The following is a 72,089-nucleotide window of genomic DNA, read 5'->3' on the forward strand; positions in this document are numbered from 1 at the left end:
TTCAATTTTATGTGCAAAATATATCAAGTACATTGATTCCATACGTGATATTTGGAATTAAATTATTTAATTCATATAAAATCAATATTCAATGAAAATAATACTCTCTTAATCCATTAAAATAGATTTTATTTGGCACCAAAATCTAAAAATAACAATATTTTACTATTATAACGGAGCATGTAATTAAATGGTTGATAAAAATATAGTAGGATAAGTCAAAAAAAAAAAAAAAAAAAAAATAATAAATTGATTATTATTTGTTAATATATATATATATGTAATAAAATTGCAAGTGAATAAAATTTCGAGTGAATAAATTTTTTTATTATTGTAAATAAGATTAGCATACTAAAAAAAATAAAAAAATAGTAACATAATTTTGACATCGAGTGAATAAAATTTTTTATTATTGTAAATAAGATTAGCATACTAAAAAAAATAAAAAAATAGTAACATAATTTTGACAGATGAAGACAATATTAATAAGAAATCTATGTGCTATACTTGGATATTGGGTAATCTATTACTTCTATGGGCAAAATAATTATGAAACTTTGTTTGCGTACGAAAATTGAGTATGTATTAAGTGAAGTAAGATATTATGATAAAATTATAAAATAATTGATAAAAATGTAATATGGTAAAAAAAAAAAAAACAGTGAAATTTTTTTATTATTTATTTAAATAGAGACAATAAAAGTATGAATGGATAATTTTTTTTTTATCATAGATAAATTATATATAAATTTATAGAAAAATAAAAACTAACATGATTGTCAGAGAATAAAATATATTTTTTTTTATATTTTTATATTTTATAATATTTATGCTAGTAAATACTATATTTTAAAATAGTTGTAGTTTTCTTGCAACAGCCAAAATATATTGTTACTATGAAAAGATATAAAATATATATATATATATATATTTATAGTACCGAGATCCTTAGAACAAATTAATATATATAGTCGTCACACCAATCATCTTTTAATATTCAATATAATGAATAATGTAGATTTAATTTATGGAATATGAGTGTCATTATAATTATAAATATATTTTACAATACACTTTAATTTGTGCAATTTTTTTTGGAGTTTTTTTTTTAAAAAAGTACTAATAAATTTGGATAATTAATTAAAATTTGTTAGAATATCAAATAATCTAACAAAATCCAAATTTATTGACATAATAAATAACAAAAATATGAATAAAATTATGGTTTTTTACATCTATATATACTTACTTTTAATACTATAAATTGTTTGACTTTAAATCTTTTTGTTTTGTTTTTAAAAATCGAATTCTCTTTATATGTTTTCTTTGATTGTTTCATACATAAAACAATGAAGAAATAATGATTATAAAAAGAATATAAGAATGAAAATAAGAATACGAAGAAATATCAATTCATGTTTTATTAACCGTCTGATCAAGCTGAAATTTTTAGGAAGATTCGTGATTCGTTGATCTTTCGATTCAACGGTGAGTTTTGCAGTCATATGTTTATAGTTCGATTCAAATTTTATAGAATTAATGTGACATTTATTTTTTTCGGTTTCTTGATCTTAATTTTTCTGAAATTTGTAATTTTCCCTAGTCAGTAGTAATTGGAGCATGTTTACACTCACTTTTTACGGATTACTATATACAATTTGATACTAGTATTAGTTTGGTTGACCCGTGATTTTTATTTTCTTTATCTTGAAAGATTTTTTACTTTAAAATTTATTGCATCTCTTTCATATTTTATTTACGAACATAATTTATTATTGTTCCTTATATTTTTGCAAGAGGATTACGTTTTATTATTATTATTATTATTATTATTATTATTATATATATAGTGGAATTATTATAGTAAAATTCCTTGTTTAATTTTTAAATTTTATTATTCATAAGTTAATTATTGTATTATATTGATTCTATCGTTTCTATTATTATTTATTTTCTGCTAACCAATTCTAACATTCATACCGATGCAGAAAAAAAAAAAGAAAAAAAAGTAGATCACGATTTTTTCATTCTTATTATATATGCATTTTTCTGTTTTAAATTGAATTCATTTTTAGTATAATATTTTAATAAGTTCTTTTTAATTTTGTAGATTAAATTCAAATTTCCAGTGATGTGAAATAATATTTGGGATATCCATACATAAAATTATAATAAGTTTTAATATATAAAAATTTTATTTTTATTGTAGTAGTTCCATTTTATTTTGTATGCATTTTTTTTAATTATTTATTATGTTCGTTGTTATTTTTTATAAATATTTATTGTGTATGTTATCTTTTATAAATTATAAGTAATATTTAAAAAAAATATTAAAACAATAGTATATAATTTAATATTGTATAAAAATAATACGTGCATAGCACGATTATCACATATGTAGTCATGATTAATAAATGTATCTAAATAATTTTGAAATATTACTTTGTCATTTTTCTGCAAAATAAAGTTGAACGAATTGTTGCCCTTCTTTTTATTTTTTTATTTATTTTTTTTTATAGTTTTTTAATTGTAATTCACATATAAATTTATTTTACCTTTATAATAGGCTCTTAGCATGAGCTATAGGACCAATTCCTTAAGCATTTACTTCAAAATGATCTATAGTTTTTAATTGTAGCTATTATAGATATATTAAAATTTAATTTAAATTTTATTTCATATATTTTACAACAATTACTAATCTAATTTTAATTCTAAAATTAAATTCTAACCAATTTTTTTTTAAAATTAATTTCATCTTTCTTGCATTTAGAATTCGTAAATATTTTTTAAAGCCCATAATTTTTATCAGATATATTAAATTTTAATTTAAATTTCATCTTTTTTTTTTTTTTTTTTTACAATTATTCCAATCAAATTCTAATTCTAATAAACTCTAACCAAAATTTTTTTAATCTTATATTCCTCGCATTTAGAATTTGTAGTTATTATTATTGAGTTATTGACTTTATAATAGTCAAATATATTGTAAAGTTTTATAATTGTCAAGATATATATCACAAAATAGGTCCGGCAGTCTACTTCTACACCAGCAGTCAATCTCTTTCGGGACACATATATTTTATTTATTGTATATATGATTAATATAATTTTTATTTTATTTATTTATTATTATATTGTTCGTTGATAGTATTTTCCGAAAAAAAATTACTATTTGTTTATAAAGCCTATCATTTATTTTTTGCTCAAGACCTTGAAAAAGTCCAAAACGGCTCTGCTCTGTAATATAACTAATGTTTTCTCAATCAAAACTAATTTTCTTATATTTGTTTATTTCGTACATAAATAAAATATTTACCTGGTGTCGGTACAATTATCTAATTAACCGGTCTTAAAATTTTAAAATAGTTTAAAATATTATATAAATATTTTAGGTCTTTTATTATATGGCAAACTGATTATTTTTCGGTAATTGACCATGTTATCATTTTAATCTTATAAATAGAGGTGAAAGTTTTTTATAATTTAGTCTTCAATGTCTATGTGGCACGTGTATAGCATGGTGATAGACACGTGTCAGCCAGGTCAGCGTTATATGTCCATCACGTGGATTATTTTTATTTTTATTTTTTTAAATATAAAAAAAATTACAAATATAAAAATAAAAATATAAGAGTTCAAAAATAAAAATTAAAATTAAAAAAATAAAAAAATAGAAATTATTCATATATCCGGAAAGTCAGCTCCACGTGACATTTAATAATTTATATATCAGTAAATTTCTTAATTATATTTTTATATTTTAATATAAAAAATAAAAATTATCCAGGTAGTGGCCATGTGGTGCTGACATGACGAACATGTGAATAATTTTAATTTTTTAATTTTAATTTTAATTTTCATATATTTTATATTTTAAACTTTATTTTTTATTAAAAAAATAAAAATTATCTGCGTGGCAGACACGTGACAGCCACGTGGCTCTAATATGGTCGACACAGATTCGCCAGCATGCCACGCAGATGCCACATAGACATTAAAGACTAAATTTAGAAAAACTTTCACTTACAAAACTATTTTAAAACAACCATCAGTTACGGGACTAAAATGATAAAGGGTCAAGTTACGCGACTAAAAAATAGTTTATCATTTATTATAAATCTAACAAAAGTATGCATATAATTTGGTTATTGTATTTACTTACACAACAGTCACATACAAAGAAAGAAAAAAAAAAATGAAATTGCACAAAACTTACATATATTACGAAATTACGGCAAATTTTTTATACTTTCAAAATTGCGTCAAACTCTCTAATGATTTCAAAATTATTTAGCGGCATTTGATCTATACGCACCTAAATTGCAAATAAATTTCAAAATATCAATTTCTAAAACTCTAAAATTAAAATATATACATTCTGTTATATTTAGCCACAGAATAATAAATGTATAAAAGAAAAAACTCTTAAAACTAGAGGACAATCACTACTTTTTAATATATTTTATGTTTCTTGATGTTAAATCTAAGATAATAATAATTATATTTGTAAATTGAAGGGTTTAGAAATGAAGATTTTAAAATTTATTCGTAATTTGAGCGTGTGCAAGTCAATCACTATTAAATAAGGATGGCGGAGGTAAGACGTAAAGTTTATGAAACCATGAAGGGAATCTGACACAATTTTTTAAATATACAGAATATGACTCAATTTCATTAAATTACAAGTGAATTTTGTAGAATTTTTTCAAAAAACAAAGTCATCTCTTGTAAATAGAATATATATATATATATATTTCGATATGAAAGTCAATAAAATTGTGTTATAATTAAAGGAAAATAAAATCCAATGTGTGTATCTATATATATATATATTTCATTTGATTTATAGCGAACGTATGGAAATTTTAGAGAGCTACTTTAGTTATAACGCAATTTTATATTAAAAAGTAATATTGAAATGTAGTAGACAAATAAATATCATATTATATATTTTTATTTATCCTTTGTTTTTTTTTTTTTTTTTTTTTTAAAGAAGAATTGTCCTTTGTTTATGGTCAGATGTCAGTATGCTGATTAAATATCAATTGTCTAATCTCATCTTTATCATCCTCATGATCAATGATAAAAAATGCTAATTTCGTAATTTCGATATACATTTTGTTTGAAACAAAAAATATAATTGATAGGACGATAGTAAAGAGTGCTATAAAAAACAATAAGAAGAATATATGAAAATAATACTGTTGTGCTTTTTGACTATATATTTCATACTTGACTATTTCATCATAATACTCTTATAAAAAACAACAATAAGAATATATAAAAATGACAATGTTGTGCTTTTTGAGTATATATTTCTTGACTATTTTATCGCAATGCTTTTATAATAACTAACATAATTAATTACTCCCTCCGTAATATGGGTGTATTACCATAGACACGAGAATTTAGGTAAAGTATAATTAGTAAGTAATTAAGAAGTATATTAGTAAAAATAATTATTATTTAGTAAAAATAATTATAGATTAAGATTAAGATAAGTAAATAGTTTAATTAAAATTAAGAAAATTATAAAATTTAAAATTTAAAATGCGATTAAAGTGCATAATTATATTTTCAAAAATATAAAGAACAAGCTATGTGGGACGGACGAAAATAGAAAATAGAGACAAATTACGTGAGAAAGAGGGATAAAATTTTGTTTTCGTATGGTATTTTTGTTCTTTATTGTAGCGTCATCTTTGCTAATATCCTATCAATTAGTTTTATATTTTAGACACAAATAATTATCCCTCAAAAGTGCACAGTGAAATCACATAATTAGCATTTTATGTCATTGACCATACAATATAAGAGCCTATGCAAACAAAAATGTGGTGTTTTTAGAAAAGATATTTTATGCTCTATTTATGCAATCACGGTGTTTTTATATATATAAAAAAATCAATATAATTAATTTTATGTTTTGGAGAACACATATTCTGGTTCGTTATAGTACATGAAAAGCTTATGAAAAATAATAAGGTGATGCTTTTTGGGTATATTTTTTATATATTGATTATGCAATCACGACGCTCATTTTAAAAAAAAAAATTAACATGATTAATTTTCTTTTATTGAAAATACAGACTTTGATTAGTTAGAGTACAAAAATAATTTATGCAAATAATAAGGTTACACTTTCTGAATATATATTTCATGCTCTAATTATGCAATTACAATGTTCTTTCTATAACTATATTAAGAATAAAAAAAATATAGAGAACATTCATCCGATTACAAGCCCAGGAGGAAGACAACGACGACATTGACAGTGACTGTGACCGCCGTCGCCGCCATGACGATGACTCAATTTCTATTCAATAAAGCATCCGATGACAGCGCTGAAAAAATTATTAAACTAATCATTCTAGATCCGCCATTGTTGAGAACCTCCATTGCCTTTGTTGCTACAACCACTCATTTTTTGCCGTCGCCGTTGCTACCGGTGTTTTTTTTAGGAGGTGTTTGCTAGGAGTAGTTTTCGCCATTCACCACGCATATAGAATTGGCGTTTGTGAATCACAATGGCCTCTAACTCATATTCCCTCCGTCTCATATCTATATATTTATTTGTTTTTTCCACAGAGTTTTAAAAATATTAGTATTATATTGAGATAAAGTAGAAATAAAAGTAAAAAGACTAATGACATTTGTGGAATATATTGTAAATTAAAAGGGTATTTGTAATGTTAGATAGATAGTAAAATTACTAAAAAAATGAAATGAATACTTTGTTACGAGACGGACCAAAATAAAAAATAGATAAATTGTTAAAAGACGGAAGGAGTATTACATTTTTACCTGCACTCATCTCTACCATTTGATTAGAAAACAATATGATATATTAGAATTAATCAATATGCTATTGATTAACGTAATCACCATCTTAACTGCCACCAAAAAATCGATATAAAGTTATTATTTCGAAATGTGAAGCACTTTAAATTGATTCTATTACAAAAATTCAATTATACTAAGATATTTTAAATTATTTGTTTTCGTGAGTAGATTCTACCCTCTTCATTTTATTTAATTTTAATTGTGTCTTTTTATTTATTTTTGGTAAAAAATTGTCCTTTATTGCTGGGTTTTACTCCAACTATCAATGTTACTAATTTATTTTCATTTCAAAAATATAAAATAATTTTTTTTTAAATTTATGTTAACTAAAAATTAATTATACATTTAAAATATCACATTAATACATATATACATCAAATTAAACAACTATTTTACTTTAAAATTTACCATTAATTTTTCAAAAAAATTGCAAAAAATATCATCTACATATACTAAATTATTATTTTTATCTTTTATTTATCGTGTTCGCAAACTACATTCTACACGTTTGCAAAAGTTATTATTTATGTTATCTGGCCGCGCATTATATTCACATAACGACTGTTCTACGCGTGGCCACACGTGACTGGAATATATTTGGCCGGTGAAATAAATAAAAAGATAAAAATGATAATTAAGTGGAGAATATATTTTGTAATTTTCCCAACAAACCCAACACCCAAACTTTGAAAAATAATGGATGTTTTTTTGTATTACTTTTAGTTTAAAATATTTTTAAATTAAATCAACGAAAGAGTATCAAATGTATAAAAAAATATAGAGTATTATTTTATATTTAATTATTATTATTTTATGAATAAGTAGAGTATAGATATTATGTATTGTGTGAATATGAATTAAATGTTTTTTTTAATATTAGTTGGAAAACGTGATTATTTTTTATTTTTTTATTTTCTTTGAGTGAATCCACCCAATATATAGCAATATGATTTTTGTTAACATGTTGAATGATATGATAGCACTTTAAATATAGACTGACAATATAAATGAATATCATAAAATTTGCTAATATAATATATATAACGTATAACTAACAATATATGATAATAATTTATACAATATTCATATTAGATCTGTTCATACAGAAACCTTATAAATATAAACAATATAGAATTTATCAAAACACATGTTGCGTTGATTGAAATCATATGTTTTATGTCTATTTTCATTTTTGGACCATCACTATAAGAAATTATCAATTTTTGTAATGAGGTTTTTTTATTCCTAAATTTACTTTTTCCATTACTAATGATATTATAGACGAAATTAGAGATGAAATTACGTTAGCTACGTAAACTTTAGGAACGAAATTCCGTTAAAAATATACTATTTTTTCTTTTTTTTAGTTCATTCTCAATTTATTATATACAATTTAATATATACAGCCTTAAGATAGGCATTATTGTCCTCTTCATATTTTGTTTATTTTTATTTTTATACTTTTTTATTTAGCACACGCATATACCTGAGCCTGAACTTAAGAACAAGTTCCCTAAGGGAAGATGTTATCTCTTTGCTATAAGTAGCTTGAGCTTTGTCAAGCCCTTATACATGTGTTTGTTTGGGGGTTTGGATTTTGAGTTGGGATTTGAATAGTAAAAATTTTGAATTTGAATAGTTGGATGATGTGATATAAATAGATGTTGACGTGATGTTTTGAATGTAAAATTGATTTTTAATATAATATAAAAAATGAAAAATAGGGGTTTGATTTGATATTTTTGAGAGAAAAAAATTGGATGAATAATATAAATCCAATCCAATCCCCCAAACAAACACATGTGTTGAAGTATTCCCACTTGGAGACTATGTTATGGGTCCGATCGGGGGTATATGTATGGTAATATCAATGCACACATATGCAGTTTAGTGTACGAATGACTATATGTTATTACATTTGTGTCTTTCATAATATTAACTTTTTTTTTGTCTTTGTTTGTACTTATATGTAATTCTAACTACATCAGTGGCCAAAAATATAAATTACATATTTAATTGTCTTTTACACCGAATAAAAATTTTGACTAATTTAGATATATTTCGTTGACTGAAATGCTCTCTAGTACACCTATACATATATATTTTGTATACATATTACTCCCTCCGTTCCAATACAATAATCTTGTTTACAATTTGTGTCCGTCCAAAAACAATTGTCTTATTTACATAAATAACCATATCATTATAAAACTACCCATACTTTTTTATTTTTATTACACAATTGCCACTATTTTTTACACTAATACACTCACAAGGGTAAAAACGTCTTTTACCCATAATTTTTATCAACTACCAATATAATATCAATATTCCTTAAATCCCGTGCCCAACCCAATTAAGACTATATTTATGGGACAGAGAGAGTATTTTATTTTTATATTCATATACTTTTCTTTTAAAAGTAAATTACAAATTTAAAAAATATATTAGTATATATGTATATTATTTTATAGAGAATAAATTTTGTAATAATAGAGAAAAAGAAAAGATTAAAAAGATAATATATAAAGAAACATTTTAAAAAAAATTAGAGTTTATGGAATTGATTGATTGCATATCTACAAATATTTATATATATATATATATATTTTCTTCTCTCTCGTTTTCTCTTTCTCTAAACTCGGATGAAAACTGTCCATAGGGCCAAACGTTCGACCAGTCTGGCCCCAACAACTATGACAAAATGACTCTGACCCACCACTGGATCGATAAGGTATTGTTGACTTTCTTACCCGACCACACTACCGGCTTCTCCTGAGCAACTACCAACCAACTTTCCGGCCACAAATCCTCCGGCAATTGGGCTCTCGCTTTGGGTCCCCCGGCGGCTGGCCCTTCCAAAGCCGGCCAACCAGTAGCCGACGCTCCTGAGGCCAACCGACGTACCGCTTGAGAGGAGTCTGGTAGACATATCTTGAGGCCAACCGACTTCTCGCTATACGACTGTCTTTAATATTTCCCATGTGAGGCCAATTGACTTCCCTCAGTGTTGGCTCCTAAAATATATTTATATAATTCATTATCTTTATTTCTCTCATCCTTCCATTCGATCAATTCGGTCTGCCACTTTTTTTTTTCCTTTATTTCATCATTCCATCCGACCAATTCGATGAGCCACTTCATTTTTTTTCTCTCTCCTCTCATTCTCTTTCTCATAAAAATAATTCGGTCAATCCTTTCTGTTGGGGAAGTGATTTATCGAACAAAACACATTCTAACACTTTAAAGGGCCAACTCCCGAAGCGTGGGCGGTTCACAGTTATAACTACGTTTCAACAACGAAAAACAATGCATAACATAAAAGAACAATAAGACAAGGTGTTTGTTGACCCGGTTCGATTATCAACCAATCTACATCCGGGGGATACTAATCCAGGAGGAATTCCATTAACTAGTGTTGATTAAGGACACAAACAACCACAACTCATTTAACTTTAATGCTAGTCGTGGCTAACCCAGGAAAATACCTGCTAAGGTTCTCGTTGCTACAACCTTGTACTAACAACGACCACAAAACAGAGAATTCCAGAGCTTGATCATTCCCTCCGGTTGGAACTCCATTAATTCCGAACACCTTCGACCTCTCCGGCGAATTTTTCTGTCAAAAAACTCATTCAAAACTAAAGGGAATCGATATGGATAGATATGTGATAGCTTCACTCAATATTCTTCTCTCTAGAGTATGATCTTCAAATCACACATTACCAATCTTCAACCCTATCTGGTTATGTAAATTATATGGCATGGGCTCGCGATGTTAAAATGCATCTGGCATCAATGGGCTTGGAAAATACTATTGCCCGGGATAAAAACTCCCCGAGCCAAGATCGTGCAAAGGCCATGATCTTTTTGTGTCATCACATTGATGAGGCACTGAAAATGCAGTATGTCACGCTGGAATCCCCACTTGAATTGTCAGAGAGATTGAAAGAAAGATATGATCATTTGAGGCTGACATTGTTGCCAAGGGCACGAAGCGAATGGCAAAGCCTATGACTTCAAGACTTTAAAACAGTCCAATAATATAATTCTGCCATGTTTAAAATAACATCACAGCTGCGCCACTGTGGCGAAAATGTATCTGAATCTGATATGATGGAGAAAACTTTCTCCATTTTTCATGCCTCTAACATGGTTTTGCAGCAGCAGTATCGCGAAAGAGGCTTCCAGAAGCATTTTGAGCTGATCACGTGTCTTTTGCTGGCCGAACAAAATAATGAATTGCTGTTGATAAATCACGAATCTCAGCCGACAGGTGCAAATCCATTTCCAGAGGCAAATGCAATACAACCGGAAATTCCGGTGCATGGTCGTGGGCAAGTCAGAAATTAGCGAATTGATCGCGATCGAAATCAGAATCGCGGACGGGGCCGGGCAAACGCATACAGTCACAATAATTATTAAAACATGCCCTGATATGTGCCAAATCGACGTTATAACGACAGAAGGCCGTACAGACCTCAACAGAGGATCAATACCGGGAGAAACATAAATAATGACGAGGAATGCACCCGGTGTGGAATAAAAGGCCATTGGGCCCATGTTTGTCGCACAGCTAGTCACTTGGCTGAACTGTATCGGGCCTCAGAAGAAAGACAGGGAAGAATTTCCCCCTGAAACAAATCACGTTGCCCACGATGACACATTTGACGATGTGATGAATGAAAATATCACGCACCTGGATGCCGATGATCTGCTTCACATAGCTGATGATGTTAAATGATAAAATATTGTTGTATCTCTTTTGTTATTTTGATGCTTTTTGCCCCCCTTTTTGTATTACCCCTTATAATATAAGTCTATTTTGATTATGTTACTAATACATGTCTTTTATTATTTTTACCTTCTTGCAAAGATATGGATGCCAAATATTTTGGAGCCGATGACAACATCTGTCTTATCGACAGTGCTACGACTCACAGCATTTTGAAAAATAAATGTTATTTCTCCCACCTGAATATGGGAAAGACCACCATTATTACTATTAGTGGTGCATAAAAAATGATTGAAGGCTCAGGAAAAACTACTGTATTTCTCCCAAAAGGGACAAAAATGGCAATTGAAAATGCCTTGTTCTCGAGCAAAGCTCGAAGGAATTTACTGAGCTTCAATGATATTCGGAAAAATGGGCATCACATTGAAACATTGAATCTGGCAGAAAATGAGTATCTCCTGATAACTCAGATTTTGAATGGCAAAAGAATTGTGAAAGAAAAATTGCCATAATTTTTTTCCGACTTATATTACTAAAAAATCAGTGCCATTTAAATATATCACCTTGTAGACCAAATGACTACTAGCGAATTTAAAACTTGGCACGATCAACTTGGGCATCCTGGCAATGTAATGCTGAGGCGAACTGTTGAAAATTCAAATGGCCACTCATTAAAAAAAATATTTTGAGTCCGAATGAATTTGCTTGTGTTGCATGTTCCTAAGGGAAGTTAATAATGAGGCAATCTCCAACAAAGGTTGGATTTGAATCCCCAGCTTTTCTGGAAAGAATTCAGGGTGATATTTGTGGACCAATAGATCCACCGTGTGGACCCTTCAAGTACTTTATGGTACTAATTGACGCGTCAACGCGATGGTCACACGCATGTCTGTTATCTACTCGCAATCTAGCTTTCGCTAGACTACTTGCACAAATAATTAAATTGCGAGCATAATTTTCAGATCTCGCGATAAAGAAAATACGTCTAGATAATGCTGGAGAGTATTCATCACATACATTTGATGATTACTGCATGTCAATTGGGATTATTGTGGAACATCCTATTCCCCATGTACATATGCAAAATGGTCTCGCTGAATCCCTTATCAAAAGATTACAATTAATTGCTAGACCATTATTAATGAGGTCTAAACTTCCCGTATCATGTTAGGGACATGCTATATTGCATGCAGCAGCCCTCGTGAAAATAAGGCCGACAAGTTATCATTGTTATTCCCCTACTCAATTGGTTTCTGGAAAAATACAAAATATATCTCACCTGCGAATATTTGGGTGTGCTGTTTATGTTCCAATTGCACCACCTCAACGCACGAAAATAGGACCTCAAAGAAGGTTGGGTATATATGTCGGGAATGAATCACCCTCAATTGCAAAATATCTTGAACCAACAACGGGTGATTTATTTACTGCAAGATTTGCAGACTGTCATTTTGACGAATCACATTTCCCGATATTAGGGGGAGATAGTAATCAACTGAAAAAAGAAATTTCATGGAAAATACCACTTGAATTTGATCTTCGTACGAAACATAGTGAACTTGAAGTTCAAAGAATCGTGCATTTGCTGAAAATTGCAAATCAATTGCCTGATGCTTTTAATGATGCTGCAAGAATTACAAAATCATATATTGCAGCAGCAAATGCACCAACCAAAATAAATATCCCAGAAGGGAATGAGTCGAGTGCTAATGAGCATACTACTTGCGTAAAACGTGGCAGGCCGTTGGGTTCCAAGGATAAGAATTCACGAAAGAAGAAAATTGTAAATACTGGTGAAGAGATCAACAATGATCAGATAACTGAAAAGGTCAGTACAACCCCTGAAGAGGTTGATACTAAAAATTCTGATGAAAGTGATGATGAAGTTATTGAAACTTCTGTTAACTATACTATAATGAAAGATAACGAGAATTATGAACCAAAATCGGTTGATGAATGTCGGCAAAGAGATGATTGGGCAAAATAGAAAGACGCAATTAAGTTTGAATTGGACTCATTGAAAAAACGGCAAGTATTCGGCTCTATAGTCCAAACACCGGAAAATGTGAAACTTGTTGGTTACAGATAGGTGTTTGTGAGAAAAAGAAATAAAAATAATGATATCACAAGATATAAAGCAAGACTTGTAGCCCAGGGTTTTTCCCAGAGACCGGGTATTGATTTTGAAGAAACATATTCGCCGGTCATGGATGGAATAACATTAAGGTATCTGGTGAGCCTGGCAGTACACAATAATCTTGATATGCGATTAATGGATGTGGTTACTGTCTATCTTTATGGCTCCTTAGACAATGATGTCTATATGAAAATCCCAGAAGGGATAAACATACCTGAATCATTCAAATCAAAGCGAAAAGAATCATATTCCATCAAATTGCAAAAATCTTTGTATGGGTTCAAGCAATCAGGCCGAATGTGGTACAATCGTCTCAGCGAAAGCTTAACCAAAGAAGGTTATATAAATTACCCTATCTGTCCATGTGTTTTTATAAAGATAAATGGGTATGAATTTGTAATCATCGCTGTATATGTCGATGATCTCAATTTGATTGGAACTCCTGATGAAATCCAGAAAGCTGTTGAATATCTGAAAAAGGAATTTGAGATCAAAAATTTTGGAAAAACCAAATTTTGCATTGGTTTACAAATTGAGCACTTGGAAAGTGGAATCTTTATCCACTAATCAAATTATACCAAAAGAGTACTGAAACAATTCATGATGGATAAATCACATCCGCTAAGTACCCCAATGATCGTCAGGGCACTCGATCTAGCAAAGGATCCATTTAGACCAAAAAAGGAAAATGAAGAAACACTTGGTCCAGAAGTGCCATATATGAGTGCTATAGGCGCATTGATGTATCTTGCTAACAGCACCCGACCTGACATATCATTTGCTGTAGATTTATTGGCAAAATTCAGTTCATCGCCTACTCGAAGACATTGGAATGGGATTAAGCACATTTTTCGTTATCTCTAAGGAACAATTGATCTCTGGTTATTTTACTCGAAAGATTCTCGACATGAATTGATTGGTTTTGCCGATGCAGGATATTTATCTGATCCTCATAAAGCCAAGTCACAAACTGGCTACATATTTACTTATGGTGAAACTGTGATCTCCTGGAGATCGATGAAACAAACTTTAACTGCCACTTCTTCAAATCATACTGAAATATTGGCAATACATGAAGCTAGTCGAGAATGTGTTTGGTTGAGGTCAATGACTTAACATATTCTAAAAAATTGCGGGTTAATACCTGACGATAAAATTCCCCTAATTACATTATGAAGATAATACGGCTTGTATAGCCTAATTGAAAGGGGATTACATTAAATGAGATAAAACGAAACATATTTCACCAAAATTCTTTTTTACTCATGATCTTTAGCAGAATTGTGAAATTGATGTGCAACAAATTCGATCAGATAATAATTTGGCGGATATATTAACAAGGCATTACCGACTGCAACATTTGAAAAATTGGTAAAAAAAATTGGAATGCATCGGTTCAGGGATCTTAAATAATGTCTAGATCAGGGAGAGCAAATTGATACAAGAATGTTGTACTATTTTTCCTTCACTAGGATTTTTTTTGTTCCACAGAATTTTTTCCTAATAAGGTTTTAACGAGACACATTCTTCGTATATAAAAACATCCAAGGGGGAGTATTGCATGCATACGTTGTATACACGTATCACCTCATAGGCATAGTGTATGGATGTTTAATATATATAGACGTGGACATTTGCTATTGGTATAAGTTGTCTATATGTATGTGTATAAGTTTGAAATAAAATGCAATATACATTAATCTACTCCCTTAATCTCTTACTTGTTTGCCTAGTTCTCTCCATTTTCACTTGCAGTATTAAGTATTATATAATATATCTATCTATGCACTATATATAAATATAATAATAACTCACTTATATATATATTATATATATACGATACACACATATATACATATATTATATATTATATACAAAATATAAAATAGTAGTTAGCGGTAGGAATAATTAATATTTCTATTGGTTAATCCTATAATAATATAACAACAAAATTCATATTAAAAATAAAATAACAAAAAATAGTTAAAAAACAAACACACTATACGATTCTTCTCTTTTTTTTTTTTTTCATTCTCAGGGTTTGGATTTTGATTTGGAATTTGAGTAGTAAAAATTTTGAATTAGAATAGTTATATAATGTGATTGAAATATGAATTGATGTTATGTTTTGAATATAAAATTAATTGTTAATATAGTATAGAAAAATTAAACACCTATTTTTCATTTTTTATATTATACTAAAAATCAATTTTACATTCAAAACATCACATCAACACCTATTTATATCACATCATACAACTATTTAAATTCAAAATTTTTACTATTCAAATCTCAACTCAAAAACCAAACCCTCAAACAAACACACCCTAAGAGAACACAACCGTCATGGTCGATGTGTGAATGGCTGTACAAGTATTGTGCCCTATTCATGAGCGGATTTTCCACATGAATATACACATTATATTAGCATTTTGTTTGATGAAGTATCTTTCCATGCTTATTAAGATGAGAATATTTTGTGTTTAGATAAAGTTTAGATCGTGGGCAAATCAGCTTTCGAATTCTAAAGGCCAAACACTGTCTTCTTCAAATCTCTTTGATACAAAGAAAATAAAATACAATGAAAAATTTATAATTAGAGGACAATTTAATACTCTCTCCATCCCACTCCAAAGGGTTTTGTAGTTTTGTTGTAAATTAAGTAATAATAATATTTTATTCGTTAGTGGAAGTTTGCAAAAGATTTTGATATATTTTTGTTATTTGACTTTATGTATAAAAGAATTGTATGTGTAAAATATATTTGTAATTTTGGTACAAGTTAAATGTATTTTTGTATTAGTGTATGATTACTTAGACTAAAATAAGAAACAAATACATTGGAGAGTAAGAGAGACAAAATTAGTAAATAAAATTACTTTGAGTTGTGACGAAAAGAGTATAATTTCATATGTTAAAAAAAAATCTATATTTTAAATTAAAAAATAAATAAAGATTGGGGAAGTTGGAGGTACATTCTCTACGGGCTTTAGAGGTGTTTTGAAGTTCTGTGTTATGTGTTAGGATTCAATTACTCGATAGGAGTATGATAATGTCTTATTTGGATCGAGCTCATATGGATTTATTTTTGGATTATTACTTGAAAAGGCCTTATACGAGTGGTTCTTTTTCTAATTTTTCAATATGAGATTTAAGTTTGCATCCCAACGGTGAGCTTGAGGAAGACTTATCGAACAGCCAATTCCATTTATGAATGCAGAAAACCTTTGATGTTGCATAGCTGAGAGTTCTTATAACATCCAATATCGAGTATTTTACCGAATATATATATTTGTCGTCGTAATTTATTCCCATATGTTTAAATTATCTATATTTCAGTTCTAACTGCTTATATAAGTACTTATGGCATAAGCCATGAGGATTTGATATTTACTCAATCAACTTATAGAAGTAAAATGATACAAGTAATTAGACATTAATACCGAAAAAAAAAAAAAAAAACAATTTTACTATGAGGTTATAGAAATGGACTCCAATATGTTTGTTTGAGAGATTTTGTGGGATTTCTACTATTCCTCAAAATTTTTTCCCCAAAAATATTAAATCAAACACTTATTTTTCATTTTTTATATTATACCTAAAATCAATTTTACATTCAAAACATCACATCAATTCTTAGTTATATCACATTATACAAGTATTCAAATTCAAATTTTTTACTATTCAAATCCTAACCCAAAATCCAAATCCTCAGACAAACACACTGTTTAGACTAGCAATAAAATTGGAATCGCAACAAAACGTTTTAATAGATATCTTATTCTCCTATCCACATTGTAATTAATCTCAAAAGGAATATTCTTGGCTTAAGTTATACTTTATTCTAAACTTTTAATTGCATTTTCATAGCCACATATTCTTCTTCTTCTTCTTCTTTTCTTCTTCTTCAAAAAGTTGCTTCAAGCCTAACCCAATAGTTTGAAGAACTTAGCAAGCAATGTATTAACATTAAAGACAATACACTATCATCTATTATCATCATAAATAATTCTTAGTTAGGCCATCAACACTAGTAATTAAAATCACAGATTGTTGGAGTTGGAAATAGCTTTGCTCGACTTGTATGCGAACAATCAATATAGATATATTCGAGTCGAGATTGGGCATCCATGGAGAAAGCAATCTATCTATCTATATATATATATATATATATCAGTTTGATTTTTTGAAGGACGCCGTGATGAGTTGGGCATCTCTAGAAACCACAGATACAGGCAATATGATATGCTGTTCAATTAAAACAACAAATTTATACATATATCTACCTTTTTAACCACATTATAAAATGCACACTGACTGAACAATTACTTTGAAATAGTGAGAGAGAGAAGACATAGATCCAAGAATCATACATACATACATATATATATATAGATATATATTTATATATATGCATACATAAACGTGTGTGTGCATGCAATAATTTTAAGGATGGCCAACTGAAATTGGTGTACATTGTACGTCCACTAGTTATTTTATTTTATTTTATTTTATTTATTCTAGTGTAAGTGTCCACTTGTTGAGACAATTTCTAGACAATACCCACACCATATTAACTGCTGAGAAAATCATTGCCTTCAAATAGGGCGACCTCAATAGCCCAAGTTCATGTTGGGGCCATAAATGGAATCAACTACTTTTCTGATTTTGGAATTATACATACATACATATATATATATATATATATTGTTTCACTTTTCCTTCTGCTTGAAAATTCCATGCAAATGAAGATAAGTGCCTCTTCTGCGTTAAAAACGCGGGCTTTTCTTTTGAAGCATCTTCGACTTAATTGGAAGCCGATATCGACCTTTATACGTCAAACATCAAGTATATTTAGAAGTATAGGTCAAAGTCATAGAAGTTCGACCGGCGCTGAAGGGGCTACATGCATGGTTTGCCATCACGGACCGTTGATCGACCTTTATCGTTCCAGATACATCGCGGCGTATTAGTCAAATATCGGCTTATATGGGAAAAAAATATTTTTTTAAGAAAAATGATAATAAGCAATTAAAATATATCAAATCATAAATATACTTCATTCGTCCCACTAAAAGTGTTCACATTACTGTAGACACGAGAATTTAGGTAAAATATAATTAGTAAATAATTAATAAGTGTATTCAAAAATAATTATTGTATAATAAAAATAATTATATATTAAGATTAAGATAACTAAATATTTTAATTATGTAATTAAAGTATATAATTATATTTCCAAAAAGACGGACAAATTATATGAGACGAACAAAAATATAAAAAGTGAGTACTTTATATGGGACGGAGGGAGTAATCAATTTGAAAATTATATATTATTGAAGAAAATATATTATAATTTATAGTAAACTAAAATTAAAAATAAATAATATTTCAACTTAATTAGCATATATTCATATATAAATGTAAATACTAAATTTATAATTTGCATGATTATTGTCATTGTACTAAAAATCTTATTTTAATAAATAAAATTATGCACCTTGTATCCATCAATATTAAAATTTCATCTCTATCATTTGTATTACATAGAATTAATGAATGCAATATTATTTGAAAGCATTTACACATATAGAGAAAATATTCAACTCAGTCCTAATCCGTTGTCGTAGACAACGAACTATGAGGTGAGAAGAAAAAAAAAAAAAAATCAGTCACTCCTATTGAGAGTTTTTCAAATCTTAACGTAGCCAAATGATAAGAATCAATGAAACATTTGGTCTAGAGTTTGTTACGCACATGCTTGATAAAAACACCACTTTTTTTTTTTTTTTTCATTTCTTCATTTTTCTTATGGTATGTCTATACAAATTATTTATTATATATGATTAAAGACATCCGCCTAATTAAAAAGGTCAAAAGCATGTTAATGAAAATATTAACATTAAAGAACGAGAGTAGTCAATGTAATTTTTGGAATGTGTTGACACACACAAAATATTTGGTGGGCTAATTGGAAATTCGCAATGAGTTGGACAAGAGGGCAAAACGGATCGGAGCAAAATTAGTTCAAGACTTAAAGAGATAGTTGAGTTTGTAATTCAAATATCGAAATTATTTCAGCCCACACTTTAGATATAACCAATTTTTTGTGGTGGTGAGAGAAAAATTTAGGATTTATTAAAGGCTCATTACTAGAAGAATAAATAAGGGAATTAATGTGTGATACTGATGATGGTTTATGATGAATGAAATTTCATTCTTTTAGGAGTGGAAGGATGATGGAACCCTTGGTGGTCTGGGCAAGAGGAATTCTTGCTAGTGAATGGTTAATGGCGAATAAATGTATTGAAGGTTTCAAATCATAGGACCGAATGAATGTGGAAGCAATGGAGGTAAGGGTATCGGATCAAGACAAAAAATAAATTGTCAGCACTTTTTTTCTTTTTACTCTATTATGTTATTTTCTTTTATTGTTGCATCTTAGAATGTAGAGTTTTGTAATAATCGATATCATCCATCCAATACAATTTGTCGCTGTGTGCTTTTTCTTGAGTTGATTTAGCTTATCTTCCCGGAAAACTAATCGCATATCACCGGGAGCTTGCATCGAGTTGCCTGGAAACCCACCATATCTCACGAACGAGAACTATAAGGCTGGAATCATTTTCCAGGCCAACATAAGAAGCACGCCCAGTGGGACCAGCGGCATATGCGGTTGCGATTCGGGAGAATGATTGATATGGAGAATCAGAGGAAAAATAGCGATGGATTGTCAGACTCTCTCCAGGGGCTATCCATCCATGACAGTTAGCAGCAAGAAGACGGAAATTCACGGGTGGAAGGTAGTGTTACATCTCAGCGGGTGGCGACAGCCTTCATCTGCCAAGAGATCTCATCGACGTTACAATCCGGCCTTCAAGATTTCATGAACGAAGTGTCACGCAAATTGGCTGACATTCTTCGGCCGACCGTTAATAATGAAATGGCCGCCGTTCGATATGAGGAGTCAAGGCAAGGTTCAGTGCTGAATGTGATCTCGTCGCCAATGTCCATACAACACCAAATGTCATTAGCGCCAATTCAAAATCTGGAGCACACCGTTTCAGCAATACAATTTACTGCAGACCCGAGTTCTACGGTGCCGTCTACGTCAGTCCCGAATGTAATGCTGCCAAATACTGTGCTTCAACCTTCACCCACAGCAGTCCCTTGACCAACTCCAGGTCCAATAGAAGCAAGCCCTACGGCCAATCCAGCAGCAATAACGGAAGCAGCAGAAATCAGTGGATTCATGATAAGTTCCTCACGAGAGAATAGTCCTAAGAACAGCGGGGAGTCAAGAAAGGATTCCCCTTCATCGACTTGTTCCGGGGATTATTCCCCTGTCTTTCGATCACTCTCAGAACTTTACCTGCAGACCTTATTGCATTGCCTAACCTTCCTCTTCTGACATTACAGCTCGGTGAAATAGACATGTCTGTGAAGATGCGGACTGCCTGCACCTGGACAGAAAGGCCCTATGAAGCTTGACTGTTCCTTGGGATTGGGTTTGGGCCTTTCATGCGCAGGTTAGGTGGACTTGAACCTTGTTCCTACATAACCTGATCAACTCGATCAGGCACTCGCCATCTATTTTCATTGTTCAAATCTTTGACCTCGAAAAAGTGATTCGATTGATGGGATTTGGTATGAGATCGATGAGATTGATATTCAAATATCTATTCTTAGAACGTATTGATTTGAAGAAAGTTAGCAAATACGGGTTTGGAAAAGGGATTTTGAGAAGGTGTAGCTTTCTTTTCTTATATTATATAGGGGAAGCAGGATACCTACGTATTTAATGAGGGTGTCATTGCTCGTCGACCCGCTTCGATTTGTCTAGATGTGATCCAAGCGGGTTCAAATGCCTGAAGAGCATATTTCCCGATTGGTTATTGCATTAATATTTCAATCTCGCTCCAGTATGCACTATTCACCTCCTGATCCGAATCTGTCCTAAGATAATCTGTATTTTCTAATATCAATAAGTTAATATTAGGTTATCTTGAGCTATCCTAAATCGGACTATTTTGTGTCAATATACGTTTGATTAGTCAGTTCTATGGGGCAAGGAAGGGATATAACTCAGTGGTAGAGTGTCACATTGACATGGTGGACTTGTCTACGGGGCAGAGACCTGGTCAGATCTAGGCCACTCATTCTATTTGTCATCTATTAAGATATAGATATTTCGTTGCATAACGGGCTCTTCTTTACACCTACCTATTCGACATCATCAGAAGTACGACAATTACAGTTTGGACAGATACAGATGCTCTGTCGGGAGTTGCCAAATAGAGTTGGGGGAAAAGCGGTGCAAACCATTCCATACGATGGGATTCCGATGTATGGTTCAAGGGGTAATGCCACAAATTCATTCATAGGACAAGAAGTTGTACCACAACAGAAAACACCCCTGAGGGCAACGCCCATTTGAAGCTCTAGGCAGTCCCCAAATATATCCTCAATATCAGGGACAACAAACGCCAATGGGTCCGCCGGCTGGAGATTATAACGCCGCCAGTAAAGCACTTCCGATGCATCCGTTGCCACCCGTTGCCCCATTATAGAATCCAGCGGTGATTGATCCACAAGCATTAACAAAGGTTGTTTGAAGAGTTTTCGAACAACATTTACGCCTTTTAGATTGCTCATAATATCAAAAACCGTACCCCAATTGGGTAGGAGCTACTATGCCATTGCCACGCAATTTTAAAGTTCCCGAGTTTATACTATTTTCAGGTGAGGATGGACGTTCTAGTGTGGAGCATATAAGCCATTTCAGCTCACAATGCCGCGAAGTAGGCTATAATGATTGGCATCAACTTCATCTCTTCTCATTGTTGTTAACAGGTGCCACATTTAATTGGTATTCGGCACTACCGCCAAATTCCGTACAATCTTGGCAAGATTTGGAGAGGATGTTCCACGACCGATTTTACAGTCCGCCGGATGAAGTTACGTTGCTCAATCTAATGAGCTCAAGGCAAAAAATTGATGAGTCGGTGGCAGAGTACATTGAGCGTTTTTGGCAATTGAAAAGTCGTTGTAATGTTCAAATTTCAGATGCTCAAGCGATGAACATAGCCGTGGAAAACATGCACCAGCAACGTAAAGAGAAATTGGCGCTATAGGAATTCGGAGACTTTCAGCAGTTGGTGGTTCGTGCTGTTTGTGCGGAACAAATGATAAAAGAGCGACAGGCTGCTCGGGCGATTCGAACCCGACCGACAAATCAATCTGTTATGATTATTGATGAGGAGGTGGCCGATGAAAGTTATGTGGAGGAGGACGAGCCGCCAGAGTTGTGTACCGCTGAATTGGTGCACAACAAGATGTTTACTTGTCCTACACTTCGGCCGGCCAAAGGAAAAAAGGTTAGTCTGAACGTTACTTATTCATTCGACATTAGTAAGGCGGATCAAAATTTTGATTTCTTGCTGAAAGACAAAAAAAATAAAGTTGAAGGATGTCCAGAAGATTTCGGCGTTAGACGAGTTAAAAGGTCGAGTGTATTGTAAATTACATGAATCTTACAACCATTTTATCGAGAATTGTGTGGCATTTCGAAAGGCTATACAACAAGCGTTGAAGAGTGGTTGCTTAAAGTTAGTTGAGGGGAAAGATATGAAAATCGATTTAGATCCTTTTCCTTCAGTTGTAAATGTTAGGTTTATAAAAGATGGAGAGCATCAGCGTAAATATTTTCTTGAAAGGTTGGGGAGTCCATAAATTGCGCAATTTAAGGGAAATCAATGGCGGAGATCCGGATCAGTGTTCCATCGACTTGGAAATTTGAAATACAACAATGAAAAGATCGGTTCATCAAAAGAGAGGCTGACGTTGAAGGATCGCTTGTGCCCATCATCAACGGTTGTACAAGTTGATGCCAAAAAGGGAAATACCTTTTACAATGTCACCACAGGTGATCGGGTAGTTATTTGTCCCTACACGATAAGGAAGCCTCCTATTGTACTATCATTGGATGAATGGATTGTTAATCGTAAGGTGTAGGATATTCGGGGGCAGAGAATCTTGACTCGAAGACAAAAAAAAAAGACGTCAAAGAGAGAATTTGGCTTAGAAATTTCATGAGGCAATTTTAAAAAAGAAAGGAGAGACCAAATTGAGTAAACCAGCCGTGGTAGTTGAGAGGACATTTAAGAATGATAGCTAGGGAGAGACCAAATCGAGTAAACCAGCCGTGGTAGTTGAGAAGACATTTAAGAATGATAGCTCACCTTGCAGTCAGCCAAATATTGCTGGAAAAGAAACTTGGCGGGCTGTTTGCCGCCAAGAAACGAATTGCCAACATAAAGAGTTGCAGGTTGTATCAACTGGAGAGCAATTGCCAAGTCAAGCGACTTAAAATAATATTGGAGAAGAGGTTTGGCGGGTCGTTCGCCACCAAGAAATTAAGCGCCAACCACAAGAGGATCCCGTTGGAAAAAATGTTTGGCGGACTGCTTGTTGCAAAGAGACAAACCGTTAGCGACAAAATACAAGGATTGTTCCAATTGGGGAGCAAATTCCGAGTAAAGAAACTCAAAATAGTGCGGAAAAAAATTTGTGGCAGGCCGTTGGACGCCAAGGAAGAAGTCGCCAGCAACAGGAGATACATACTGCTTCAGTTGAAAAGTGATTGTCGATGCCGGTAGTTCAGAAATGGTTGCCAAGGAACCCGCAACTAGCGACAAATCAAAGATGGGTGCCGGTCAAGCGACAAAAATCCAGCAAGTTTGATGGCGTGCCTAGAAGACTTGGAAAATTTGTAGTGAGTAAGGATGATGATTTGGAGGAGAAAATTGAGGTTGATGAAGAAGCTATCGAGAGAGAAGTTGATGAGCTTTTTAGCATGATCAATCCCGACGAGGTAGATGTTTTGGGAATGCTTCCAGTTGAATTCCATCTCAAAAGCTCACATTCTAACCGTTTGGATGGAAACGTTGAGGTAAAAGAGGCAGAGGTGGCTGCTCTTGTTGGTGATGATGATGTTTGTTCAGAAGTGTTGGCATTCCCAAAACCTTTTGATGAACAAACTCATCATCTTAAGCCTTCATATTTAAGGGCGTTGATCGATGGGTGCCCCATGGGAAAAGTGTTGGTTGATGGAGGGGCTTTTGGTAATGTTATGCCATTTTCAACCATTCGTAAGATTGGAAAGACGCGAGAAGATCTTCCTAACCCAGATTCAAACAACTGATTTTACTGGAAATGCACAAAAACCACCCGGAATGTTAAAAGCCAATGTAACAGTTGAGATAAAAAACAGTGCGAGCAAATTTTATAGTTATTGAAGGAAAACTGACTTACTCGGCATTGTTGGAAAGAGATTGGATCCACGCGTGTAAGTGTGTGCCATCAACTTTACATCAATAGGTGTGTTTTTGGGATGCAAAGATGGTTTAAACGGTTGATGCTCAAGCCGATCCATTCGCCTCCAAATTGGCTGCCATCAACTTATTATTTAACCGATTTGCAACTATTATCTTTTGTGTTGAAGGATATTGTGCAAGGAGATGTCGAGTGTGTTCTCACATCCGCTAGCTTTGAAATAAGGCCGCGGGTTGAGTGTCGGACAACCCGAGTTGTTATTCAAGGATGGCAATTGAACAATAAGATATTTGGGGATATGAGCCATTCCCACCGGTACAGAGGAGAGCACCAACATTTGAGGCGCAGGACACCTTAGTAGAAGTGAATCTTGGAACGCCCGAAGAGCTGAGGATTACAAGAATCAATGCATTATTGTTTGATCATGACCGTTTGAGAATGAAAGATTTGATTCGTTGGTATCATGATTGTTTCTCTTGGGACTATTCGGAGATACCGGGGCTGGCTAAGGAGTTGGTTAAGCATCGATTGCCAATTAAATCAGGTTATCAACCACACAAGCAGCTGCCTAGAAGTTATAATCCCAAATTGCTTTCGGCGATCAAGTCGAAATTGGAAAACTATTGAGAGCGGAGTTTATTCGTACTAGCCACTATCCGGAATGGATATCAAACATTGTACCATTTAAGAAGAAAAGTGGCACAGTGCGAATATGTATAGCTTTTAGAAATCTTAATCTTGCAACGCCGAAGGATTATTACATTATGCCGGTCGCCAATATGTTAATTGATTCAGCGGCAAATCATGAGATATTATCGTTTATGGACGTTTATTCGGGTTACAACCAGATTTTTGTAGCTGAGGAAGATACCGCCAAGATGGCGTTCCGATGTCCAGGGGCAATTGTTCTATTCGAGTTGGTTGTTATGCCTTTTGGTTTGAAAAATGCTGGGGCTACGTATCAGCGCGCCATGAACTTGATTTTCCATTATCTCATCGGCGGATGAATGAAAGTTTACATTGATGATGTGGTGGTGAAATATGATAGGATGATGATTCATTTAGAGCATCTAGAACAAGCATTTCTGCAAATGAGACATCTTCGGCTGAAAGTGAACCCCGCAAAATGCGTTTTTGGTGTTTCAGCGGCAAAATTTTTGGGATTTCTTATTCATGAGAAATGAATTGAAATTGATCAAAATAAAACAAGAGCCATCATTGAAATAGCTTCTCCAAAGTCAATTAAAGAGTTTCAAAGTTTGATGGGAAATATAATTTTTTTGAGGCGGTTCATTGCAAACGTAGCGGAAAACATGAAGGCTTTCACAATGCTTTTGAAGGGAAGAAGGTTAGCTGACTTTATTTGGGGGGCAGAGTTGCAAATTGCGTTCGACGAGATGAAGAAGGTTATGTCCAGCCCTCCGGTCTTGGTGCCACCGAAAAAATGCAGGCCTTTGAAGTTTTATGTAGCAGCATCCTAAGAGACAATTGGCAGTTTTTCGATGCAAGAGGACGTTAATGGAAAAGAGAGAGCGATATACTACTTTAGCAAAATATTGAACGATGCAGAAAGAAGAATTATACTATAGATAAATTGTGCCATTCGTTGTACTACGAATGTAAAAAACTCGAGTATTGTCTTATTCCGCATGATGCTTATGTATTTTTCAAAGTCGATTTAAAAAAATATATGTTGAATCGCCCTGTTCTAAGGGTCGTCTTGTGAAATGGGTTGTTCGATTAATGCGTTTTGAGTTGAAATATATGCATTTAAAGGCCGTCAAAGGACAGGCCGTTGCTAACTTTCTTGCTGAGCACTCAATTTCTAAATCAATAGAAGGCGTTGATGTTATTTTTTTGGGGGCAGCCCCTTGGATTTTAAAGTTTGATGGGTCGAGCCCTCATACATCAGTAGGGATTGGCGTCGTGATATTTAGAGCCCTTGTGGCGAAGTTTGGAGGCATTCCCTTCGACTTCAACAAGAAAGCACGAATAATCAACCTGAATATGAGGCTCTCATTTTTGGACTGCGTATGTTGGTGATTCATGAGGTATGGCTGGTATTGATTCAAGGCGATTCACAGTTGGTGATTAACCAACTTGTTGGCGAATATGAATGTCAGGATTTAAATTTGTTATATTTGTATGATGAGGCATGAACTTTGTTACGTGAGTTTGATGACGTAGTTATGTCACATGTGTTAAGGCGAGATAATGATGACGCAAATTATCTTGCGCAAGCCGCGTCCGGCTATCGTAAGGTTGTTAAATCGGAAGGCCACCTGATGGAAATTTTGTGCCAAGATACAAGTCAGAATCAGGATTCAGATTCGCGACAACCTTTTATACAATTTCTTGTTGATCCTTCCCAGGATGTGACTTCTGAAACTAAGCGCAAGTCCCTTAGGTATACGTTAATCGCCGGAGAGTTATATCGACGAACTATTAGTGGGGTATTGTTGAAATGCCTTGATAAAGAGCAAGCATTAAAGGCAATAGGAGAGATACATGAAGGTATTTGTGGAGCAAATTGAGTAGGCCCACACATGACATAGTCATTGTTGTGGTATGAATATTTATGGCCAAAGATGGGAGAGGATTGTGTTGCATATGCTCGGGGCTGCCAAGCTTGTCAAATACACAGACCAATTAGTGTTGCGCCAGTTGAGGAGTTGCATCACATTATTAAGCCATGACCTTTTAGAGGTTGGGTGATGGACATCATTGGAAAGATTCAGCCACTATCCTCGAAAAGGCATGTGTTCATTCTTGCCGCGACGGATTATTCTACGAACTGGGCGGAGGTGGCTCCATATGTGAGCATCACTCAAATGGATTTTATTCGGTTCATCAAAGAGCAGATAATTAATCGCTTTAGGATTCCTCAAACGTTTACGGCTGATCAATGGACAGTGTTCACATGAGAGCGAGTCAAAGCATTAGTGGTTCAATACGGGATTAAACTTATTCATTCATCGCCGTATTACGCTCAGGCCAACGGGCAGACTAAGGTTAAGAATAAGAGCTTGGGGATGATCATAAAAAAAAATGCTGGAAAATAGCCCTCGAAAATGGCACAAAGTTTTATCCGAGGTGCTGTGGGCATATCGGAATGCTAAGAACACTACTACTGGTTTTTCGCCCTTCCGATTGACATATGGACATGATGCCCTGTTCCCATTAGAGATCATGGTTCCTTCCTTGCGGGTCGTTCAGTAGCATGGATTGAGCATCAAAGATTATCATTAGGCATTGTACAATGAGCTCGATCAAGCAGAAGATGAGCAATGGACTCCTTTTGAAAATATTCGGGCATACAAAGCAAAGGTGGCACAGTGGTATAATAAGAAAGTTAAAGGACGGTCATTTGCGATTGGTGACTTGGTTTTGAAATATGTTTTGCCAATTGGGACAAAGGATCATCAAAAAGGAAAATAGTCGCCGAGTTGGGATGGTCCTTACGTGATTAGTGATATGCTATCAAATGGAGTGTATTGGATGATGTATCCCGATGGGTTGGAATTAAAAGGAGCTGTGAACGCACGGTTTTTCAAACCGTATCACATGTCTTCTGGGTTTGATTCGATTGTGGTAGAGTTGGCTTAGAAATTGTGCTTAGTATTTAAGGAGTTGTGGCGAGTTGGAAAGAAAAGTTGGCGATGGGTGTCGTTTGTAGTTTTGAAGGCTGATCATTGGTAGCCGCTAATGGGAATTGTGGTTTTACGATTGTTTTGCCACAGTGAAATTGCGGTAAAATATTTTCGTAGCTGGCAGGCGCTATAGTGATCGGATACGCTTTAGGAAATTCATTTTCAATGATGGAATTTCACGTTATGGCTATGTCTATCAATTCTTCTTCACGGGCGTAAGTCCGCTATCGCTACGCCAAAGATCATATCATAACGATAGTTTTGTGCCAATAATTTATCTACTTCGGATCAAGGTTGATCAATCCAGGTATGTATATATCACAAAATTTACTTATTTGGTTGATTAATATTTTGTGAATATTAGGTGGGGCATTATGTTGATGCATAAAAAATATTTGGCGAGCCAATTGGGAATTCGCAATGAGTTGGGCAAGAGGGCAAAACAAATCGGAGAAAAATTGGTTCAAGACTTGAAGAGGTAGTTGAGTTTGTAATTCAAATACCAAAACTATTTCAGCTCACACTTTAGAGATGAATGTTTTTTTTTTTTTTGTGGTGGTGAGAGGAAAACTTAGGAGTAATTAAAGGTTCATTACTAGAAGAATGAAGAAGGGAATTAATGTGTGATATTGATGATGGTTTATAATGAAGGAGGTTTCATTCATTTAAAAGTGGAAGGAAGTTAGAACCGTTGGTGGTCTTGGCAAGAATAATTAATAGGCCACTGAAAGAAAGATTAAAAAATTAATAATGAATGATTAGTGGCCAATAAATGTTTCGAAGGTTTCATCTCATGGGATTATAATGAAGGTGGAAGCAACGGAGGGAAGGGCATTGGATCAAGACAAAAAAAAAAAATTTAAGCATTTTTTTTCTTTTTACTCTATTATGTTATTTTCTTTTAGTGTTACATCTTAGAAAGTAGAGTTTTGTAATAATCTATATCATCAATCCAATACAATTTGTCGCTGTGTGCTTTTTCTTGAGTTGATTTAACTTATCTTCCCAGAAAACTAATCGCATATCACCAGGAGCTTGCCTCGAGTTGCCCGGAAACCCACCATATCTCACGAACGAGAATTATAAGGCCGGAATCAATTTCCAAGCCAATAGAATGTGAATCTAAGAAATGACGAAGGAATTGTACTAACTCGGTCTCAATATAAAGAAAAATATTGAGAAAGTTTAATGCTTTTGATAATACTCTAATAAAAATTTCGATGGACCTCAGTGTTTACCGGAGCATAAATAGAGATGATAATATTGCATAGGAAAAGTATGATGGAATAAGAGGAAGACTAATACACCTAATTGATTTTACAAGGTCCATTATAGCTTATTCAGTGAATAAGGTGAGTAGTTACACTAGAAAACTAAGTAATGAACATTGGAAGACGTTAGTGAGAATCTTTAGTTACTTGAAATACACTCTTAACTTTAGTATAAATTACACGAGATATTCTTCAATGCTAAAATTGTATTGTAATGCCAACTATAGATATGTCATTAAAGATTCCTTGTCTACAAATAAATATGTGCATTTAAAATCGTAGGTGGAGCAGTTTTTATGGAAACTCAAAATAAAATTATATCGTCTGATTCATCATAGAATCATAATTCATTGCATCAGATAAAACTGGTGAAGATGCCGAATGACTTTGAAATTTTCTAGACAATATTTCATTTTGGACGAAACTAATTCTCCGGTAATAATGCACTGTTATAGCGAATGGTAAAAATAAATTTTACAATGGTAAATTCGAAAATACCTGACAAGACAAAATAACGTAATATATTTGATCATATTTACTATGTATGGTCAATATAAAACCTTATGGATCCACTAACCAAATACTTATGTCAAGATCAAATATGCAAATTGCTAAAATGAATGGAGTTGAAATCCACAAGTTAGAAGCAATTATAGTGATAACTCAATCAAATCACTTGGAGATCCAAAACTCTGGTTCAATGAAAAAAGTAAATTGTTAAAGTTTGGCAGAAACACTCATCGCCATTATCTAGAAAACAACAAATGATATGTAGTGCGAATGTTGTGATCTTGAATCAATGATTCTTAATACTCCTTGAAAGTAAAACTAGATGCTTTAAGAAAAGGGTTATCTATTTAAGTGTGGAGTGAAGGTCGTTGCAACTGAAATACTTAAGAATCCGAATACGTGATCTATGACTGAACATGATCAAAATGCTTAAAGATAATGAGGCCGAGAGAGAGACATGCCAACGTTATTAACTATGATGTACGCTAAAATGGAATATTTCAATGCATTATATTAACTAAACCACCAGTGGATCCATAATATTGACTAAAGATGGTTCAAAGCTACGAACTAATTATCCCGACATGCGATATCTCTGTGGTGAGTTGCTCATTTGTCCTCATCATAGACATTCTCACTCATGTAGAGGATTATTGAATAATGGGTTAAAATATATTAATTGATTGAATTATTTTTTCAAAATTTGGCAAAATTGAATAATAGGTAAGTTAAAATATGTGTGGGCCAAATAAACTAATTGATTGAAGTATTTATCAATTAATTAGGCTTATAGTAATTTTTGTTACTAGAAGAGTGAAATTAGGGCATATATATATGCCGGTGAGACACATGCGCACGAACACTGATATGTGTAAGGACTCGGGGTTCAGACGTGGGCTTGTTTGTTGCTTGATTAGGCAATGTCTAATTTTTCACCAAAGCTCAAATTTAACAACAAAATAATTTGATTCGAGATTAATTTAACAAAAACTAAATACGTAAAGCCCAAATAGATGCATATATATAAATATTGTGCATCTATTGAAATTTAAAAATTCAAATTAAAACTCACCATTATACTGGCGGTTTCTCGGAATTAGTAGTAGATCGGTTCTCGACAATAAATGACCGGCAATTTTTTACTGCTGCACTTTAAGGGATTTATGGCCTAGGCAGTTTCGACTTGAGAACAAATCCTCCAAGGAGTGGAGTTCCACACTTTGTATAACTCTCTTATCTCTCTTCTTCCTCTCCCGATTTGCTTTCAAATGCGTTCTCCGGAAAGGCTACCACAATTTTCTTTCTTCTGGAACAATTCAATTCTTCTTTATTTACTTTATCAGAGCTCCGAAATATTGATTTTTGAAAACGTTGGCCACGAACCGAAGACATTACTTGACGTATTCATTTTGCAAAGTGAGATTTTACCTCAAGTCAATGGAATTATCTAATTTATTTCATATTGTGACTGTTATTTCCAAATACCTTTTCGCATTTTCACTAGAACAATTTGTTTGTTTATTATAGAGGATGTGATCGTCAGCATCTCTTCCTCCACTCTCCATTGTACAAAATAGTATATACATTAGGGTGTGTTTGTTTGGAGGTTTGAATTTTGAGTTGGGATTTGAATAGTAAAAATTTTGAATTTGAATAGTTGTATGATGTGATATAAATAGGGTTTGATGTGATGTTTTGAATGTAAAATTGATTTTTAGTATAATATAAAAAATAAAAAATAGGTGTTTGATTTGATGTTTTTGGGGGGAAAAAATTGGATGAATAGTGGAAATCCACCAAAATTCTTCAAACAAACGTGATATAAATATTATATATATACATATCATATTTTGGGCTTCTTTGCTTTTGCATAATACCATAATATTATATAATATTTGCGTGTCAATTAATATACAATTAGTATACTCCCTCCATCATGTCACATATCACTTATATTTTTTTTTTCGTCTTATTAAAAATAATTTAATTATTTTTATTTTTGGTAAATTTATTCATTTTAAATATACTTGACAAATATAAATTAATTTAATTAAATTCATAATCTCTTACACATGTACGGTATACTTAAAATTTCTTTATTTTTATCTCTCTTATCAATAAACAAATAATTTATTTTATCTATATTTGAAACTTCATGTATTTTTTATAAAACTAGTTTAAGTTAATTATAAATAAAAATATATTTATATTATATAAAATTTTATTATCTACAAAACATATTCATATTATATATATTTTATTGAGATATAATGCTAAAAATATTTAAACATATATTTTAAAATACCAACAACACTACTAGTATAAAAAAAAAATAATAATAATGAAAATAGTTACCAAAACATCAGCACCATGCCTAATATATATACAAACAACACACGTATCTTTTATTACACACAACACATGTATATGTTGTTTGTTCATAATTACAAGTATATTGTATAAGAGTTTGTTATGTGCTTAAATCAATTGTTGTATATATTGTATGAAACTTAACATGTGTTGTTAATTCATGTATTATATTTGTTTTATATAATCATATACCATGTTGTCTTTGGTAATACTGTGTGTTGTCACCATGTGTTATTCAGTACAGTCACATTCAGCATACAAAAATAATGTGTTATTAATAATAAATTATTAATCTATACTATTTAAGTTCTCATACAAAAATAAAGGAATTATATTATACAAAAAATAATATTCCCTCTGTTTCGAAACAATAAAAAAATTTATGATAAACACATGAATTAAGGAATTAAGACCAGATATAGCTAGCCAATGGAGACAAGTATCTCCATTATTTAATATTTTTTTTTATTAATTTTTATACCACTTTTATGTTTTTGTTATGTTAGTAAGAACACTCAATTCTATTTTAGATTTGCAACAGAGAAATTCATTCCAAATTTTTTATTTTTTCTTTTACATTATGATATATATATATATATGCATATTACTTTTTTTTTAAAATAAAATCAAAACTTTTATTAATTTTTTAATTAATTAATATTTCTTTTGTCCTTTATAATTATAATATATATTGTCTGGTATAGTTAAATTTAAACACAATATATATATAATAAGAAAGTATATCAACAGTTATAGACAGAGTAACTATATATATATATATAACTTTTTTTTCAAAAATACGACATTAAATTTTATTTTAATAAAAAGATTTTAAATGAAATCTTCACAATTAAAAAACACACACACGGGCTGTCTTGAAGCACCCTATCTCAAAGTCATGTTGGGATTGTTCATGGGGTTTTGGTTTTTAGTTTGATTTTAAATATTCACTCCGTCTCCGTAAGTAAAAATTCATTTGCTTTTTATACACATAGTTTTAGAAATAATAGTATTATATTAACATATAGTAGTAATAAAGTAGAAATAACTAAAATAACCTTATTAGTATGTGTGATATAAATGTAATGACATTTGTGTAATATATTGTAAGTTGTAAGGGTATTTGTAATGTTAGGTAGATAATACCGTTACTTAAAAAAAAGGAAATAGATACTTTGTTATGAGACGGACTAAAATGAAAAAATGAATACTTTGTTACGAAGCCAAAAGAGTAATAAAACTTTTAATTGTAATGTACGCTTAATTTGATATACATATATATTAATTTAATATTTTAAATATAAAATTTATTTTTAATGTAATATAAAAAATAAATATTTAATTTGATATTTTTGAAAAAGAAAACATAATAGTCAAAGATTTTCAAAACCCCACAGCCAAATACGACCCTACTAATTGATAGTTGGACACAAATTTCACTAGGAAAAAGGTCTGAAAATTCCTCCAAACATACGCTTTTCTGTATTCATATTTAATTAGATCAAGTCATAATTGAAAATATTCAATCATCATTAATTTTTATTATTGTTATATTTTGTGTTACAAAGTTCTTATGGTGATGAAATTTAGAGGGTGTATTCATTCATTTGGATTTCATTGGATTTTTTTGAATTTTAAAAAGTTCACAGAGTCAACGGAGAGTTTGATGGATATTTTTAATTAATTTAGATAGATTCTTATGGATTTCATTGGATTTTTTTTTTATGAATTTATATGGATTTTGTTGAATTATAAAATATATATATTTTTTTATTGATTTATGTAATTGTATAAACTTATATAAACACAAAATTTACAAATATAATATATTTATTATATATTATTATATTTTATACAATATAAATAATATTAATAAATAATATATAATTATTAATGATATAGAAATATTGTAACATATATAATGCTACTATTTTGTATATTATATTTTTAATTTTATAATTTTTATTATATTATCATTCAATATATCAATTTATTTTTATATTTTTTTTATTAGTTATTATTATTATTCTTATGTAATAAATTTTGTAAAAAATAAATATATTGATTAAAAGATTAATATATCACACAGAATCATTATTTTTATATTATATGCACAATTTCTTATACTTTAAAAAATATCCCTTCAAAATATTTCACAAAATAATAACACCAAAAATAAAAAATTATATTTACAATTTTGCATAAGAAATAAAATTAAAAACAAAAAGTAAATTAAATATAACTAACGGTTCAATGAAAAAAAAATGTTTAGTTAACTTACTGACAATATAATGTATTCAATAATTAAAAAAAAAACAGTAATACATATTTATCATGATAGTAGTAATTTTTAAATATTGTATTTATAATATAAAAATACATATTTTCAAAAAAATTGATAATAATTTATTAATATATTTTATTTTTAAATTATTACTTTTTATTAAATATTTAAAATAATATTAATAAATATTATCATATTCTTTATCACTTATATATAATCAACAACAACAAAGATAATAATAATAGTAATAATAATTTTAAGAATCATCACAATCTCTCCTTATCATGATAGATTTTCTCATGTACAAATTTTTTATAATTGTCCATTAAAATCCAATGAAATTTATAGACTTTAGAAGTCGTGATTGTTGTATACCTCAAAATTTTAAAAAACTAAAGTCTTGATTGAATTATTTTAAAAATTCAACATAATTCTATAGAATTGTGATTGAATACACCCCCTTAACCTCGTGAAAATAGTTATGGGAAATCTTATACCATGAATCGAGGCACATATAGAAACACAACCGATGCACCCCAGTTTATGTATTAATGGCAATGCAAATTATATTCGTAATTTAGATGTTCGCATCTGTTTAGTTGTATTTTAAAAGTTTTTTTTTTATATATATATTTCAAATTATTTTTGAGAGAATAAAAAATTAATATGCATAAATATGTTATTTTATATGAAATTTTTAAATGCAAAATAAGTATTGAATAAGATATTCTAAATAGAAATATTGTTTTTTTTTATTATTATTATTCTAAAATTTAATAAATCATATTTATTCTGCACAGTTTTCAAATGAAAAATATTTTTTTTTCACAAAATATTATATATGCAAAAATTTAAATCAACACTAATGTATTCAATCTAGACTATGCAGAAGTCTTTAAATTATAATTTCAGCACCTGATCCAAAGTCTTAATTAAAAGATTAATTAAAATTCTAATTTCAAATTTTGCCTTATTAAATGTTACAAAATACAATACTTGTGAATTAATTTGATTATTTTATAGATTTGTTTCCCAATTATGAACTCAATTCAAACGAAAAATAATTTCAGAACAAGTGGAAGTAAGAGTCGAATGCAATGAAATAGTCCCTCTCAACGCCAAAAATTGTGCTCAAACTTTTGAGCAGTGTCTTTAAGGTGGCGTATTTTTTTTTGCCTTTTGTAAAAGAAAGAAATATAAAAAAAACTAAAGAAAACATAATTTTTGCTAAATAAATACTCGTTCCCTCCTAAAACAATAATAGAGACATTTTTTATTGATACGGAAATTAAGGAATAATACTCCCTCCGTCCACGGATAAAGTATACATTTATTTTTGGCGCGAAGTTTAAGAAATAATAATATTTTAATTATAGTGGGTAGGTAAAAGTAGTAAAATGATATTTTTGCCCTTGTTTTTTTGTATAAAAGTATTGATGTGATGTAAAGTAAGGGTATTTGTGAAGAAAAAAAATGGAGTATTTAATGAAATGATTACTTTGTAATTGGACGTTCCAAAATAGAAATATGTATACTTTGTAACTGGACGGAGGGAGTAGTATACAGTGATATGGGTGTAAAAGTATTTTTAAAAGACCAAAATGCGTCTACGTTATGCAATTATTGTTAAAAAGTGATGGTAGTTTTGTAAAAAAGTGGAGAGCTTTTTACCAAAAATGAAAATGAGATTACTATTTTGAATGACAAAATAAAGCTATTATTTTGAAACGGAAGAAATAAATGAGAACATTCGAAGTGATAGACAAAAATAAAAAAATAAATACAAATTTTAGTAACAAAAGAAATATTTTGTTTTCCAAATATATACTACTTCCGTCGGGTTCTAAGAGTTTCATTTACTTTTGTGTGTTGATTTTTGAATATTAATTATTATATCAAAATATAGTACAAATTAAGAAAAAATATTACAAAAATACTTCTATTAGTGTCTTATAATACTAATAGAATAAAATTTGCATAAAAAAAATTATACAAAGTATATGAATATTTTTAATATTAAATATAATGACGCAAACGATAAACATAACTTTTAAACACGATGGAGACTATATATATATATATATATATATTAAATTCGAAATTCGAACCCAAATGACAATTCGAAGTTGGATTCATTCAGAGACAGACTGCAAAGTTAAAAAGAAACTTCCCCTAATTTAATGAATTCATTCATCGAAACTTGAATACATGGTTGTCCTTAAGCTTCAATGGTCCCTCCAAGACAGGAACTGACGTCATGCTTCTTATGAGTGTGAATGAATGATACACAATACACAGCAGCAGCAGCAGCAGTAGCAGTAGCAGCAGCAGCAGCAGCAGCAGGAGGCAGACACAGACACAGACACACACATATATGTATATATATATATATACATATGATGCAGCAACTGCATTATCTATCATTGATTGTAATAATGGAGAAATACAGTCGCCAAATTGAATGCAAGACCACCCATCGATCATACATATACACAACTGCACCAAATTAAGTTTAATCTATCCACACTAGAGGACAATTCCTTAATTTATTTCCTATCTATATATCTATTCTCCTCAAAATCCCTAAAACTTTCTTGCTGCATGCCCAGATTTTAAAAACCCTAAAAGGACAGGTGATTGCAATCATTAATGAAACTCATCTAACTCATCCTAAATTTCACTCCCCGCTGTACTAACACTGACGTCACCCTCAGTTAATGTCCCACCGACACTATTATGCGACAAAGTTCACGAAAGAACACACACTTAGAGAGAGAGAGAGAGAGAGAGAGAGAGAGAGATTCTATAACAGGGGTTCTCTCTATTTGGCAATATGCAGGTAGTTTTTCTCATAAATTCCATTTAGGTAAAATATTTATAATGCAATCTCCACTTATTTATTCCATCTTAATATGTATATATATCTATGGATTTCTCATATGTTTTCATCCACAAAATCGATTGTTTTTTTCTTCCCATTTTTGGTGGCTTGTCTACTGTGCTTCAGAAAACCCTAATTTAAAGCAATGGGAAGACATGATGGGGGGGATAAGGTTGAGTTAAGGAAAGGGCCATGGACACGAGAGGAAGACCAGAAACTGCTGTCTTATGTTCAGGAACATGGCCATGGAAGCTGGCGATCACTCCCTGCTAAAGCTGGTTGTTAAATCTTTGCACAATTTGCAGATATTTCACTTTTGTGTGTACTTTATGGTTAGGGTTGAACTTTTTGAATATTGTTATGAATTTGGTCCAAAATGGTTAACAAATTATATACATTTTTGAAGGGCTAGAGAGGTGTGGGAAGAGTTGCAGACTGAGATGGACGAATTACCTGAGACCTGATATAAAGAGGGGAAAATTCAGCTCTCACGAAGAGAAGACCATTATTCGACTTCATGCTCTTTTAGGCAATAGGTATGCAGAAATACTTTGTTCATAGATATATATATATATATATGAGTATATATAATCTATTTATAGATTATGAAGTGAACAGTACCTATATCACCGGACCGGATGCTCTGTCACATTAACACATCCTATCTCTCTATCCCTACACACATAATCGGTATATATACACACGTGTGTATATATTATATATACATACATACACACGTGCGTAGATATACAATTATGTATGTGGGGATAGAAGGGTAAGGTTTATTTTTGAAACAGATGATCCAATTGGCTATATCACCTTTACTTCACGTAGAGAAATAGTAATAGAGTTGGTAGGCTGCAGATTCTATGTTGATCCGACAAAGTCAGTGTAGCGCTGATTTGACCGGATCAGCATATGTTATATGAATGACCCGCATTATGCTGATTTAACCGGATCTGATCTATGCCCGACCTGACGACCAGACAAACTATAGGGTTTTTTTACCCGGTGTTCTTTTCGTTTTTATTTTTTTTTCAAATTTTCAATTAACCTCTTATTAATGCATTTTATCTAATTTTAATTTTCAAAATGAACTTGAAATCTAACAATTATTTGTCATAAAAATATTATATATATATATCAATATTAAGTAAACAAACCCTAAGGTACGGGTATTTGTTATGTACTTGTGGCTAATTTTCAACGTATTTTTATTTACACTTTTTTTAAGTAATGTATATGGTTTTCTAAATTAATCAAATATGGTACAACAGAGTTTATTTCTTTTGACACAAAACTCAGTTTTTTACTATTTGAATTCTACAATCATAGAATTTTTTTTTTCTCTTACAAAACATTCTATCATACATTATTCTAATACCAAATCTAAAACAAAATTTTCTTAAACCCATAAAAAGAAAACATAAATGTAATTTGAAAGTCTCATGAATGGAAATGAAAATAATGTTTACTTCCTTTTGTTTCGATTGCCTCTTCTCTCATTTGTTAATTTTCCTCTACAAACTTCTTAACAAGAACTGAATATAAATTATACAAGTATGACATATTAAGAGAGATTTACAATGGCAAATATATAATGAAATTTTTGTTCAAAATTAGAAACCACTGCTAAAATTTAAAGTTCCTTGTTAATTATTTATTCTTTGAAAGAATATATGATGTCTAACATCTCAATCTTGCCCTAATATATATGTATATATATCAGATGGTCAGCAATATCAGCTTATTTACCCAAAAGAACCGACAATGAAATCAAGAACTACTGGAACACTCGACTCAAGAAACGGCTAACCCGAATGGGCATCGACCCGGCAACCCACAAGCCCAAGAACAACTCCACAGCTGTCTCCCTCAGCCACACGGCTCAATGGGAAGCAGCCCGTCTCGAAGCCGAAGCAAGGCTTGCTCGCGACTCGAACCTCCACAGCCGAGTCACCGCCCGCCCGTCGCCATTTCTGCCACCTCAGCTGGCCCTTCTGCCATGTCTCGACATCCTCAAAGTCTGGCAAGCCAACACTGCCACTGCTGGCCACGTCAGCCTCTTCAGCTCAGAAAGACCCACAAAATCATCTCCTACTTCAACCCTAAATTTCTCTGCAAACCATCACAGCACAGCAGTCTCTGCAGGCAGCTCCACACTGCCAAACGGTGTCGTTTCCATGAATGATTACACTTCAATGGTAACTACTTCAGTCGATGGTGGAGCTGAGAATTCATTACAGGTCCCTCACAGCAGTGACTCTTCCCTGGCTCTTGCTGTCGTTAACAATGATGACTATCATCGAATGGATTCGGCAGAACTTTCTGTCGATCCTTTCTCCGACGGTTATTACAACGCTGGTGGATTCGACGTAGGAGGATTGGAGGATTCTAGACTCTTTTGGAATGAGTTGCTCGATTTGGTTGGCTCCCCGTTGGAATCGACATGGACGTTTTAGGGTTGTTTTGAAGATGGAATGAAACATATATATGGTTTCATCTGATGGACTGGACAGCAATGATTCTGTATGTACCTAATGTGACATTTAAATTTTCCCTAGAAGATCATTTAATTTGCTAGATATTTGGTTATGTATTGAGGTTGATAGTGTCGTGTGTGACAATCATTTGTGTAAAATTTTACAAATTTTAATGATCTAGGTTTGCAAGCATTTTAAACGTGATCGGTTTTATTTATTTATTTATTTATTTTTTATTTATTTTTGTGTAAGTTAATGTCTTATGAAATTTATGGTACAAATATTAAAGATTAATAAATATTTCAGGATAACTCTATCCATCAATGGGCAGAAGTGCCAATATATATATAATTTTTTAATTTATGAAAGATATCAAATACCGTATGCCTCTAATAAGATCAACAAACAGTAAACCAAAACCACAGATAGACAAACCAACTACCAAATTATCTTAAATGTGTGATATTGTAATAACTTTCGCAAAATTTTATTGGACCCGCTAAAAATTAAAAATAGGTCATTATTAAATTTTGTATTAATATAAAATTATTATTCTGTAATTATTTATTTAGTTATTTGAAACTTTTTTTAAATTTGTTTGATTCTATTGTCAATAACTATATTTACTTTTTCCGTAAAAAAATATATTAAAATATGTTTAAATAAAAAATTTAAATTTAAATAAAAAAAAAATTAATTTACAGTCTTTTATATTATACATATATTTCTAAATTTTGTTATATATAAATATATATTATAAAAAGTAAACTCCCAAACGGGCTCAAAATCTTGGGGCCCCGGTCATGGGCCCATGTAGCCAATGCCCAGGCCTGGTTGAAAGAAAGCCGAAGTGATAACTATCAAATAATTGGGGACGTTGCAACAAAATTACTCAAATTTCTAACCATGACTTCATCGGTCCATTCTTATTTGATGTCCCAACATCAGGGTCCGTCGTATTGAAATAATTGAGATAAGAAAATAAAACAAATAATTCTAATTTTATTCCATTAATATTGTCGGATTCAGATCTACAAATAATTGAGGGTTTTGTGTTTTTTAAGTTTATGGCGCAACTTCTCATGAGAAAACAGTTAGGATTTATGCTGTTTCTATCATGATGAGATATAAAAAGTAATGATTCTTGCGTTTAGACCAGGATCAGAACCCAAATTTATATATGTTATTATTAATTGGTCTCATCACCCACTTAATAAGCTATCCGGTTTCTGTAAATTGGATGTCTGCACTTATTAAATACATTTAAGTCCAATAAATCAATATATCACTTACTATTGGCTTAACGTGACTGATAGTCCAAATAATTACATTAACCCACAATTGAATTTTTAATCCAACAATTGAAGTAATGTAAATCAGATACCCAATTGTCATCAAACGACCCAACGAATATTTTGAGAACTTCCGCATTAGGAAAACTTTCCTTGGGAATGATAGTAAAATTATTAACACCATTGTCCCTAGAAATATTTTTCGCTAGCTCATCAAAAGCAAGTCAATCAAAATTTGGGCGGGTTCTTTTGACTTATTTAAAAAAAAAATATGAAACCATGTTCGAAAAAATAATTTAAAACAATGAAATGAGAAAGAAAAAGATATAACATATGGAATTGAATCAAGAAAGAAAACAAAAGGAAACTAATCAAGTGGCAAAGCAGTAAAAGAAAACAAAAAATAAAGAAAATAAAATTGCCTAAAAATTGAATGATGGTGATGATCGTCGATCTTCAAAAGAAAAACCAAAATAATGTATATACTAACCTATTCCCTAACCCTAATCCTTAACCAGTTAAGATTTATTCTATCTAAAAATTTGTTAATATCAACAAACTCTTCAAAATCAAATAACTACTCCAAACCTTCCTTGATTGGGCCGATCATATGGGCTACACGTCGGTCCACTCGGCCCCATATATGGGTCCAATATATTTATTCCAAATAATATTTTGGAATAAAAAATTATTCTCTACAAAAGTGTCGATCTAGCAAAAATAGGAATTTTTATTTGATCGATACTTTTGAAACTGAACATGATCAATTTTTGCATGAACAAATGATACACTTCTCATTAATTGTTCTTAATGCCACCATTCTCTGACCGACGTGCCGCTGCCACCAAATATCCATTCTTCTGGCTTTTTGTAAATGAATTTCCAGATCCGGAGTCCAGATTGGAAGGATTTTTAGCTAGCTCCAGACTCCGCTGGGGTGATAGCTAGCTTAGGCTTCTCGGCTAGTCTCCCTGCATTGTGTTAGCCGGCGACCACGAGCATTCTGAATAATCTGAATTTCGTACTTCTGCTGGATCCTTAATCTCCATTGTCTTTCACCAAAAATTTCTTGGCCGTCGAGCCTCGCCAACCATCGTTTTAAGCTCCTTTTGGCGACTAATTTGCAGCATCGACTTGACTACCTTTACATTATTTTCATGAACTTCAAGCCTTATGTGATAGACAATAAATCCAAAGAATTGTCTAGGTCGGACGCCAAACGCGCATATGACGGGGTTTATTTTTGCTACCTCATACGAATGCATGACTTCCATAGGTGCTACAAATGATGGTCGAAGCTCTGAGACTTAACAACCACGTCATTGTTACTGACCTCCATTCTTAGTGAGTCGATAGGTTGCTCCATGCCGTGGCATCGATAAGTATATCGGCTATCGACATTATGTACTCGTCTTTAGAGGTTTAAAAGTTAAGGTTCCTAAAATCATTACACATGCACAACTTCCTATGTCTTTAGGAGTTGAAAAGTTAAGGTTCCTAAAATCATTACACATGCACAACTTCCTATTCCTTTCCATCACCGGAACGATGTTGGAAATCCACTCGGATTAGCGGAAAATACATATGAAATTAGCTTGCAGCAACCTCTTTATTTCTTCCTTAATTTTCGAAAGAATATCTGGATTAAACCTCTTTGGAGACTGCTTGTGAGGTCTGAAATTAGGGTTCATCATAAATCGATGTTCAACACGACTTGGAGCTAATTTGGGCATTTCATCTTAGTTCCAAGAAAAATAGTCCTGAAACTCTTTAATTAACTCGATAAGAAAAACTCTACTTGTAGCGTCCAAAAAAACACTTATCCCATTAGTCATGGGACTCACCTCACTCTCTCAATTAAAAATCATCAAGTGAATCATGGGCCTCAAATGTCAAAACAATTTTACGGATGGGACTCGGGGAATGCTCATTGTCTTTCAACTCGAAAGGCCTTGGGCGAGGAGATCGGACTTCCCTAAGGCCATGAATCTCTTTTTTTACTCTCAAGCAGAGGCAAACGAGCCGATTTAGAAGTCGGCTCCATCATAAATCAGGTCTTTTTCGGCCGTATGTTGGCTTTTGAATGAATCTTGAATCCTTTCGATGTCAAATTGCATTTGTCCCTCGACTTGGCCCCTTGCAGCATCATCCAGAGAGGAAACACATCCAAGAGAAATAAATGCCTCTACTGCGTGCACTTCCATCATAATACTGCCTTGCAATGATTGGGTGTGATCGCAAAGAGCAACGAACACGCTGGATAAAAATCTGACCTTATCTATCGTAAAATCTCTTTGTAACTGAAGTGCCAGTTGAGGTCACGATCAGACGCAATGACATCCAGACTCGTCTCAGAAAAATCATCCCCATTTTCGGATGCTTGAATGACTGTCTCACCTAAAAGCTTGATCTTTTAGGTAAGATGGTCATTCAACATCCGACATGGTATTAGAGCCTGGCTAGGTCTCGAGTTCGAGTCCAACTGTCCCCATTTGCGGCATATGCATGTGCAAGTTTTGCAGACCCCACTTGCACCTGAGGGGCATTTGGGGACTCCCATTTGTGGATAAATAATTAATTATTGTGTTTCCCTAAAAATTCGAGCTTTTAGGTGAGACGGTCATTCAAAATCCGACATAGTATCTGAGTTTCCCTAACAGTTCGAGTTTTTAGGTGAAATGGTCATTCTACATCCGATATGGTATCAGAGTCTGGCTAAGACTCGAGTTCGAGTCTCACCGTCCCCATTTGTGCGCATATGCATGTGCAAGTTTCGCATACCTCCACTTGCACCTGAGGGGGCATGTTGGGACTCCCGTTTGCAGATATATGAATAATGGATGAGTTTTCCTAACAGTTCAAGCTTTTAGGTGAGACGGTTATTCTACATCCGACACCCATGTGTTGGCGCATGAATAGAAAAATAGGACAATTTCTCAAACAATTCTCACTTCTTGACAATAATACCAAATACATCATATTTAAACTATCATTCAAACGTTACTACATAATTGATTATAAAAGCAATTTAAAGGCATCATAAAAACAAATATAAACCCCCATAACAGCTAGCCACTTTCTTTCTCCTTAATGGCCGCTAAGTTTGTTGAATCATAACAGACACTCCCCCTTAATTCAAACTCTCCTACTCCCATTAAAGTTCTGAACAACTCATACTTTGCTTGGGGGAGAGATTTTGTCAAAATATCAGCTACTTGCTCATTTGTGCCACAAAACTCCAATGCAATCACCCATTTTGCTGCAAGCTGCCGAGTGAAATGATGTTGCATATCGATATGTATGGTTTTTCCGTGAAATGCAGGATTTTTGGACATAGCTATCGCAGACCTATTGTCACAAAAGATCAATGTTGCTTTCTTTTGTTCTATGTTCACATCGGTTAACACTTTTCTCAGCCATAAAGCTTGCCTTGATGCTGTTGTCGTTGCTACATACTCTGCCTCTGAAGACGACAAAACCACAGTTTCTTGTTTCTTAGAACTCCACGTCGCAGCTCTAGAACCAAAAGAAAAAATAGTGCCAGAGGTACTTTTTCGATCATCCAAACGTCCTGCCCAATCACTATCACAAAAGCCAATCAATCTGAAAATTGGTGTTTTATTGTACCAAACTCCAAAATTGATTGTTCCAGCTACATAGCGAAGTATTCTCCTTGTAGCTCCATAGTGTTGCTTTGTCGGATTATGCATAAATCTGGAAACAACACTTACAGAAAATGCAATGTCAGGCCTTGTATGAGTTAAAAAAGTTTAACCCTCAAACTTAACTCCTAAAGAATGTTGAATTAGCCTTCTTTGTTCCATTATATAGCTCCAATTTCTCATTGATGTTCATTGGAGTAGCTGACACATCGCACTTTCAACATATTAAACTTCTTCAATAAATCCTTAGCATATTTCTTTTGACACAAAAAAAATTCCATCTCCACTTTGAACAACTTCAAGCCCCAAAAAATACGTCAACAACCCCAAATCAGACATTTCAAACTTTCTCATCATGCATAATTTGAATTCATCCACCATGGACTTTGATGATCCAAAATAAATCATGTCATCAACGTAAAGACAAACTAATAAGAAATTTCCAATACCTTGCCTTTTTACATAAAAAGTGGGTTCATTTTCGCTTCTTGTAAATCCATGTTCAAGAAAAAAAGAATCAATCTTGTTATACCTTGCACAGGGTGCTTGCTTTAGCCCATACAACGCCTTTTTTAACCGATAAGACTTTATTTTCATTTCCATACACATTAAAGCCTTGTGGTTGAGAAACAAACACTTCCTCCAATAAGTCTGAAATCAAAAAAGAAGATTTCACATCAAATTGATACACAGGAAGTTGTAATTGGGCAGCTAAAGCCAATATAACCCTTACAGTTTCAAACCGTGCAACAGGAGAAAAGGTCTCATCGTAAGCAATACCTTATTGTTGGGGGTATCTTTTCGCCACAAGCAGAGCTTTATGCTTTTGAATGCTTCCATCAGCATTATACTTCGTCTGAAACACCCATTTAAGGCCCACAATATTCTTATTTGTAGGAGCTTCAACTAACTCCCATGTTGAGCTTTGTTCAATAGCATGCATCTCTTCCATCGTAGCATCCTACCAATAAGAATATTTTGCAGCTTCTTCAAAAGTAGATGGATCAATAACCATCTAATATTGTAGTTACAAAATCCTTATCAACTTTCCATTTCATTGTTGCCTCTTCATTGAACAAGACATTCCTGCTTATTTCCACTTGTACCACTCAAAGGATTATATAGCCGATATGCTTTGGAGTGTGGACTATATCCAACAAAAATGCATTTTTCAGATTCAAGCTTCGAACGTAGATTTACCAAAGCATATGCTATACATCCGAAAATTTTCAAGTGGCATACCCAAGGCTTCTTACCACTCAATGCTTCAAATGGTGTCTGACTAAAAATAGCTTTTGTGGGCGAAATATTCAAGAGATAGAAAGTCGTTGCAACAGCTTCTCCCCAAAACTCATACGGAAGACCCTTAGCTTTCATCAAGCTTCTAGCCGTTTTTTCTCTTCGCAACACCATTTTGCTCCGGTGTATACGGGGCTGTCAACTCCCTGCGAATCCCATTCTCATCACAAAAATTAGTGAATTCGTTAGACAAGAATTCACCCCTCGATCAGTCCGCAATGCTTTCAAACTCCTACCACTTTGCTTCTCAACAAAAGCTTTAAACTTTCTGAATTTCTCAAATGCTTCAGATTTAGACTTTAAAAAATAAATCCAACTCATACGGCTACAATCATCAGTAAATAGCAAAAAGTATCGACTTCCACCAAATGAATGAACTTGCATAGGCCCACATAAATCAGTATGTACTAGATCAAGACAATTTGATGCTCTCCAAGACTTCCCAACCGGAAAAGATCCTCTATTATGTTTTCCGAAGACACAACCTTCACAAAATTCAAGTTCACCAATTTTCGGCAAGCCAATAACCATTTGTTTCTTGCTTAAAAGCCTTAAGCCATTTATATTCAAGTGTCCATACCTTAAGTGCCATAATTTAGCTTCATTATCATCTTTGAAAATCAAAACATTCTTACATCACTCGACACATCAAGAGGAAACATTTTGTTTGGTGTCATACGAATAGAAGCAATTGTATGACCTGAATTTTTGTCTTTAATTTCACAAAGATCTCCTTCAAACACGACCGAAAAACCATTTTTTATCACATGTCCAACAGCTAAAAGATTATGAGATAAATTAGGCACATACTGGACATCATGAATAAGCTTAGTGTCACCTTGCAAAGATTTAATAGCAACTGTACCTCGTCCTTCAACTTGAACTTGCTTATTATTTCCAAGCCGCACTTCACTTTTCTGTGTCTCATCAAGATTATGAAATAGAGACTTGGAACTTGACATATGATTCGAGCAACCAATATCAACAAACCAAATATTATTGACATTGTTAATATGTGCTGAATGAATCATAAACAACTTACTCTCCTCTTGCACTTTTTCAGTAAAATTGGCTTGCTTTTCTGCTTTTTCTTTGGCCCAACAATCAATTTCTTTGTGGCCAAATTTTTTGGAGTAGTAACATAGAATATTACTACTTTTATAGTTGTGTTGATCTCCAAATTTTCCCCTGCCATAGCCATCAGTTCGGCCTCTTCCTCGACCACGAAAATTATGCCTACTCCATGCTCGACCACGACCTCCAAAATTATTGTCCTGTTTTGGTTCAATAGAAGACTCCTCATTTATTTGAAAGGCCTTCTCTTCAACTTTATCAAGCGGCCTGGTAATTCTAGATTCATGTGCTAGCAAAGAACCCAACAATTCATCAAAACTAAATATCGAAAGATTTGACTCTTCAATTGCAACAACCACATGATCAAATTTTGGAGTTAAACTTCTCAAAACCTTACTTAAAACAATTTCAGAAGTAATTGTTTCACCATAGGATTTCATTTGGTTCACTAAGGACGAAACTATAGACATAAAAGCTTGCACAGATTCATCAAGCTTCATCGTTAATGTTTGAAATTGATGTCGCAAAGTTTGTAATTTCACAGTGAGTACCTGTTTTTCACCCATGTACTCCTTCAAAATTTCCCATGCCTCTCGGGAAGAGGTGGCTGCTAAAATTCTGGAAAATACATCATCTTCCAATTGAATGAGCAACAGGGCCTTAGCATCTTTTTTTCAATTTTCCCTCAATTGTTGATTGGATTCCGCCGTTGCAGAGTTGAATCTTCAAATCCACTCTCAACAATTTCCCATAGTTCTTGAGATTTGAACAAGGTCTTCATTTAACACTACAAAAAAACTATTAATTTTGTAACGAGATTTTTTCGTTCTTAAATCCACTTTTTTCCGTTACTAATGATATTAGAGACAGAATTAGAGATGGAATTACGTTAGCTACGTGAACTTTAGGAACGGAATTCCGTTACAAATATACTATATTTTTTTGTAGTGTGAGACTCTAGAGAAGATAATTTTCACATTTGAAAATGAGGATTAGGGCTTGAGAAAATGAATTGTTGTTGCTTGCCATTGAGAACCCTGCGGACAGATTTCTCTTGCGTGGAAAAAAAAACACTCTTGATCTCTCCGATACCACAATTGTTGGCGCAGGAATAGAAAAATAGGACAACTTTTCAAACAATTCTCACTTATTGACAATAATACCAAATACATCATATTTAAACTATCACTCAAACGTTATTACATAATTGATTATAAAAGCAATTTAAAGGCATCATAAAAACAAATATAAACCCTCATAACAGCTAGCCACTTTCTTTCTCCTTAATGCCCCCTAATTTTTTGAATCATAACCGACACCATGAAAGACATAAATCCTCGGTTCCCCTTGAGTATTTCCAATTCCAGCACAATGATCGGCGCTTTCCCTTTATCTTTGTTTGGTGCAACTTGCGAGGTGCTCAGTTTTGATTGGTGGTTCGGCCTCTATTCCCTGCTATCATTTAAAATTAAATGAAGGTCAGTAGGGGCTGTTTACGTGTGAGCGACAAGCTGTGAATGGCGTCACATGTAACAGTCCATGCGGCGCTGCCTTGCTGCTTCGGCCTCCATCTTTTCGGTTATTTAGGCGATGCCAAAAATCTTTGGACAGAACAACCTGCTCAGGGGTTGTCTTGACCTCGTGCTCAGCCCGTGCTTCGCTGAAATATTTTCTAAGAATCTTGTGTGATGCCACTCTTCTCTGCTCGCCATCCTTGCTGCTTGATGCCAACGCTGCCGGCATTTTTTTTCGGGATCGAGAAAGCTGCTGGTATTTATAGGGGGACCTGTTAATGATCCAGCTCCAATCTGCTGGAGCCCTTTTAGTTCGTTGCGAGTAATGACAAATTGATCTACCAACAACACTCTTCAAATCTCTCCATCCTGATAGTTTTGACCCAGGAACAACCCGAACCAGATTACCAAAATGAGACCGCACTACAAAAATGTTGAAATTTAGTTACAAAAACTTTTGTAGCAAAACGTAATGAATTCATAGAAAAATTACTTTTGCGACGAAACTCATTTTGTCGCCTATACCGCGTTAGTAAAGGTCTTTGACTTCAATGATGATTTTTGTAACGAAAAATACAGTTTTTTGCAATGAAAATTAAAAAAAAAAAAGTTATACAGCTACAAAAATATGATTTGGTAGCTAAAGTTTTTTTGCTATTAAAATAAAATTCATAAAAAAAAAAAAATTAACAAAAAAATATGCATAATTTTTTTAGCCAAATAGTTTTAGCTATGAAAAACAATTTTTTTTTAGCTAACACCCTTTTGCTATGAAAATAAAATTTTCTAGCAAATAAATTTTAGCGACGAAATGAATTTTGTTGTACATAATTTATTTTTAACGACAAATTAATTTTTGTTGCTAAATGACACGTTTTAACTACCAAATTTTTTAGTAGTTAAAAATATTGTAGCTAATTTAATATTCTTTATAATAATGATACACAGCAGTGTACTTTTATTTCTTACAAGCATATATATATATATGTATGTGTATATATACATTGAGGAATATGGACTGAAAAGGTAAAAGGATTGGAGGAGTAGTGGAGCAAAATTAGTTATATTATTACTACTAAGAACTCACACTTTGAAAGGAAATTAAGAAGGTATTTATAGATTGTACAGAATCCATAAAACATAAAATTAACTAAAAATTCTAATAATAGCTGCTTACTCTTCCTAAAACTTTGGGAGTAAGAAATATACTAAATAAAATGCGACTAAATTAAAAGACAAAGTGTGGCAGGATTATTTCCAACACATGCTTCTCCAAATTCACTTCAACTACAGTGTTCGAAGGCACCAACCACTCCCACACAGGAGCTCCATGTGGGGGACGACAAGCTTGACCTAAATGTTTGATGATAGGCTTGTGCGACACTGGTGCTTAATGAATTTCCTCTCTATTGGAACATTCGACTCTCTCTCTTTCTTGGGATGGATCTCTATTACGCTCACAGGAGCTGCAAAGGGGTTGATACCGACCTTCATCTCTGTCCAATAAACAAGATGCAATCGTCTCTTTTTAATCGCCTTTTGCACTGCATTTCAGAACGCAATGAAATTGCTAACTGTATGGCCAAAAACCCCATGCCACTTAAAAAAATTCTTCCCTTTCAGCTACTCATCGGTTGGAAGTCTACGCCCTTCTTTCAACTGATGTTCTTTGTCTATTAATAAATAATTAAATATTTATTCGGACTTGGTGATATCAAATGATTATTTCTGCTTCAGATTGTTTTTTTTTTTTTTTCCTAGAACCTTCAAAGGTAGGTATATCCCACATTGGAAAAATGTGGGATCTCCCCTTGGTTTATAAGGGCGAATGACCACTCCACCTATCAGCAATTGGTTTTAGGTTAGAAGCATGGACCCTTCTTAACATGGTATCTACACCGACATTATAAATAGCAATTACAAAGCAACCAAACAGTCCTTTAACACATAACTCAAACACTTGAACCTTTGTGACACCCAAGAGTGCTCTTTCCCAATTGAAATCACTGAACTTCAATGGTTTGGTAAAGATGTCAGCAGCTTGATCGCGAGTCAATGTGCTTACTCCTTTCATGAATAACAGGACTTTTGCTCAAAGATATTGCCGATTGATTGTCAACATGAATTAGCTTCATCTTGAGGATAGCCAAGATATTCCAACAATTTTTGCAACCAAATCGCATGTTCAGTCTCACAGGTGGAAAGTGTGACAATTTCTTACTTCTTTGAACTCCAAGTGAATGCATCATTTCCCAAATAAAAAAACATAGCCAGAGGTGCTCTTTCGGTCATCGATATTTCCTCCCCAATCACTATGATGTATCTCAATATTCGCTTAGCTGCTTTCATATGGGTTGAACTTGGTGATTCCATGAATCGACTGATGATGCCAACACTGTATAAGATATTTGATCTAGTACATGTCAAATACCTCAAACAACCAACCAAGATTTTGAACATTCCAGGATCTACCTTTTCAGCTTCATCATATTTTGTTAACTTCAGCCACACTCCATTGGTGTGCTCATGAGTTTGGAATTCATCATGCCAAAATCCTTTAGCACTCTCTCAACATAAGCCTTTTGGGAGATGGAAATCCCTTCATCACTTTGCTGCACCTCAATTCCAAGATAATATGACATGGGGCCTAAATCCGTCATTTCGAATTCTTCAGTCATCCTTCTTTTAAAATCATCGAACATGCTCAGATCATTCCCTGTAAAAATCAAATCATCCACATATAGACATACAAGTAAAACACCACCATTTTTGTTTCTCATTAGATACACAACATGCTTATGTGGGCATTTTTCAAATTCACATTTCAGAAAATATGCATCAATCCGATTATACTATCTTCTCGGTGATTGCTTGAGCCCATACAACGCCCTTTTTCAATCGCAACACCTTATCCTCCTCCCCTTCAACAATGTAACCTGGTGGCTGGTCCACGTATACTTCTTCTTCTAAGTATCCATTCAAGAAAGCCGATTTCACATCCATTTGGAAGATTTCCAATTGTGTGGGTTGCTAAAGATATAACTAGTCGAATGGTTTCCAATCAAGCGACTAGAGCGAATACTTCCTCATAATCAATTCCAGCTTTTTGCGTAAAGCCATGAGCAACAAGTCTAGCTTTGTATTTCTCGACCTCTCCTTTGGCATTTTTCTTTATCTTGAATAACCCTTTCAGTCCCACTGTTTGTTTTCCTAGTGGACGTGTCGCCATTTCCCAAATATCATTTTTCAAGTTCGCCTTTATTTCATCATCTATCGGCTGCTTTCATTTTTCATCCTGGACTACTTCATCAAATGTAATTGCTTCAGCATCAGTATATAAGCAAAAATGAGCTTGTACCTCATCAGTTTCCTCATAGTGATCTGATAATTGTCTGGCACGACGAGGGCGACCAGACGAACTTGGTGAGGGAATTGAATTCGGATTAGAACCTTGGGATGGAGAGACGTGCGAAGGTGTTTCTGGAGACACAAAATTATAATTTTCTTCTTGCATACTCCAATTCAATGTGCTTGATTCGTCGAATTGAACATCCCAACTGACAATCAATTTCTTCTTCTCTAGATCATACAACTTGTATCCTTTTGATTTTTGGTTATACCCAATGAATACTAGGTTTCTGCTCTTGTCATCCAATTTCTTTCTCAATTCATTTGGAACATGAGCGTAAGCAAGGCTTCCAAATACACGAAGATGTGACACATTTGGTTTCTTTCCACTCTATGCTTCTTGTGGTGTAACTTTGTGCAAGCTCTTCGTCGGACTCATGTTGCATAAATAAACTGCACAAGCCACCGCTTCCGCCCAAAATTCCTTTGGCATTTGCTTTGATTTCAACATACTTCGGATCATGTTCAATATTGTCCTATTCTTCCTCTCAATAACCCTATTTTGTTGGGGAGAATATGGAGCTATCAACCTTCGATCAATCCCATGCTCCTCGCAAAATTTGTTGAAAGCATTTGAAGTGAATTCTCCTCCTCGATCCATTCTCATTGCTTTGATTTTTAGGCCTGTGCTGTTCTCAACCAAAGTCTCGAACCTATTGAATGCATCGAATGCTTCGGATTTTTCCTGCAAGAAATAAACCCATGTCTTGCGACTATAATCATCAATAAACAACAAAAAAAAAATTTGTTACCTAATAATGCTGGAGTAATAGGACCACAAATGTCTGCGTACACCAATTGCAAAGGCTTCGTGGCACAACTTCCAGATTCCTTTGGGAAACAATTTCGAAATTGTTTTCCCAAAATACAGTCTTCACACAATTGATTTGGATGATTTATCGAAGGTAAACCTTGTGCCATTTTCTCCATTGTCATTATCTTCAGCCCGTCAAAATTCAAGTGGCAAAATCGTTGATGCCAAAGCCACGACGGATCTTCAATAGACATGTTCCAGCACTTAACATGATCTGGATAAATGTTAAGTTTAAACATTCTGTTGTTTGTCATCGGAACCTTTGCAACTAGCTTTCCATTTCCATTTCTCATTGCCAGCTATTGCCCTGCATATGAAACTCATATCCCTTTTTCAATAATTGGCCCATGCTTAAAATGTTGGACTTCAAGTCTGGTAGATAATAGACCTGAGAAATAAACTCATGTTCTTGATTCTTCAATTTGATTAGAATATCACATTTCCCCATAATTGACACCATGTAACTATCTCCAAAAAAATATTTCCTTTCACAAATTCATCAAGATTGGAGAACAAGGATTTGTTTCCAATCATGTGATTGCTAGCACTGGAGTGAAGAAACCAAGTCTCTTGAGTTTTTTCTGATTCACCTTTGCAAGACAATAGCAATGTGGATTCCTCTTATTCTTGAGTTTTTTCTGATTCACCTCCATGAAAACGACCCCGTCTTCCTCGTCCTCGAATTCTTTGTTCATATGAGTCTGTTTCAGCTCTACCACCATAGTTTGCATGAATTCTTCCTCGTTCAAAACCGCGGCCACGACCATGACTTCATTCTCGTCCTCTGCCTCTACCTCTGTTGTTTCTAAATTGTTCATTCTCATGTTGTTGTGATAATTTTGATTACAGCACCTGGACAAGCGGCTCTTCTCGTCGTTTGATTATTTCCTCATGGGCCTGTAATGACCCCAAAAGATGATCAATATACAACTATTCCAAATCCTTTGATTCCTCAATTGCAGTAACGACATAATCAAACTTTGGATCCAATGATCTGAGAATTTTCTCATTCGCCCGAACATCATCAATGGTTTCACCATATCTCTTCAATTGATTGACGACGGCAAGGACTCGGTTCATGTAGTCTCCAACATTTTCAGAATCCTTCATTTTCAATGATTCGAATTCTCCCCTCAATGTTTGTAATCGAACTTTGATTACCTTATCTTTTCCTTGACAAGAATTTTGAAGAATCTTCCAGGCTTCCTTCGCTGTGCTTGCCAATGAAACCTTTTCGAACACGTTGTCCTCCAAACACATGTGAATGAGGGAGAGAGCCATCTAGTTCCTTTTCTTTAATCTGTTGTATGCATCTCTTTGTGTTGTTGTCATCCCTTCCGTAGTTGCAGATGAATCATATCCTTTGTCAACAATATCCCACACTTCTTGCGATCCAAGTATGGCTTTCATCCTGATGGACCAATGGCCATAATTTTCTTGAGTTAGTTTTGGGTATTGCAATGGTAGAGTGCTATTCATTTTGATGCTTTTGAGGCGGTGGTGGTGGACAAGGGGATGGACAATTCAGAAACTTACCTTCTCTTTCCAATAACACGAATACACAAATATTATAAATAGCAGTTACAAAGCAACCAAACAGTCCCTTAACATATAACTCAAACACTGAGAAACTAAATGGACAACACACAATAATTAATACATAATTTAATGTCAATCTTCACTCAAGTTTATATTACCAACAAAATGTACCCTTCTTCTTGTGTAAATTCGGCGAGGCATATGTTATCGGTGTCATCGTCAGAAACTAGCTAGTTGTCTTGTTCCTACACAAAATGAATCATCTGGAAAGTACGTTGCTGCCGAGCATCTTATGCATCATGGTGGATTTATTCTACAACGACTTACGGTTGAGATTATGTCTCGATCATGGCCGCAGTGTTGTGCGACAAGGCCGGTGGTGTTAGAATCGGCAGTTGACATGTGCGCCGTTGCGTGCCTTCTTCGTACAGGTCTTGATGGTTATTCCGAGTTAAAATTTCTTCGATCAAGGGAATTGATGACATCATTTCGAGCCAAACTAAAGGTTGATTTGAAGCTAAACCCGTCAATGTGCCTGCAAAGTCCACAAAACTGTGCGTTCCTTGCTAGAACGGACTCATCGGGTTTTGAAATTGCCCCCAGCCCCATATCCGGGTATCGGGGTGACTGGAAACCATGTAGGTGTCATGCCGAATATTGAAAAATATGTTGAATTCAACGGAAATGCCCAACGGCGTCAAGTGGTCACCGAGCTTTGCTTCAGGACCAAATTGATGCGGTAGCAAGGATTATGAGCGTGGCGGGTGGTGGTTGCGGGTTGGCAACCATCACTGGTGGAAAAAATATCACGGGGCTGCCGGCACAACTTAGGATCTTGGTAAAGGCACCGTCGGGGCGAATAATGGGTTTTTTTGCCAATGGACGGGCTGCTCCGTGCCCTCTCACGTCTTGCACGCTTCTCCAGCGAATCGCCCAACCTTGTTCTGCATCAAAACAAACGGCTACTCGTCGGGGATATCTTAGTCCCACCAAGGATCTTAACCTGGCCGAAGCGCAGCAGCTTAGGGGTGTTGGTTCGGCCGTCGATATTGGCTATCTGACCTGTTTGGGTTCAAGTACAGGGATGATGTCGGGAGGCTTCCTTTTGCTGTTTTCTTTTTTTGTTTCTCCCAGAACTGAGTTATCTCGTTATGTATTTTCGGACCAAGAATATCCAAAAAGTATTTCTTCAACTGATGTCGGGACTGTACTCCAATTCGGATACTATCCTAAATATTTGGCATTGGAACGAGCAAATTATGCTCGCCGGTCTCCGTCAAGGCAGAGGCCTCTGTGTGCGGCGTGTTCTTTAGCGTTGTCGGTGGTTGTACGCGGACACGTGCTTCATATTTGGATTCTAGACTATTCTTGGAACTCATCTGATCTCTCAATGCATGGCATTGCAAGTTCATGAGCATAGAGGAATATGACGTGTCCCACTGGATAAGCCAAATTATTCTCGCTCAAAGATGATGTTACGGAAATTTCAAGAAATCAAGATGAGATAACAAAGACAAAAGAACATAAGAATTTTGTAACCCAGCTCGATCACGATGATCTACGTTTGGGGGCGGTGCCAAGCCTGCGTATTTTATACTAAAATTCTTAGGACTTATAACTCCCACACCTTATCAAAATTTTGACGCTTTTGATACCTTTAGGAGGTGGAAAGCACGTGTAGTGGGAGTATAAACTTAGTTGATGAAACCAATTGATGCAATTTCACTGATTAATCGATTTTCAAAACTATAAACTTAATTTATACATATTCAATTCTCAACAATCTATTAATAGTAGGATTAACAGCAAAACAATAATTAAGCAGAAGACATGTACAATTTTGTATGTCTCTTGTTAATTAAATAGAAGCAAAGAATATAAAATTTTTCGAGAATGATTTTCTTAAAGTAATTTGCACTTTCTATGAATATGCTTAGAAAATGACAATGTAGCTATTTTCCGAAAAACGATAGATACCATAGAAGTTATCTTGCAAAGTAACCGTAGCAATGGTCTCTCTTAAGTGGATATACTCAAAGGTTTTGTGAAGTAGAGAGGTAAATAATATTTTTTTTAGAATTATGATAACTACATAGCACAAAAATAAAAATCGAACACACACAAGAACATAGATATTCATTTCACCAAGCATAACTTTTTGTCAACTATATCTTGAAAAATTTTGCTTTTCTACTACGATTGGGTTCTCACATTTTTTTTATTTTAATATATAGAAAGTGACTATACCCTAAAAAATAATTTCATTTCAAAAATTATGTTTATTAATTTCATTTCAAAAAATTATGTTAATTAATAAGTTTACAACCAAATTAAAATATATGGAATTTAGTGGTCATCATTTATCATTGATCTTGTATATCTTTTTGTCTTCGTAAAAAACCCTTCAATTTAAATAGACTATATAATTATAATTTATTATCCATCTTATGCTAAATGCAAATTTTAATATTATCCCAACAAGATTTCAAAATCCAAAATTTATCAAAATCATTTAATAATTTCACATTAATAATCATATCAGTGCTATAAAAGCCTCTCATATTAGCATTTATAAATTCATATCAGATATATTCTTAAAACTTATTGATAAATCTTTCAAAATTTGCAAAAATTATATCCATGGAAAAAACTACTATTTTATTGTTTATTGTAATATTATTTTTAGGATTTTCTTCTCCTTCTATCGCCAGACTCATCGACTTTGATGGTGAAACAATTTATCAGGTTAGAATTTTAAAATTACTTTTGAGCATGTTATAGTACTACTACATATATATTTGAATTATGTTACTTTTCGTTCAAATGCAGAGCAAAACATGGTGTGTTGTTAAAATAGGAGTACCTCCCGCTAAATTGCAAAACTTCATCGACACTACATGTCAAAAATATGATTGTAAGGAAATAAGGTCTGGTGGTTCGTGTTACGATCCAAATACAGTAGATAACCATGCATCATACCTTCTTGATCTCGTTTATCGTTCTACCAATGTGTGCAACTCGGAACTTGGCCTTCCAGCAATCAACGACCCATGTAAGATCATTTTACCAAGGCCGCAAATATATTTTATTTTCCGAATAAAAGAAATCTCATTATATCATTGACTAAAGTCACAAAAAAACCATGAATTCAAAATATACGTCAATTATTTCCAAATTACTAATTTCATATACAAAACTATATATACTATTTTGTGCAGTTAAGTAATTTTATCTTTATGTAGATATGTTCATAAATTTGTTTAAGTTAAATCTAGATAATATTTATGATATCATTCAAATTTTGTTGCAGCATTTGGCCAGTGTCGCTTCCCGTAGTCTCAAGAGAAGATTCTATACACTCTTCGGAAGGGCAATACAATTAATAATAATGAAAAATAAATAGTGAAAATGTGGCTCTTCAAAAATTGTATGTTGATACATGAAGTGAAATAAATTAAAAAATGATCATTTGAATAAATCTTAGTTGCCTTAAACAAATTTTCTTTAAAAATACCATAAAGGAATTTAATAACCATGTTAGGATTTTACGTTTGTTTTCCCAATCAAACTTTTACCCATAAAATTCCTAATATATATCTTGTATTCTCTTACAAAAAGTTAATGAGAATAATGACATTCGTTATAGGATTAATTTCTTCACAATGTGCATAATACATAATTTTTTATATCAAATACAAAACTAATAAAGAAACATACAAAACTAATAAAGAAACATCTAAAATATCCACCATCCGAAATATCCAACATAAAAAAAAAAATATAGAAATAAACATAAATATTAATTCAAACAGACATGGTCGTTGTTCCTGCAATTTCCCGGGAAGATAGTCATTGTCATTGTGTTATCCATCTTCAAGATATGTAGTAGTTGTGTTATACTAACTGTGCCCCTCATCCACATCAATGGAGACCGAACACTCTCGCAATAGCACCTCTAACATATCTTCCCATAGCGATGTCCTCGCTCCTGGCACCGTCTTACCCTTCATTTTAACATCATCTTCCCCTTGAAAATTCCACAATCTATAGGAGGAGTTAAATCCGTATAAAGTATAATGGGGCAATATCTCCTTGCGGGTATTACTTAGATTGTTTCCAAAACTCATATATGGACAATGTATAGTCGATTCCATGCTTTTCCTATTAGAAGCACGCTTTAGAAAATGTACAACTCTATCCAAATATATAGAGGAAATGCTGTTCATTTTGTGTATCCAACTTCTACCCATCTAACAAAACAAATTTGAAAGATTCTCATAAACGATCCAACCAACCTTGTATTTCTGGTAAATAACAAACCATTTCTCTATTTTGTCAACAAGATACTAATCACGCCACGGTACAAAGTTCTTATTTTGGGTTAGAAATAGAGGGTCACAAATTTTCTCACTAATTGAACATTAGCCATATTGAGTAATTGATACACGAGAAAACAAGGACATGGCGCTGCACTGTTAGTAGTAAATTTTGTGACTTTAGTTAAAGTAAGATGACGGAAAATCATCTAAAGAACTCAAAATTGTTTATGGAGTAGCCATCTTTAAAAGGATTTTTTCAAACAAGTAAATTAAAAAGTTGTGGCACAAAGCTTCCAATGCATGAATAACTTACGAAAAATTCAGTAAGATCATGGCACCATTGGCTAGTTGGTGTAATGTAGGTCATTCCTCACAGTCAATTCTTGCACACTTATCTAATTTCAAATATAACTCAGAATTCTATTAGTATTGTGTTTCTTTATACGTGCATGATTAATATGACTCAGCCCCATTAAGAAAGAAACGTCAGCATTTAGGTAAAGTACTATTCAATCTAATCGATCATACCCTGCATATATCCATTGTAGCAACAACGATGCACTGAGTAAAGGCCTCATTGCATTTCTAAAGCTATGATATTCAAAACCTTTGAAGTCTTCTTTTTAAGACAAAAGAGAATATAAAGAACTACAAAAATATATATATACATAGATTCAATTTAGAAAAAGTCTTAGGGGCTGTTTGGTTCAAAAATTTAATGAGATTTCATGGGATTTGGATTTGAAAATCCCATGAAATTCGTGTTTGGTTAAAAAAAAAAAAGAAAGATGAAATTTAAAATGATGGACTTTAAAAAAGGGTCCAAATCCTATTTTTTTATAATAGGGTACCCCTATTACTTTTAAATTCCATTTTTAGAAATTTTAAATTTTATTTTTATATCCACTTATAAAAGAAATAATATTATATATAAATATATTATATAAAATAAAAATTCAAAAATTTTAAATTTAATTATTATTTAAATTATATATTTAATTAAATTTATATTATTTTTTATAGTACAATATTTTTTTAAAAATAAATTAATAAATTCATTGTTTAAAATTATTATTTATCATAAATTTAATTTGAATTATAAAATTACAGGGATGACAATGAGTTGGGTTGAGCCGAAACTGAGATTCGGTCCCAAATCTAAGACCCAAATTGGATCCGATTACACAGGATCCGACCGAAACTATACCCGGTAAGATCGGATAGATCTGAAATTTTTTTTACAATTCTACTTTTTAATTTAAAATTGCAAATGTACACATGACCCAACATTTATTAAAATTTATGTATTTTATTAAAATATATTATAATAACTAATGAATAAGTTAAACTCAAAAAATATTTTTTAATATAATTATATTGTTAAAAATTAGAGTAAAAATTATTTTTGGTCCCATTCAAAAAAAATTATCAATTTTGGTCCCACTCAAATGAAAATTTATCAATTTTAGTCCCAAAATGGATGACTGGAACTGAACACGGCCATGTTGGATGACTCAGAGGTGACAGGGCGTCACAAGCAGCCAACACGGCCGTGTTGATTACCCTGCACTTCTGAACACGGCCGTGTTCCTGCCCGTGTTCTCAACACAACCATGTTCATGCCCATGTTCCTGCACATGTTCTCAACACAGTCATGTTCTAGGCCATGTTCTAGGCCATGTTCCTGTCCATGTTCTCAACACAACTATGTTCTAGGCCATGTTCACGACCATGTTTTCAATATAATCATATTGTAAGTCATATTTATTATTATTTTTACTTTTTGGTTAAAATTATTTGATATATATATTTATAATTCAACAAAAATATTTTTTACAATTATTTTATAATATAAAAAATAATCAATTTTTAATATTTTAAAAATATATAAAAATAATAATATATTAATATATATTTTTAATAATATTCCCTACGTCCCACTTACCATGTCCACGTTGCCGTTTCTGTCCATCCCACGTCACATGTCACTTTCCTTTTTTTGGAAAATAATTACACACTATTTTTTAATTTAATTTTTTTAATTTTAATTAAACTAATGAGTTATCTTAATCTTAATTTATAATTATTTATATTATATGATAATTATTTTCACTAATACATTTTTAATTATCTAGTATTTATAATTATCCTAAATTCTCGTGTCTACAGTGACCGAGATACGTGGGACGGAGGGAGTATTATGTTGAAATATTATTTTAAAAAATAAATTTAATTTATAATTTATAAAAATAATTAATTTAAAATAATATTTTAAATTTTTTACTATAAATTTTTAAAAAATATATATATAATGATGATTATATGAATATATTATTATTTTTATATATTTTTAAAATATTAAAGTTGATTATTTTTTATATTATGAAATAATTGTAAATTTTTTTTTTTAATTATAAATATATATATATCAAATAATTTTAACCAAATAGTGAAAATAATAATAAATATGACCTACAATATGGTTATATTGAAAACATGATCTTGAACATGGCTTAGAACATGGCTGTGTTGAGAAGATGGACAGGAACATGGCTTAGAACATGGCTGTGTTGAGAACATGGGCAGAAACATGGGCATGAACATGGCTGTGTTGAGAACACGGGCAGGAACACAGCCGTATTCAGAAGTGCAGGGTAATCAACACGGCCGTGTTGGCTGCCTGGGACGCCCTGTCACCTTCTGAGTCATCCAACACGGCCGTGTTCAGTCACAGTCAACTATCTTGGGACTAAAATTGATAAATTTTCATTTGAGTAGGACCAAAATTGATAATTATGATATTGAATGAGACCAAAATTGATTTTTACTCTAAAAATTATTTATTCATATGTATAGTTGATATAATATTAATATATTAACCCGAACATGACCTGGACTCAGACCTAATACTCAAATAATTGGACTCAACTTCAAATAAATAGAATGGGTTCAGGTCGGGTCTTAAGTTTATGCGAACCTATTGTCATCCCTATAAAATTATTGTATCTTTTCAATTTATTTTAATAATAAATTAGAGGTTTAATTATCAAAATAAATAAGATCCATAGGTGGATTATGTCATTTATAATACTCCCTCCGTCTTATAACAAAGTATCCATTTTTCCATTTTAGTACGTCCCATAACAAAGTATCCATTTCATTTTTTAGTAATTGTACTATCTACCTAACATTACAAATACCCTTACAACTTACAATATATTACACAAATGTCATTACCTTTATATCACACATACTAATAAGGTTATTTTAGTAATTTCTACTTTATTCCTATTATATTCCAATATAATACTAATATTTCTAAAACTACGTGTAAAAAACAAATGAATATTTACTTCTGGGATGGAGGGAGTATAAAAAATCCAAATCCTTCGACTCATATAAAAAAACAAACAATATGTGAGAGATATAAACCCCACATAATTTTACCAACCAAACATAAGATAAGATTCCAAATCCTAAATATAATTTCACCAACCAAACATATGTACATCACATATAAATCTACTGTAAAATCTCAATCCCATATAAAAAGTACATCAACCAAACAACCCCTTATTAAGTACTTTTCTAGAAAAAAATTATAACTCTGATGGAATGCTATTAAATGCAAATATTGAGACTAACTCACAATGATGAGGAGATAGAATGACTAAACTCCAACATATGGGAAAATCAACATGATTTGAGCTATGAGTTTCTGAATTTTTGGATCAAGAAGTACTTGGTTGATGCACCAAAACATACATGAATAAAATCATATTTGGGTTAGAGGGCAGAGTTGTGATGATGTAGCTGCTTTGAAAATGTTATTACCTTCACGACGATAGCTACGAAGGTTGAGTGTCTTGTTAGAAATATAATAAAAATATTATATTGCAAGAATATAATTATCAAAATAAATTCGATATCAAAAAATTTATCAAAATAAATTCGATAATCCCGTCGAGTTGATGTAGAACCTTTCTCCGTAAAAATAAATATAAAACAACATTATTCTCCGAATTAGATGGCACCCTAATATTTTGGAGCTCTGACAAACTATAATGAGGTGAACAACGAGCTTTTTCAGGAGCCGAATGACAAGAAAGAGTTGCCGGGTCTGTGGCGGACAACTTGTCGAAAAATTTGCGGAAAAATCTCTAAGAAGGAAGAGAGGGAGATTATTCCTTGGTATGTTTTCTGAAAGGGTTTGGAGAGAGCCTTTTATAGGCACCTCGACCCTTGGGGGCATATATATAAGAGTCAAACCCCCGATGTTTAATGACTTGTAATCGTTGGTCATAATTCTGGTAACGTCCAACCATAAATATCAAACTTAATTTTGGTCATAAATATATTATTTAAATATTTGAATTTCAAATAATCATTTATTATACATGTATGTAATTATAATTTTTAAGCTATATTTTTGTTACAGAAAATATATTTTATTGGGAATCAACAAACTATTTTATTATTTCGATTTGGCTCCGGACATAATTAACTTCACCAAGTCTATCATCCACCAAACCCAAGCCTAAACCTAAGACCATGACCAAGACCTTTGAGCCGAGACAAAACTCATGTTTGTGTATTTGTGTTATTATCTGGTCCAAGCAAGTGGCATGCGCGCCTGTAGCTTACCGACATCATATGTCTAACCACATTATTAATAACCACAATATAACTCACATGCATTTCGAATCACCGAATAATCGATTTCGAAAATTATGAATTTTATTCAAAATTAAATTCTATTGATTAAATAATTAATCTATTTTTCAATAATCCCGTACATGAGTGGAAATACCCATTAGTAAGGATAACACATAATTGAGTTCCAGAGACACCGACACGTCGAGATAGGTAGCTTATGATTTTGAACATTCCTTAGTCAATATTACTATTTGTATTGGTGGCGTAGTTGAAACGATGCATTGAATATTCCACATTTGCATATAGTTTAGTCAATATTATGGATTAGTCGCTATCTCAACCTCATTTTGCTATCACGTTTTGATTTGTTTCGACCATGGATCATATCTTTGGATTCATATTTGTTTCATTTGAAGTGACCGTCACTTCACACTTATATAGGTAATCCTATTTTAAAATATTCAACTTTACTTTTATGATTATTAAAAGCTAGTGATTCAGCCTCACCACTTTGCACTTCATAACACTGTTGCTTTTTTTAAATGGTGGTTGAGTGTTCGTATTGAACTATTACAATTTAGTTTTCTGTTTGAACTAAGGTTTCGGATCTCTAAGAGATTTAGTTGGGTTACCATTGTAATTGTCCTTTAATTTGTTGATTTCAAATCCATTTTCTTTAGTATTTTATACATTAGATCACGATATAACCCTTTGATTAGCGGATCCACAAGGTTTTCTATTGACCTATAGTCAACATTCATAATCCCACTAGTGATCAATTGTCTCACAGTGTTGTGTTTGTGTTGGATATGTCGGAATTTTCCATTGTAAATTTCATTATGAGTCTTTGGTATTATGGATTGGCTATCACAATATATTATTACCAGAGGTACTAGTTTTTTTCCAAAATAGATCGAACTATACATGTTCGTTTTGTGGACTTCCACGAAATTGCTCCACCTCCGATTATGCAGACATATTCAATCCCCTTCTTGTCTTCTCTGGCTAGACAATGAATATTTTATGTCAGATATCCCATTAGCATCACAATACCTTTCAAGTAATGGAAGATATCTCGTATATTATATGCCAAAAGTCAAGAGTATATTTCAAACACCCCAAGACTCTTACTAGTTTTACATGACCTACCGCTTTCTCCGTGACTCGCTTGAGAGGCGGTACTTATATCTTAGACAGAGACACTCCCACACTTCAAATATTAGTATGAAGGTTCTTGCCTTTCCAAAATTTATAAAGAGTTTTATCGTTACCTTTCAGTATAATTTTATTCAATATATAATTTATAGTTAGAACTGCCGCACAATTTTTGGATAATTCTAAATAAATCAACAAAGCATTCATGCGTTCCGTAACGCTATTCGAGTAAAGTGAGTATAGAGCCGTAGTCTTATGAATTATGCCACATAATTTGTCGTACAGAGCTACATATTATCTCCCCGATCACTTCGAACTGTCTTGATATGACAACTCAGTTGATTTTCTGCCTTATTTTTTCTTAAAGACATTTATTGCTTCTCTTTTTTCCTTAACCGGTAAAGGTAGCAACATCTTGTGCAATCATTTATAAAGGTAATAAATTTTTTTCTCACCTAAGATTTACATATTTTTAAAATTACACACATCAGTGTGAATTTAATCCAATGGCTTCATATTTTTTTACTAATCTTTTTATAACATTTAGATTAATATACTCAAAACCGGATTTTGTTCCATCCAACCGGCATCTGTCAACACAGTCAAAACGTCTGTTGTGCTTAGACTTGAATTGCTAGCAACATACATGATGTTGGAAATTTGATCGAGCGACGATATTCTCGCAATATATCAAATTATTCGTTTTTGCGATTGTAGTAAAAGTATTATATCACGAAAATATCAAACAATTATCAAAAAAAAAAATGATAATTACAATAATTTATCAAAATAATTCTGATAATCACGTTGAGTCAAAGTAGAACCTCTCTGTAAAAATAAATGTGCCCCAGTAGTGCCTCTGGTTCGTGGCGTAATATTTTCAAAGATAAAATAACATTTGTCTCTGAATTAGGTGGAGAGGGCCTTTTCTAGGCACCTCCACCCTTAGGGGCATAAATACCTGAGTCGAAATCCCCGATGTTTAATGGCTTGTGACCTGCGGTCATAATTCTGGTAATGTCAAGCCATAAACATCAAACTTAATTCCGATCATAAATATATTGCTGAAAATTTTAAATATCAAATAATCATTTCTCATAAATGCATGTAATTATAATTTTTGCGCTATATTTTGTTAGTTTGATTTGATTCTGGACCATAATAGACTTCGTCAAGTCTAGCATCCACCAAGCCCAAGTCTTAAACCACGACCACGACCAAGACCTTTTAGCCGAGACAAATATCACGCTCATGTACTTGTATCATTATCTGGTCCGAGCATATGGCGTACGCACGCCTGTGGTTTACCAGTATTCATATATCTAACCACATTATTGATAACCACCATACAACTCAAATGCATTCAACTCACCAAATAACCAAATTTGAAAATTATGAATTTAATTCAAAATTAAATTTCATCTATTAATTAATGAATTGATTTTCCAGCATGTTCAAACAAAAAGCAAGTAAGACCACTACTTTTAGCTAAACCTTTCCTAGAAAGGTTCTTTGCATGCAAGAAGACAAAGTAAACAACACAATTCAAGTGCGCTTTCAAGCATGTATTCCAACTATTTATAAAGTAATGTTTATGATAATATTATTCCAATGTAATCATGACATGCCTTGTGTTGATTCTGTTTAACCCAATGTAGCTCGAAAAAATCCAAAGGTAACAATCTTGGGAATTCCAAAACTATTTAAAGAAGTCTTGGAAAAGTTTGAAGCTATTTAAAATAGTTTTGAAAATTCCAACACTTTTAAACAACATCAGAAATCCGAAGCTAATAGTCTCAAAAATTTTCGAAACTATTTGAAACCGCATCGGAAAATCTGAAGGTAACAATGAAAACTCTGACACTATTTGAACCAACATTGGTAAATCCCAAGCTAACAGTCTCAGAAATTCCGAAATTATTTGAAACAACATTGGAAAACAAGAAGCCAACAATCTCAAGAAAGTTCGAAATTATTGAAAATTGCCTCGAAGAATTCGAAGGTAACAGTCTCGAAAATTTCAAAACTATTTAAAACATTATCAGAACTTCTGAGACTTTTTAAAATTGGTTCTGAAAATCTGAACTAGTGAAAGGGCGACAGATTTCACTCTTTGGGTATGTCTCCATTATAAATTCTGTAGGTAAAAAAAAATTGTCTCGGAAGAAGTTCAAATTCTGAACCAAATTTTCGAGGCCAAATTGAAAATTTCTAATATTGATATCAGATAATCTCACAGAGCCGAAGCAGAAAATCACAGATGCAACAATAAACTAAATTTCAAAACATCAAATCAAATACTTATTTTTTATTTTTTATATTATACTAAAAATAAATTTTATATTTAAAACATCGCATCAATACCTATTTATATCACATCATACAACTATTCAAATTCAAATTTTTTATTATTCAAATCCCAACTCAAAATCCAAACCACCAAACCAACACACCCTTAAGTATCCGACAAATGACTAAACAAAATTAAATAACGAAATCAGAACAAAAGAAGCCAAACAGAAGAATAGGTCAGCCTCTAGGAGTGATCTATATAACATAAAAACATACAAATATATACATGAAATAACATTATTGAAACCAAAAATAAATAAATAAATGAAACTAACAACAGTAACAAACACGGTTCTGCTTGTACAATTTTAAAATCTTGAAATTAGAATTGGATCCAAGTAAACTAGGCACATTGAAGTCCCCAAATATGAGAAGTTATATGTATATACAACATGTTAGAAAAAGTTAGGTTGGGACAATAAAAAAATTAGATAGTTTCCGGGAAAGGCGTGGTGTAATGGATGCGGCAGGTAGATTTGTTATCGCAATGTCGTGTTGAAATTCTGTTGACAGATTTCGGTCCACCTATCAAATGGAACTTGCATAATACGCCCCTCCGTCCCGCGAGAGATGAACTCTTTTGTTAGGGATACGATGTTTTAGGCAATGTAAATTAGTAAATTATTAATAATAACTTATAATATTATTTTATTATTTCTTCTCTGAGTAGTGTTGTAGTTATTTTAAATATGTTTAGGATTATATTTCAATAAAATATATGCAATATGTATATAATACAAATAAATAAAAATATATATTTGTTTATTTATAATTAACTTGAAACTAAATTTATAAAAAATGAGAAGTTTTAAATATAAAAAAAAATATTTATTTATTGATGAGAGATAAAAATAAAGAAGTTTTTAGTGGACCTACGTGTAAGAAGTTAGAAATATAATTAAATTGATTTATATTTATTAGATATGTTTAAGATGAATAAATTTACTAAAAATAAAAATGAGTCATCTTTTATGAGAGGATAAAAAAAAAAATGAGTCATCTGTCGCTGACGGAGGGAGTATCACTTACTCGGATACCTTGGTTTGCAGGCTATTGCATGCACTTGGTCTGGGGATTTTAGGTGCAAACTCGAAAATAGTGGCTACAATTTCTCGCGTTATAAAAATAAATAAAAAGGTAAATGCTTACTCTTTTCCTCTTCAAGGTATGTGGCACGCTGATACTTAGGTACACGATATGTGGCTTTTCTAACCACGCATTTGTCCCATATATACCAGCTAAACTGATATATAAACACATCTCAGCTTTGATGTGTTAGCAATATCGGATACTTTACAATTTTTTAATTAATTTGTCTTTTTGTTAATAAACACACAAAGCTCTAAAACATTAATCAGCCCAAACTCTTAAACTTAATATCAAATCCATTAATGCATTTTTTAATCAAAATAGCAAGTCCAAATTAGTTGATGAAAGATGAAATTTCACTGATTAATCGATTTTTAGAAACCATAAATTTAACTGATACATATTCAATTTTCGACAATCGATTAATAAAAGGATTAACAGGACAACAATAATGTAGCATAAGAGGGAAAATTGCAAAATGTATTCTACATGTATACCACATTATCACTTTTGTCCTGTGTTTATCTCGCTGACAAAATATATCTCACATGTTTGCAAAAGTTGTTATTTCTATCATTTGGCCGCGCGTGATCGCGCGTAACGACGCGTCGTGCGAATATCACGCGCGAGAAAAGGATATAAGTAGCGAATTTTGTAAACATATGAGATATATTTTACCAACGAGATAAATACAAGACAAAAATGATAAATAGGGTATAAGTGTAAGATATTTTTTGCAATTATCTTAAGATGTGTAAAATTATGTATATCTCTTGTTAATAAAACAGAAGCAAAGAATATAAAGTTTGTCTAAGAAAGATTTTCTTGAAGTAATTTGAACTTTCAATGAATATGCATAGAAAATAAAAACGCAGCTATTTTTTTCCAAGAAATGATGGATACGATAGAAGTGATATAGCAAACTAACCCTAGAAATGGTCTCTCTGAAAGTTGATATACTCAGAGGTTTTGTAAAGGAGAGAAGTATAGGGGTTTGTCCTTGATGAAATATCTAATTAAAGCTGAATAATAAGATAAAGTCGGGTAGAGATGGAGCCAAATAGAAAGCTAGACGATTATGAAATTATACAAAAATTTATAGGATCTAATTGAAATGAAATTACGTGGACTTTGTTAAAATGGGCTGCCCCAAATTCAAGAAATCAATCCCCGGCCACAACAAAAAAAAATATATTTTTGTAACAAAACTTTTTTGTCTCTAAATCTACTTTTTCCGTTACTAATGACATTAGAGACGGAATTAGAAATAAAATTACGTTAGCTACGTGAACTTTAGTGACGGAATTCCGTTACAAATATATTATTTTTTTTTTGTAGTGGGCCTTGTATGGGCGGCAAAAGAAAGAAGACATAATTGGATATATTATTTTATAGTTTAATTTTTGTTTTTATTTGAGTAGTTTAGATGTGATATTTTATAAAAGTAAATAATAATATTTTTTTAAAGAATTATGATAATTACCTAGCACAAAAATAAAAAAACCGAACAGACAGAAGAACATAGTTAATCATTTCCATCAACCATAAATTTTTGTCAACTCTATCTTCATAAATTTTGTTTTTCTACCACAATTGGGTTCTTACATTTGATTTTTAATATATGGAAAGTTATTATACCCTAAAAAATAATTTCATTCCAGAAAATTATATTTACTTATAAGTTTATAACAAAATTAAAGTACATAAAAATTCAGTGATCGTATCAATTAACATTGATCTTATAAATCTTTATTGTATTAGTAACAAACCCTTCAATTTAAATAGACCATATAATTATAATTTATTTTCCATATCATACTGCATGAAAATTTTAATGTTATCCCAACTGATTTCAAAATCAAAACTTTTATCAAAATCATTTAATAATTTCTCATATTAATAATCACTTCGGTGCTATAAAAGCCTCTCATATTAGCATTTATAAATTCATTCCGAATATCGATTCTTAAAACTTATTGTTAAATCTTTCAAGGTTTGCAAAAAATTATATACATGGAAAATATTACTATTTCATTGTTTATTGTTATATTATGTTTAGGATTTTCTTCTCCTTCTATGACCAATACCACTAAGTTTGGTGAAACAATTTATCAGGTTATAAAAATATTGACTCTAACTCATTTATACTTTTACAATTTTCAAAGTAACTTTTGAGCATGTTATAGTACTACTATATATATATATATATATTAGAATTACATTAACTTTCATTCAAATGCAGGGCAAAACATGGTGTGTCGTTAAAATAGGAGTACCTCCTGCTAAATTGCAAAATTTTATCGACACTACGTGTCAAAAATATGATTGTAAAGAAATAAGGTCTGGAGGTTCGTGTTACGATCCAAATACAGTAGATAATCATGCATCATACCTTCTGGATCTCGTTTATCGTTCTACCAATGTGTGCAATTCGGAACTTGGCCTTCCAGCAATCAATGACCCATGTAAGATCATTTTACCAATGCTGAAATTACATCTTTTTTCCTGGATAAAAGAAATCTCATTATATCATAGACTAAAGTCACAAAAAAACCATGAATTCAAAATATACGTCAATTATTTCCATATTAATAATTTCATATAAAAAACTATATATATATATATATTATTTTGCGCAGTAGTAATTTTATCTTTATATATATATATATATATATTAAATTAAAGGTAGAGAATATTTATGATATCATTCAATTTTTTTGGCAGCATTCGGCGAGTGTCGCTTTCCATAGGACCAAAGAAAGAATACAGATGCTCTTCGGAAGGGCATACAGTTAATAATTAAAATAAATAAATAGTTAAAAATGTGGCTCTTAAAAAATTGTACGTTCGATATATGAAGTCAAATAAATTAAAAACAATTATTTGAATAAATCACAGTTGTGTGAAACCATATTTACTTAAAAATACCATAAAGGAATTTAATGACCATGTTTGGAATATACGTTCGTTTTCCCAATCAATTTTTTACCAATACAATTTCTAATATGTATAATATATAATTTTAATTTTCTTACAAAAAGTCAACATTCAATATAAAATATTATTTTTTATATTGTTTATTCTATTTTTTTCACACTTCACATGAAAAATACACGTAAAAAGTAAAAGACTAAACAAACACATGCATATCATAATGACATACTATATAATTCAAATTAATCTGTTCTCACTGTCTTTTATCTTATTGATTTGTTATGATGCAAGTTATCATATTATATCAAATATTTACCTTTTAAATATTATATCAAATATTTATTTGTTTATCTTAATATTATATAAACGATGGTCATAGGATGTTGATTAAAACTAACAAGCCCATAAGAAACTACTTCTCAAACAATGACCCTATATACATGTTTAGTTTTTGAATTAATCCGTTAATTGAAGTAATAAG

At 32.3% G+C, this 72,089-nt stretch overlaps 3 protein-coding genes across 3 annotated transcripts; all 3 read left to right on the forward strand.

Annotated features, from left to right (window-relative positions):
• Positions 1-10,644: 10,644 nt before the first annotated feature.
• On the forward strand, positions 10,645-11,590 carry LOC127255164 (uncharacterized). Its single transcript, XM_051280557.1, has 3 exons — positions 10,645-10,836; positions 10,924-11,187; positions 11,423-11,590. The coding sequence occupies exons 1-3, from the start codon at positions 10,645-10,647 to the stop codon at positions 11,588-11,590; spliced, it is 624 nt and encodes a 207-aa protein (XP_051136514.1).
• A 16,510-nt stretch (positions 11,591-28,100) lies between these two features.
• Positions 28,101-28,490, forward strand: LOC127255165 (uncharacterized). Its single transcript, XM_051280558.1, has 2 exons — positions 28,101-28,244; positions 28,302-28,490. The coding sequence occupies exons 1-2, from the start codon at positions 28,101-28,103 to the stop codon at positions 28,488-28,490; spliced, it is 333 nt and encodes a 110-aa protein (XP_051136515.1).
• Positions 28,491-38,156: 9,666 nt separating this feature from the next.
• LOC127255293 (transcription factor MYB16-like) lies at positions 38,157-40,684 on the forward strand. Its single transcript, XM_051280775.1, has 3 exons — positions 38,157-38,296; positions 38,425-38,554; positions 39,748-40,684. Exons 1-3 carry the CDS (start codon positions 38,164-38,166, stop codon positions 40,478-40,480), a joined length of 996 nt encoding a protein of 331 aa, XP_051136732.1. The 5' UTR covers positions 38,157-38,163; the 3' UTR covers positions 40,481-40,684.
• The last annotated feature ends 31,405 nt before the right edge of the window (positions 40,685-72,089 follow it).

The sequence above is a fragment of the Andrographis paniculata genome, unplaced genomic scaffold (genome assembly GCF_009805555.1).
Source record: "Andrographis paniculata isolate CXL003 unplaced genomic scaffold, ASM980555v1 Contig53END, whole genome shotgun sequence".
In the NCBI taxonomy this organism is placed as follows: domain Eukaryota; kingdom Viridiplantae; phylum Streptophyta; class Magnoliopsida; order Lamiales; family Acanthaceae; genus Andrographis; species Andrographis paniculata.

Bases quoted from the DNA above. Each gene is read 5' to 3' on its own strand.
- LOC127255164 (XM_051280557.1), top strand. From the start codon at position 10,645: ATGGGCTTGGAAAATACTATTGCCCGGGATAAAAACTCCCCGAGCCAA. The intron at 10,837-10,923 runs GCACGAAGCGAA...ATAACATCACAG, and splicing joins GGCTGACATTGTTGCCAAGG to CTGCGCCACTGTGGCGAAAA. The intron at 11,188-11,422 runs GTCAGAAATTAG...TTTGTCGCACAG, and splicing joins CGGTGCATGGTCGTGGGCAA to CTAGTCACTTGGCTGAACTG.
- LOC127255293 (XM_051280775.1), top strand. From the start codon at position 38,164: ATGGGAAGACATGATGGGGGGGATAAGGTTGAGTTAAGGAAAGGGCCA. The intron at 38,297-38,424 runs GTTGTTAAATCT...ACATTTTTGAAG, and splicing joins ATCACTCCCTGCTAAAGCTG to GGCTAGAGAGGTGTGGGAAG. The intron at 38,555-39,747 runs GTATGCAGAAAT...TATATATATCAG, and splicing joins CATGCTCTTTTAGGCAATAG to ATGGTCAGCAATATCAGCTT.
- LOC127255165 (XM_051280558.1), top strand. From the start codon at position 28,101: ATGCTGGAAAATAGCCCTCGAAAATGGCACAAAGTTTTATCCGAGGTG. The intron at 28,245-28,301 runs GTTCCTTCCTTG...GATTATCATTAG, and splicing joins TGTTCCCATTAGAGATCATG to GCATTGTACAATGAGCTCGA.